Raw genomic sequence first — 70919 nt, forward strand, 5'->3', positions numbered from 1 at the left:
ACTCATTCAGCCATATGCGTTTAACTGCATTGAAGCACAGAATATAAGAAAATTTTTATTTAGACAATGCGGGTCACCATAGACGTCGGGTCACCATTGTGCACAAACCTTCATTCAGCAAATAATTTAACTAATTATATAATCAAGATCTGAGGCTGGAATGAAAACCTGCATACACACGGCCCTCCATGGCACGAGTTTGACACCACTGAGCTATGCCGATGATGCTGTGTGTTATACCTGCAGTTGTCTACTGTAGACCTGTGAACTGAGTGACCCATACCTGCAGTAGACCTGGGAACTGAGTGACCCAGACGAATCACAAGTACAGGCCAGATTACTTCAGGCCAGGGAGTCACAGGAACACAAATCATAGGCCTTCACACATACTGAAGGAGGGGAATTAAACACTTAACTTTGACTCATCGTAAATAATGAATAAAAAAATGACAAAACAAAGGTGTTAACCTGTATGAATGACTTATACTAAAAATGTTGGTGCAAAGTAAGATAAATGTAGTACACGCAAGGAATTTATTAATTGCAACTTTATTATGTTTAAGTAAAAAGGACAATTGTTTTGAGGCTTAAAATAACTTTTTTTAAACGCTTCAGTAGATGGCCGATTCAGGCTTTGAAAACGCTGCAGCCGTTAATTTTTTTCCAGCAGTCAATCTTGCAGCGCTTGTAAAAGTCACGGATGCTCAAAGACTTCATCTCTTTTCCCGGCTCCGCGAGGGCGTGGCCCTCCTTCCGTTTGCGGCCCTTGGATCGGCCCCCCCTGATAACGGCGGAGCAGCGACGCCTTGTCCCGTTGCCATGGCGCTGGTCACCGAGACCTTCTCGGGAGACGGAGCGCTTATGCGCGTCCTCGCCCGGGCGTTTATCCAGCCTTTCGCAGAGGGATTCCCGCCCGCGCGCTCGGTCGTCCTCAAACGCCCACCGGGGTGCGGGGCCGCGGGGATGGACCCGCCAGTTTTCGTAGATGAAAGAGTCCATCACTGCCTTGCTGCCGGACGCGGACGCTCTGGGCGAAAAGATTTTCCTGAGTGGAAGTTTGCAGAGGAACGGAGCGGCTCTGGTCTGCGCTGGAGAGCGCTTCGGCACCTACATAGTTTTACACAACACAAACGTAACACGTGTACAATTATCAGGAATGGACTTTTGTACTTGTAAGATTAGCCTACATTTTTCTCACACAAAAGCTGTCATCCACAGATGTCATATATCTTTGCAACGGCACACATAAGGGTAATGATTTCTCTGCTTGTGAAAAGATTAACATGTCTTGTCTGACCTCCACGAGATAATTGGTATATCCGTCTTAACAAGATTGTTAAAATCTTCTTTCTTTGAGCTGCAATAATACAGAATATACAACAGAGAAACATCGTAAAACAATAGACTATGATAGTGAAATTATTACCTTTAAAAGATATTTTAAAACACTTTAGACATGTAGCAAAACGTATATACCGATATAATAACAGCCCGTGAAATAGTTGCAAGTGGCAAAATGAGTTGGTTAATCAAATTTTGTAGGCAACCAATTCAGCTTATTGATGAAGTTGCATAGGTTACGACACAATGGACAGAATTTTTAAAAATTCTAATCGGTCACAAACATTTATTTAATGCACAGGCCTACATTTACAATTTTGTCTCGTGGAAAGTAAAATACATAAGTTTAACGGTAAAACATCTGTGTTACCTGGAGTGCGGGGCTTTCTGGGATGCTGGGTAGGACGCAGACACCAAGGCCTCCCGCCCTGCCGTGCGCCTTCTTAGCGCTTCGAGATGGTTTGCTCCGCTGGGGAAACAGTTCTGTGAGTAGTGGCATCTTTTAGCAAAGAAAAATCCCCGACGATAAATCGTTAATTCTGTTCTTCACTAAATGTCCTCCTTCCGGGTGTAGGCCTGTACGTAACACTCCGTAGAATTGAAATGTGTCTGTCCGACGGATGTTTAAATTATTGTATCGTAATTAAACCATGCCCATAATTGCGCATTGCAGTTAACTTTCTATTGAGCAGTGTGCTCGCTCTTCCAATCGTGACAGTAGTCTGGATACCTGCAGATTTTGAAGTTGTTTGTGTCTCTCTCCGGCCAGGTCAAGGCTTTTACGGAGATTAGACACTCGGCCAGCTGCTGTAGAAAACGCCCACATTTCAGCTACCGTGAAAACGAGGTACGCTTTAATGCGTCAATCCTCACATAAGAAAATGCACCTGGAGTAGTCACGCGCGAATGCCAAGTCCCGCATGACCAGATTACCGAGGGTTTACCGGCGACAGCAGGAGAAATCAGTCTCCTCTAAAGCAACACGTGGTCAGCCATAGCAGCTCAGAGAAACAGTGTCCTTTGTATGGATATCAATTTAACAGGCTTTTATCAAGAAAGGGATCATTATTTGGCTCTGTAGGCCTACCATTGGAAAGTGCTCATCGTTCCAAAGTAGATTACAAAGTGCATTGTGACGTTCATACACCGGCCGTATTTTGAATCTCTGCATTTGTTTTATATGGCATAAGCGAGGTTGCACACTCTTAAATCTCCTCATAGGCTATTTACTGAAAATTACACATACACAAAAATTACACAGAACGACCATTTCCAGTGTTTAAACAATATTTGTTTAAAACAGATATTACTTAGAGATTGGGAAATAGTGCAGTTCAGTGACTACAGAACTGTAGCACGGCGTTTCAGGTGCGATTCTCTGATGGGACGCTTCAAAGGGTGTATATTAACCTGACCAGCCACAAACTGGATCTGTTCTGGATGTTCCCGTACTTTATACATATTTCTATTGTACATGACCATATAGATGTTTTTTTTAATGTTATTATTATTGTTGTGGTTACTGCTGTTATGTAGCTCATTTTTAGTATGGAAGTCTTCTGTGCCGAAACAGGGCTAGTGGGATTAGAAGGGCTGTGTATCAGCTTTAAGGGGATAAACAGGGGGCCAGGACGAGAACGACAGTTTGGGAACTTACGAGGTCTCCGGCTAAAACCCCTGCCCTTCTGTCAACTGTCAGAAGATATTCAATTACTGCCGTGAGACGACGTGTCCCCGTCACTGCACTGGAGCTTCTGATCTTTTACTTCATCCAGAGGAAACAGCACCCCCTACTGGCTGTTCCCAGACCTCCCATTCATGCACCCTACTATTCAAGCCTAAAGCCGCGTGAGCCCAGATGCTCCGGCTGCTCCTCAAATGACACCTGTATTATTCCCCTACTGTCGAAATGAAATACTGCAGTTAAACACTAAACGATAAAAATACTGTATATTTCTTGATAAAACATCTGCAGTTTGGTAATGTGGGATTCTAATGATTTAATTACATCAGTCGATCAAATAAAATATATATTCAAGCTTACACTTTACATAATGAATACTATGTAATGAATTTTTAGTGACTGGAATATGTGACATGGATATTGACTGATTAAAATTACGTTAGACTGCATTTCAATCAGTCCCAGCACTTCTTGAAAATGTTACATTTTCCACCCAGTTCAAAATTCAGGTAATTCATGAAGACATCAAACTACGCTCATGTTCAAAATGCACCTTGCCATTTAATTGAGAGGCAATGAACATACCGTATTGCACATACACTGACAGCTAATACAAAATCACGCTCAGATGCATTAAAATAGGCAGATCCAGGTAAAAAAATGCAATTACTTTTCGTTGAATGTTTCTCTTTAATGAAGTTATCACCACTGAACATGGAAACATTCCTGTCATCTGAGCAATGGGAAACAGCTGGAGGAAAGAAAAGAAAAATCTGTAGGCAACAATAACCAGAAAAAAAACACATAATCAGCAGATTTCAATCAAAGCTGGAATATGCCCTTTTGGAGATGACAGTTGGACCATGTATTTTTGTGAGAGCAGGTGCACTTCCTCCGAAAACCTTTGTCCCTGTCACTTCCTGTTTGTGCAACCTTATAATCTCCACACAAGCTCTATGGTTTATTATAGTTCATACTGCATTCACTTCAATGGATAAATGCTTGGAAGCTGAGACACTAAACCAGTGGACGGTTATCTTCACTCAACAGTACTTCCTGTAGTCAGTCCAGAGTAACCACAGATACATAAAATTACACAGTGGTCCTGGCTGGTGTGCTCTATAAACTACCCTCTCATAATCACAGAAAGAAACCCCCAACGTTTGTAGTGCTTCCAGTATTCTCTTCAAGTCATCAATCAAGTGATCTCATTCGGGATAATTTATGAAACATACGACAACTACAATATAAAAACATTCGGTGTTATTTTTTACTGCATCTGACTGAATCACAGGAATGAAATTCAGGAGAGAAAGCAATAGAAAGGCTTTTTTGTGAAGTGTGGTCATGTTCTGGTTATCACGACGGTCCCGACGGTCTGAACTCATGACCAGCGAGAGTAGCTCCCTCTGGCTGCAGGTTCACTGTTTTTTTTGTGTGGAGATTTCCTGCAAATTCTACACTCCCACAGCACCACTGCAGATCGACAGAATTTACAAGACATCCATAAAATCCAACGTATGTAATAGCTACTGTATACATGTATTTCATGTCTTACAAATGATTTTAAGTCAGAAGCACCTGTGGCATTTGAAAAAGCTACACAAGAGAAGGGAGTTCTTAAATCATTGCATCTGTGAAGTCTTTTCTAACCATACTGAGACATCAAAGGTTAAGAAATAAAAAAATTTTTTAAAACACATAAATACTGAAGCAGTCAAACATTGCCTTGGATCACGTACAAATAAAATTATTTAAAAAATTAACAAAAATAAAATAAGGCTGATTTAACATAAGGCTGGATTAACAGATCAACGCGACCAACAGAAACCATAAAGTGAGAAAACCACAGGTTGTTTTGACTCAGAAGACCTGACTGCTGAGGGTTAATGTGGCATTTTAAGCTGGGCAGGGTTTGGCAAACTGAAGACAGCAAACGACTGCAGCAGCCTCCCTCCAGAGAGACTACAGAGTGCACTGCATTAAGCACCACACACACTCACACACACACACACACTCACACACACACATGCACACACAGACACATACGCGCACACACACACATACACACACACACAGACATGCACGCACGCATGCACACACATACACACACACACAGACATGCACGCACGCATGCACGCACAAACACACACACTCGCACGCACACACACACGTTCGCACGCAAGCACACACAGGAACGTAATGTTCAAACGTGGTCCCATAGATGTAATGAGCACAAATGGCTGACAGCACTCAGATCCAATGGATTATTCCCCAACAGGCGATATTTACTTTTAAAGAACTTGAAAATAAAGAGACGCAAAGTCAAAACCACGTTCTGCAGAGCCACCAGACACCCCCTCTATGATTAAAACCAATCACAATAAAAATGTCATTTTAAGACAAATTTCCAACACTCCTTCTCAAGAATAATGCCTTTGGGTCTAATTGCTCTGATCGCACACATTAAAAGAACAAAAAGAAATTAAATGAAATGAAATGCATTAAACAAAACAAGCTGCCCGCTGGCCTTACTTTGACACAATAATCTTTTTTAAAATTATTTGGGAAAAAAAGAACCAATAATGGTTCTGACTGCATCAGCTGTGAAAAATCTGTGCTTAGACAATTCAAACTAGTTTTTTTATTGCTTGTGTCACACTAAAGCCGTAAGAGAAATGAAAATAAGAAACGCACCACTCTTTATTCTCAATGTTAAGCGTGTCTAACCCAGATTCAGAAAACCCACAAGGTGCCAAGTTTCGTAGAGCTTTTGTCTCGCCCTTAAAATCAGCAACAGAACTTTGCGTGAAAAAATACACATAACGACTTTACCAAGCAATCAAGTGCTTGAACTGATCAATTAAGTGCCGAGTAACAACTAAATTCATGACCAGGGTCATAGACACCCTGCTCCATGTGAAAATATAGCTCTGATCGTATCTTATGTATGTACATTTTTCTTCAGTCATTTGTTGATCGTACGCTTTATTCACACTAAGGGACTGCCCACTGCATGCTGGGATAGGCTCCAGCCCGTCCGTAACCCTGACCAGGACGAAGTGGGCTAGAAAAAGAACGGATTGATAAATTGGCACTTGTACTCAGGCCACTAAAACCAGGACTGTGGCTCAAAGTCCCGCAAGATGGCTGTAGCGTTGCCTAGCGAGGGACGGCTGCAGTTGGCATGGTAACCCCCATCGCTCCGCTGCAGAGCAGGCTAACCTGCGCTCTCATCGACAGACCGATGCAGGCCCGCGAAGGGACCGAATTATTGGGCATTCCATGCTAAAAAGGAGTAAAATAAGGGATGAAAGTTAAAAAAAAGATATTTCTGACAAGACGGTCATCATACCAGACAGCATAATGGATGCCTCACGCCTAATAGGCCAACGTAGGTCACATGGGTGTGGAGACTGGGGGATGAGGCACATGATTTAGTGAGATGCACTAGGCGTGGACAGCAGTCAGTCACAGTGAACTATCTTCCGTGGAACTGAGAGTCGGGGGAAAACGACTGAAATCAGTTCAAATGGGGGGTGTTGCTGCTGCATATGCCATCAATGTGTACCCCATCACTGGGAGTCAGCATTTTTATAATTAGCAGTAATCATTTTCATTTTTTACACCAGAAAAAACAGCACACACCAGTAAAATAACTTCTGTTTCGGATTTTGCCTTTAACAGAATAGCTAATGGGTCTGGTGACTGTAAATCTCTTCTGCTTAACCTGAATGAATTACACCTAACGGCTGACACTGGGTGACACTTGGAAAATGTGGAAATTTCATCTACAGCGCAACTGCTGACACATACAGTATACCCAAATCCTTAAACTCGGTTACTAACATAGCCTAATATCAATTTGTGTTATATGACCATAAAAGCCTTCCCCTGACTCTGCCTCACTTTAAAAACGGGGATTAAACTGGCCGGAACTGTTTCACGGAAAGTTCCAGTATTAACGACAGTCCAATTATGAGTGTTCATTTGTCTGCTGGTTGAAGAGGGGCCTAACATGAAGGGCTGAGCTGAGCGTGTTCTGGCACGCGAGCGGTACTCCGGGGCAGAGGTCCCGCTCAGATCTTCAGCAGCTGTTCGGCGGCCGCCAGGTGAAACAGGAAGTTCTCCGTGGCCGAGGGGAGGCGCCGCCGCTTTAAGGTCTCCAAGGTGATTTTGGAATCCTCGCATTCCTCCGCTAGGGATGTCAAGTTGGTCAAAATCTCCTTCGTCTTCACGGAAATGTCCTGGAATCACAGGGCAGGATGGGTAAAGCCATGACAAAATGATCTTATGGTTTAGTAATGCAGTATAAATGAATTTATTCCCATTATTAATAATGTTTTATTATTTTTTATAATTATGATCGATGTAGCCTACATTATACCTCTTGAGCCATGCAAGAAGCTATTTATTATTCACAAGCATGAAAGAATAAGGTAAATGAAAAAAATAAATGTATAAATAAATAAATCATTGTTAATGTACCCAATATGCCATGTTTAAGCATGCGGGAGCCTTATGGCCAGTGAGCCACTGTGCATGTGGTTTAGCACAGACTGCTGAACAGAGACAGCCTACGGGCCAGCATGGAGCTCAACCAGCAGCCGTTTCCTCAGCAGCACAGGAGAAGACGCTAATAACAGGCGAAGCGGTTAGCCCGAGGCAACCGACACCCAAACCAGAGCTCTGGTCCTGAGCGCATCGTAGCGACGGTGGAGGTAAAGGTGAAGCAGACGCTCTACAGGTGAAGGCGAGCGCTCCAGGGTCGTAGTGACGGTGGAGATAAAGGGGAAGCGGACGCTCTACAGGTGAAGGCGAGCGCTCCAGGGTCGTAGTGACGGTGGAGGTAAAGGGGAAACGGACGCTCTACAGGTGAAGGCGAGCGCTCCAGGGTCGTAGCGACGGTGGAGGTAAAGGGGAAGCGGACGCTCTACAGGTGAAGGCGAGCGCTCCAGGGTCGTAGCGACGGTGGAGGTAAAGGGGAAGCAGACGCTCTACAGGTGAAGGCGAGCGCTCCAGGGTCGTAGCGACGGTGGAGGTAAAGGGGAAGCAGACGCTCTACAGGTGAAGGCGAGCGCTCCAGGGTCGTAGCGACGGTGGAGGTAAAGGGGAAACGGACGCTCTACAGGTTAAGGCGAGCGCTAGAGGGTCGTAGTGATGGTGGAGGTAAAGGGGAAGCGGACGCTCTACAGGTGAAGGCGAGCGCTCCAGGGTCGTAGCGACGGTGGAGGTAAAGGGGAAGCGGACGCTCTACAGGTGAAGGCGAGCGCTCCAGGGTCGTAGCGACGGTGGAGGTAAAGGGGAAGCAGACGCTCTACAGGTGAAGGCGAGCGCTCCAGGGTCGTAGCGACGGTGGAGGTAAAGGGGAAGCAGACGCTCTACAGGTGAAGGCGAGCGCTCCAGGGTCGTAGCGACGGTGGAGGTAAAGGGGAAACGGACGCTCTACAGGTTAAGGCGAGCGCTAGAGGGTCGTAGTGATGGTGGAGGTAAAGGGGAAGCGGACGCTCTACAGGTGAAGGCGAGCGCTAGAGGGTCGTAGTGACGGTGGAGGTAAAGGCGAAACGGACGCTCTACAGGTGAAGGCGAGCGCTCCAGGGTCGTAGCGACGGTGGAGGTAAAGGGGAAACGGACGCTCTACAGGTGAAGGCGAGCGCTCCAGGGTCGTAGCGACGGTGGAGGTAAAGGGGAAACGGACGCTCTACAGGTGAAGGCGAGCGCTAGAGGGTCGTAGCGACGGTGGAGGTAAAGGGGAAGCGGACGCTCTACAGGTGAAGGCGAGCGCCCCAGGGTCGTAGGGACGGTGGAGGTAAAGGGGAAACGGACGCTCTACAGGTGAAGGCGAGCGCTCCAGGGTCGTAGTGACGGTGCAGGTAAAGGGGTGAAGCAGACGCTCTACAGGTGAAGGCGAGCGCTCCAGGGTCGTAGCGACGGTGGAGGTAAAGGGGAAACGGACGCTCTACAGGTGAAGGCGAGCGCTAGAGGGTCGTAGTGACGGTGGAGGTAAAGGGGAAGCGGACGCTCTACAGGTGAAGGCGAGCGCTAGAGGGTCGTAGCGACGGTGGAGGTAAAGGGGAAACGGACGCTCTACAGGTGAAGGCGAGCGCTAGAGGGTCGTAGCGACGGTGGAGGTAAAGGGGAAGCGGACGCTCTACAGGTGAAGGCGAGCGCTAGAGGGTCGTAGCGACGGTGGAGGTAAAGGGGAAACGGACGCTCTACAGGTGAAGGCGAGCGCTCCAGGGTCGTAGTGACGGTGGAGGTAAAGGGGAAACGGACGCTCTACAGGTGAAGGCGAGCGCTAGAGGGTCGTAGCGACGGTGGAGGTAAAGGGGAAGCGAACGCTCTACAGGTGAAGGCGAGCGCTCCAGGGTCGTAGCGACGGTGGAGGTAAAGGTGAAGCAGACGCTCTACAGGTGAAGGCGAGCGCTCCAGGGTCATAGTGACGGTGGAGGTAAAGGGGAAACGGACGCTCTACAGGTGAAGGCGAGCGCTAGAGGGTCGTAGCGACGGTGGAGGTAAAGGGGAAGCGGACGCTCTACAGGTGAAGGCGAGCGCTAGAGGGTCGTAGCGACGGTGGAGGTAAAGGGGAAACGGACGCTCTACAGGTGAAGGCGAGCGCTCCAGGGTCGTAGTGACGGTGGAGGTAAAGGGGAAACGGACGCTCTACAGGTGAAGGCGAGCGCTAGAGGGTCGTAGTGACGGTGGAGGTAAAGGGGAAACGGACGCTCTACAGGTGAAGGCGAGCGCCCCAGGGTCGTAGGGACGGTGGAGGTAAAGGGGAAACGGATGCTCTACAGGTGAAGGCGAGCGCTAGAGGGTCGTAGTGACGGTGGAGGTAAAGGGGAAACGGACGCTCTACAGGTGAAGGCGAGCGCTAGAGGGTCGTAGCGACGGTGGAGGTAAAGGGGTGAAGCGGACGCTCTACAGGTGAAGGCGAGCGCTAGAGGGTCGTAGCGATGGTGGAGGTAAAGGGGAAACGGACGCTCTACAGGTGAAGGCGAGCGCTAGGGGGTCGTAGTGACGGTGGAGGTAAAGGGGCGAAGCGGACGCTCTACAGGTGAAGGCGAGCGCTCGAGGCGGGGGGGGGCAGCGCACCTTTATCACCTGGCCGTCGGTCCTGTCGGCGTGCTCGGCTGACTGCACCATCAGCAGCCCGATGTCCTTGTGCAGCTTCCCCATCGTCATGGCCTCTGGGGTGGGACACAAACACACGCATCATCACACTGGGACAGAACCCGCCAAACGAGCTTCCGGAACCTTCTCACCATTCACAAAAGGTTCTATCAAATCCAGCCTTTAATACTATCAATTAGATACTCAGTCCTTGGAATCAAGGGGCTAAGTTGAAAACCGAACTTTACCTCTAATATCAATGGCTTAGCATTAATATCACACTGCACTGCTTGTAATATTTCTAGCTCTGAAAAATCCCCACACAACCACGCTCAGGCATACTTCAATCCCACTCTGTCTCTGAAACTAGTAAAATCCCCAGGTTTCACAATTTGCAGAGTGTTTTCACACCACAAACAAGGCAAAAAAAAACATGATCTACTGATAACATTTAGCCTTCTTACACTTGTGAATCCTAGTGTAAGTACACACTTCAGGATATAGTGCTGGGTGCTGCAGTCTGGCTTATAACAATAATGACCACAGCACTTCACCATAGACTACTGTAATTCAGTTTCTTACAGTGTGACTAACAGGATGCAGGAACTGAAAAAACCCGTTTTGGGGGGAACCAGGTCTTCTTGTTTCGAGACACCACTGTATTGCTAGAGATGGAGCGCTGCGGTAAAAATGCAGACCACGCGTTCACCTTTTGCATTCTGGGAAATGGTGATTTCACTGTCGGGGAGGTTGACGTACACATCAAAAAGGTCAGGTCTGTTACTTATTTCTGGATCAACGAACCCAGCGACGTATCCTGAAAGAGGAGCAGATGCAGGAAGTGAGCGAGGTGGTGAACGTAAGCGTAATGTGTCTGGTGTGCCACGGATTCATCATAACCAAAAAATCCATCAATTAATTTTCCAGTTCCTTTATTAACTGCCCTCTATGTCTAGACTGAGAAGTAAGCAATGACCTACAAAACCCATTTCAACGGTCAACATAAACAATCTTGCATTACTGAAGAGCATTTCTGAAACAATTGAATGTCATATTTTAAAGTTTCACAAATGAACATAGCTGCAAGCAGTGATGTTGGGGGCCAAGCACCAAGGGTGAGTCGCAACGCGTTGGGGGTTACTGAATGCAAACCTAGTCCAAATGCCATCCATACCAACTTTGGTGTGTTTTGGATGTGAGGGTACATCTATAATGATTCTGTTTTGAAATTTTATTTGGAGATATCAAAATGTCCTTCACAATTTAACACAGGGACATGCTGTACACCATGCAGGTCAAATTTAGCGAGAATCAGACAAACATTGTAGCAGAAGAGCAGAAAAGTTTGTTTAAAAAAAATCTAAATGGCAGAAAATGCAATATGGCAGAGTGTCAGATGCATAATAACATTCATAATACAGTTTTGTAATGCATAATAAATTTGCCGGACATGACTGCCAAATTTTGTGAGTTTTTGAGCATGGGAAAGGGGTGAAAATTTTAGCAACAGTGTGAAGAAAAATACCAAGAAGACAAAGAAGAAGAAGAAGAACAATCCTAGCACAAGTACCCTTGATTCTTGACCCCCTAATAAACCTCCCACTACACATGATGCACAGAATTAAAATAATATAATAACAGTGCACAGAAGTAAGCATTTCTACCTGTTCTCCATCAATCCCCTGCTCAATAATAAGCAGAACACTCAAAAACTGAGAAAAGCAAATCAGTCGCTCTCCTACGAGCTACAGACTCCCCCACCGGAGAGGGCTACAGACCGTCTCACCTGAGAGGGCTACAGACCGTCTCACCTGAGAGGGCTACAGACCGTCTCACCTCAGAGGGCTACAGACTCCCCCACCTGAGAGGGCTACAGACCGTCTCACCTGTGCACAAGCGAAGCGATTCTAGTTCTGTGTCATTCAGATGGACGTAGGGGTGCAGAATAGACCAGTCCTTTCTGTGCCATGTCAGGGCTGGGAGAACTCTATGGTAGACCATGAGAAAAGGTTCATCTCCCAGGAACATATTTACAGTTTCAGGTAATACTATGCAATTACTGTGCTCTTGCAAATTGGGAGGAAAAAATGGGACTGATGACAATAAAAAATAAAAGAGCAAGCACCAGTCAGAACCCAAGATGTCAGAAAAGTTCCTGCAAAGTGACACATTATGTTCTAGTCACTGTAAGATTCAGTCTCAAACAACCAGCTCAGTTTTTCTATCAGTCTCCAAAGTATGTTTGTTAGGTATAAACTACATGTGAATGGAGCTTCAGTAGCCTTGGTAACCTAAAACATTATTAGATTCAAGATTGTCCATTCACAAAGCAGTTACTGTCTTTGCCACTGCTTGTTTCTCATTATCTACTGTGTAGCTTTTATCTGCCTGTTCACCACTCTTTCATGATGCTCTGTGAAGGATTAGGTATCAAAAACACACCGGCGTTGGTTGATTCAATAAATATTTTTTCGATATCGCACACGGTTAGCCCATGGTATACCAGCACATTGCATCACCTTGTGAACTCCAGCAGTGCTTCGATGCGAGGGTGGTACACCACAACCCTCTTCTTCAGCATCAGGGCTGTGTACAGGATGATGCTCTCCATCCCAAACTGGGACACCACGTCTGAAACAGGACAGACACCAAACGCTCTGTAAGTCCTGCATCTCACCATCAAAAATGATTTAATACAAGTCCTGCTGATGAACATTACACAAAATGATCTACACTTAACAAAAATCCATCTGATAGACACTACCCCAGATTACTCACATTTTAATACATGCTCTGCCTGTAAAGATACCCCACATTATTCACATTTAATACATACCCTACTAATAAACATTACCCACAATTATTCCCACTAATGAACATTATCCAAGATCACTCACATTTAATAAATCCTGAGCTAGACTGGCAGGCGGCAGCACGTTTAGTCCAGATTGCCCAGATTTAATAAATCTCCTGCCAGCATAAATACTGCAAGTATATTCAGTACACTTCTCACTGACATTCACACCAGTGAAATTAAACACTGGGCTTCTGACATTCACTTTACTAGTTAATGTAACGCAATGTGTTAAAACTGTTTGCTTATCTGTATATGTATATTTTAAACTGCAGTTTGATATGGGGTGAATTATCAGACTGCAAACACAGTCAGCTCGTTGAGTCACAGGCACACAGGGTTTAAGGTGCCCTGGATTAGACGGGGAGTGAGCCAGCGTTTCCCCGTCCCAGTGCACCTTTGATGGAGCCGGCTAAATAGGCCTTCCGGGCATCGTAGTCCCTGATAAGGAAGGAGCCGTTCTCGTCGCTCTGGCACACGCCCTTGGTGAGGACGGCGATGTAGCCCTCCATCATTCTGACCGGGCTGCCGTGTTTGGAGTACATCCTGAGCCAAACAGACAGGCATGCTTTAACGTCTCACCAAAAAAAAGCAGAGCACACCGATGAGTATTCATTTCAGAATACTGCTACGATCGTGCGTTACGGATGCAGTGCCCCCTGGTGGTGAGAACACACAGGGCGCAGGGGTGTCTGCACAGTGATGTAAAATCAAACTGAATGTATACACAGTCTAGTCAGGGATTAGGGCAGAGGGCAGCAAGGCTTACCTGCAGAGGACTCTGCTGAATGCAGCATACTTCTCAGGGTTGAAATCTTTTGCAGTAAGTACTATTGAAAAATGTGTGACCTTGATAAACAACAAAAGAACAATTTTGTGAAGGAAAAAGAATTTAATTCAACCCCGTCATGCAACACATATCTATGAAACCTGTACAATTACATTAAAAACTTGCAAGTACTAACCCCGTAGGAGAATGACTGGTCAAAATCATTCCTGACTAGTGTTAAAGCTCTTAACATTCACAAGCTGTTTCGTTTGTTTCCTAGCAGTTACTGTGACTCTGCTCTTACTGTGCATTTCAGTCAGACCACAGGAAGGGGGAACCGCACCTTCTTCAGGGCAGTGGGCTCCTGAACCTCCACGGTGGTTATGTAGTACCAGGTGCGGCTGAACTGGCCGAACACGAAGGTGTGGAGGACAGAGCCCTCCAGCGTGAGGCAGCACTTCCTGAGCAGGACGTCCCGCAGCTCCGCGCTGACAGAGGGGTAGCACCACACCCACAGGACATCGTGGTTCACATCCTTTTCTGGCAGGGGGGAGAGGGGCCGTGACATGAGGACACAGAGAGAACCATTTGGCACAAAAGCCACATCTGACACAGAGATGAGGACCGTGGATATTTAGTCTCACAACTGGAAAACAATGACAGAATACAATGATAAGTTTAATTGGTAATTTCCTTACCAATTAACCCAACACTCAGCATAAGTTGAGTCTCAACTCCAGCCATGATCCATACCTCTCCCTCTGCCTGCAGTTTGGTGGAGTCTGGACCTTTCTAGAAAAATAAGACTAAAAAAAAAAGAGGTTTTACCACTAGGATGGAGACTGAATTAATACACCAAACCATAAACGAATTCAGGCTTGTTTAGTCTGGATAATTACACCATAGCTGCAATCTAGCGAAGTTTTTTTTTTAATCACAAAATTGATTGCAAATTTCAACAACACTAGTTTTAAAGAAAAGGGCCAAACTATAGTAAACCCGGAACTAGCTAGTTAGCTATGTACATAATTAAAATTTTCTGGGTAACTAGCAAACATTATTTGGTGAGCCCATACGTGTAGCATATGCAGCTAGGTAATTTAGGAGATGTGTTGTCTGGGGATGTCTACTAAGCATTTTCTGACGATGAAGCGGTTACAATGTTTACATTTCTGTGAAGCAAGACAGACAACGGGTGTCGGTAATCCAATAGCGTAGCGAGCTGTTACATATCTTTACATAGTTCCCACTAGCTTGCTTGCAATCAGGTTAATTCGCTTGCTGGCGAACAAGTAGTGTACTTGCTAGAACGCGCATAGTCTGACTACATAGTTACCGTATAAGCAAACTAGCTGGACTCAAACGGCTAATGTTACTTAGCACTAGTATAATGTCACTTTAACTAGCAACATTGAAAGACAAGTCCGTTTTAAACTGTAAAAATGTTAAAATATTTAAAATCAGGGAAATAGCATGACAGGCTAATTTTATGAGATACCGGTGCATAGACAGTTAAATGCCTATCGATAGCCATTTTGTGAAGAAAAGTGTGACATTTACGACAGTTATTAAATCCCATGAGATATCCAGCTATGTGGCAGCTATGTAGTTTAGCATACGGACCTGGAAGAGTGACAATTCTGGAAACTACACAGGATGAAAAGAGAAAACGCAAAAATCCTTGCTTACTAGCTTGCTAATAATTCCAGAAATAAAATGAACACAAAAATCTCTTCCTACTTTTTCTGTTCAAGGCACCAGGCAATGCCTCTGATGCTGCCACCTATTGTCTTGGAGGTTAACTTAGGGACATAGAACTATAATGACTAGAATTGATAAATGAGATGTCGACGAAGTACTACTGACAACAATAATAATTTGTTTACATTTGCTTTTTTGTTTTATTATCTGTCAAATAACCTTGTTAAAGGGAAAATTTGTAAAAAGTAAAATGTAAATGCGATAATTACTTGTACAGCATGTGCAAAGTACTTAGTACAGCAAATACATTAAAAAAACCTATTCACTTGTCAGTCAAGTCAAACGATTGGTGTGATGCAAACTTGTGCAAATTATGTACAAAATGATAAATTGTGAAATTACAGGCCAAAGATGGGTGATCCCTCTTCAGTGTGGAATGAAGAGGATGAATATTATTGCACCCAACGCCAGTGACATTGATTTTGAGTTCTGAGATTTGAGTGGGCACATTAATGACTGCTGCAGAAGATGATGTCACCTCCTGGAAATTCACAATGAGTGTGATTAGCTCTATTGGCTGAGGACTGTGGTGTTTAGCTGAACAGATTAATTATATCCCTTTGTTGTGAAAACTGGCTGGTAAGTGCCACATTTTGAAATCGGTAACAGACCTATTCCTGTCACACCGGACACACTGGCTATGCATCCCAAACAAGCTTCTTCTCCATGCTGTCCCTGCAGCGATGGGATGCTGTCCACAACAATCAGAACAGCATAATCAGCTATGACAGACTGCTGGTGACTCACAACACATCTGATCAGACTTCACATTAGTTCCCAGACCAAGAATGTTCTGTATGTCATCTGAACTTCAATGGACAAGATGCCCACCATGTAGCACTCCCAACCTTTGTGCCAATTCATGTTATGATATTTTAATGGTTTTGGATTTTTTTTTTTTTTAATGATTATTTTGTTTCCCAGGTCTTGTTATGGATGTAGCCTGTATGTATTTACAGTTTGGACATAGGTTTTGATTAGTATAGTAAACTCAGCAGTATTGCTTTAGTGATGTTGCATCTTTACTCACTGGTCTGGGAATGTTGTGTGAGCCAGATATGGCACTATTGCCCATATTAATCAGGTGCACGTACAATATGTTTCTGTTATACTGTATGTTGCTCTGCGTTAGAGAATCTACTAAATGAATGCAATGTTACATTTCAATGTAATGAAATATAACAACCACATAAAATTGAGTAGGTCATACTTTGAATTCTCAGTTAGAAAGGGATGTGTTGTTACAGGGTTCATTGGATTGCATTAATTTGAATACATTACACTGTTAGTTTAGCACAAATGTAGATTTTGACATGAGATGAAAATAGCTGAAAGACAAGCCTGCAATTATTGTCAAAAGAGAATATGTCATAAATTCCTAACATGAGTTTCTATCTATGTATAAAATCCAGTACTTTGAACGAACAAATTCATTGTTTCAGGGATATTCACATATTTTGTGGCAGTATTTGGGGTAATCATAGCCAATGTGAAAAATAAATTCTCCCATCCTATCTAGAACATACATATCTATTGCATTTCCGCGCCTCACCCAGTACATACGGGGAACTCGGGTCATGAAGAAGGGTCACGCGTTTGCGTCATTCCTTTCTCCGGAGGTTGACAGAGCGAGTTAAGTGTGGCGCGGATGGCTAGCAGGGATTTCTGAAGAAATATCTTCCACATCTCGAAATCCTCGTTAGAAGCAAGCGACAACTATGCCGGCATATTTTCAGCGTCCGGAGAACGCTCTAAAAAGAGCAAACGGTGAGTTTATTACAGGGTGTTTTCGTTGGTCGTCAGTCGGCGAGTCGCTTAGACAGGTCTGCACGGCACGGCATGGCGGGGAAGCCATGTTGGAAAGAAACGCTTATTCATAATTTAGCCCATACGTTCAGTGGTAGCTGAAGGCATCCACATTCTGGACATTAGAAGTTACGCACTTTCACGTATTTTCCCGTCTTTATGATTAGATTTCAAGTTTTGCTAACTTGGTTACTTGCTTATGTCCAAAGTTCTTACTTCACTTAGGTGTATTGCGCACATTGCTATGTGAAATATTTTCACCCCGAATCTGCTAGCCAACGAGCTAACGTGCTAGTGAATAGTTTTCTAGAGCTTTCAGCTACCCAGGTAAACGAACGTTAGCCGCTATTAGTTACGGCTAGCATCTTTCTGAGTGTTGATGAGGTCGCTCATGCAGAAATGTGGTCTTCGGGTTGTGTCATTAAAGTTATTTGCAAGTTCTTATGTAAGCCGGAGTTGTTTTCCTCCTAATGCTAGCTAGCTAGGTCGTTAACCCTTTGTGTCCAGGGGTATTCTGTTGAATGTTGATTTCGGTCAGGGCCCGATCTAAGTTATATGTTAATTTAACTAATCTAAACACTAATATTTTCTCTGCTTCATGTTGTTATCTACATGTACAGTAAATTAGCTAACGTTGTAGCTGTGAAGGTATACTTAACTTTGAAATGACTTTAAATGTCCTGTATATTTTCAACTGGTCCAGACGGTTTTCATACAAAGAACAGTACTTTATATTCGCCATCCTGAGTTAACATTACTTATTTTTGGTCGTGTTATGTGTGTCCAGCAGAAGTAAGGATTAGTGGTCTGCCGCTGTGTTTTACAGTGATGTTTCTCCTTGCAGTTTACAGTGGTATTCTCTGCGTAGTGGCGTTTTTCCGCGGTTATTCCTTGCAGACAATAAGACATAGGTTAAAACGGATGTAACGCGCGTTACAAGTGTAACGTGTCTACATCATAAGTAACTCCAGATGGAAGTGTGTACCGAAAGTTAATTAGAGCACCTGTTATTGAGCGGTATAAAAAGGGTGATTCAGAACAAGTAGCTGCCCACTTCATGAACAAGTATGCCAGGTCTGCATGGGTCCTTCTTACGAACTGGTGCCCATACTGAAGTGTCAAAACATCCACTACACTGTACAAAAATGAATGGCCTTAGCCATACAGACTCATAAGCAGTGGTGGAGTTTTCAACATTGTGACGGTGACATGTGCATCCCATTTGATTTTAGTGTGCCGTTTGTCAGAATGCCAGTCAACATGGTGGCGGCATTAATGGGAGCTGCAATGGTTTTTATTATATACTGCACCTTGAACTCTTAAAATAAAAGTACTGAGAGCACAATATATGGCGCACAGACTTTCCACCATTTTGTGTATTTGTTGGCAGGCACAGTTTCATATTATTTAGCCAAAATATTCTGTAAGTAAGTCCGTTAGATGGCATTTAAAATGCTACTCCATAAATGCTAAGCTTTCTGAAAGTATTGTTCTAAAAGTTTGATTTCATTTTTCTCAGTTGTATGTTTCTCATTCATTTCATTCACAAAAATATGATGTTCGTATTCGGAAGTGTAAACTTGGATTATTACACACGAGGGGAAACTAACAGTACATCCTTATGAAAATCTCTCTCAAACCCTTAATTCGTACACGTCTATCTTTGTGCTTAGCAAGTCCATCTCTGCTTATTTTTTATTTTCTTTCTGAATTCTGAAAAAGTGGCATTAAACAGGACGGAGTGTAGCACAGTGGGTAAGGAACTGGGCTTGTAACCGAAAGGTCGCAGGTTCGATTCCCGGGTAAGGACACTGCCGTCGTACCCTTGAGCAAGGTACTTAACCGGAATTGCTTCAGTGTATATCCAGCTGTATAAATGGATACAATGTAAAATGCTATGTAAAAAGTTGTGTAAGTCGCTCTGGATAAGAGCGTCTGCTAAATGCCTGTAATGTAATGTAATGAAATGAAACTATGGCCAGTTGTTGCGCGCGATAAAACAACGCCTTTGAATTGTTGAATGCATTTCTCAGCACGTGGACAGATGCATTTGGGAGATAACCGTGCGGGACGGGGAGCAGGGATGCGTCCCTCCCGGGTTTAACAGACAGTGTTGTCTCTGCACACCCCTTGCATTGGGAGCAGCGCCCCCAATGCAAACTAGCGCTCCAGCACACCATCGAAATTCCCTCTGGTACTGGAGTGCCGAAATCATCCAAGCGCTCGTCCCTGCAGCTGAGAGTGCTGTGGAGCAGTGCGTGTGCCGCGGCTGCAGTGCTGCATGCCCATGGGTGCCGCTGAAGTAGGGGTAACTTGAGGCACAATCGGGAATTCCAGATTTTGGGGGGGGGGGGGGGGGGGGAGAGGAACACAGCAATAAGTGTAATGTGGGGCCCAGACAAGTTTTCTTTTTCTTCTTGGCGTATTTAACTTTTTGAACAGTACCCTGGTTTGTGGTGCTGAAGTGTCCTGTGGAATAGCGGGTTGTGAGCATCCCTCCTTTTAAGCGGCGTCAGCCCCGCGCTGGGGAAGAGGACACGCCCCGGCTTGACGGTCGCTGTCGTTCCCTCCTCCCTGCAGAGTTCCTTGAGGTTGGCAAGAAGCAGCCAGCCTTGGACGTCCTTTACGATGTCATCAAGAGCAAAAAGCACCGAACATGGCAGAAGATCCACGAGCCCATCATGCTCAAGTACCTGGAGCTGTGCGTGGACCTGCGCAAGAGCCACCTGGCTAAGGAGGGCCTGTACCAGTACAAGAACATCTGCCAGCAGGTGAGTACCCCCGCGCCAGCCTGGCACCGCCCTGCCGACAGAGGGGTGTGAGCGTGAGCGTGAGCGCGAGCGCCCCCGTGTTTTCAGGGTACCGCTAGGCACCCGTAGGCGGACGCCAGCATATCTTTGCTCGTGTGATGCAAGCTTTCTGATGATTGGTGTGTACAGTATGAATGAAGAAGGTTGAAATTGCAGCACTACGCACAGCACGTGGTGAAATATTCAGTATTCGATCTGTGCCATTGGCCCCATAAAAATCATAAATGACCAGTCATAGAAATTTAGGCATGGGCTCTATTGTTATATCCATGATGTTAGCTAGCTCATGAGCTTACTAGCTGGCTAAGCTACCTGGCTAGTTAGCAAAGCATATTAGCTATAATACGAATTTGTTGGCGTTAACTCAGTTAAAAAGCAGTGTTTTACCTAACGTTCAGTAACGTTTTTCTTGCGTTACTCAATCTTGCAATGATTAACATTTGTCATAGTCCTTCCATGTCTTTCACTGGCATTGCATTCACTTAGCCTAGGAAGCTGCTAGAATTCTCCCTGCAGTTACTGTGGTAAAAGACGCTTGTTTGTTCAGCTGCTGGACTGCCATGCTGCTGTAAGCTCAGCGGTCCTCCAATGTTTTTAGAAAGTGGAGGCTGTTTTTAAGTTTTATAATGCAAATATGATTAATTGTATCTCAGAACAAAGAGGAAGCAACTCCATAGGTGTGTGGAAATTTTATTGCCATGTTTTGCATGTTTAGCTTAAAAACTGTTGTAGGAGTTATGGTAATAATAGGAATAAAGACAATACAAATTGAAAGATGGTGCAAAAGTTTATTTTGTAATTTACATTAATTTATTGAAATGTATGCGTTCTTTTATTATAAAATGCACAGTAAACAATGCATTCAGTATGTTTTTTACAGTAAAATTTAGTTCAAATTTACTTCCTGGGTGCTGTTTGGATTGAATAGTCACGCGAAGGAGAAGACTGAACAGGCTTTGAAAGGCACCTTTCTTTACTTGCTGTATATAAGTCTGCACTGTGCATACTTAATGGGATGGTTCAGATTCTGGAGTTCTTGATATTTTTAGTGCATGTTTTTCATTGGCCCAGACAGTTGTTCTCTGTAATGGAAGCTGTTATAAATACTTGCAGTCTGTGTATGGCCACTTCGGAGTAATTGAACTGTATTTTCTTGCTTTAAACCACAAACTACTGAATAAGCTTATATGCGATTTTTCACTGTTAGATTGTCCAAAATCTCTGCTAGTTCATCACGTCTGCGCCTAAAATATTCTGGGCCAATCAGAAAACACAGATCGAAAATGACATGATGTACAAAAACGCGGGAAAACGAGCTATGGCTTCCCCAGCTCCTGCTAGCGCTGTTAGCGGTAATGTCGCGGGAGCCCTGTCCCAGCCCAGGCGCCTCATTGGGTGCGTGGCCCTGACCTCCAGCGGGTTCGCGTTGCAGGTGAACATCAAATCCCTGGAGGATGTGGTCCGGGCCTACCTGAAGCTGGCCGAGGAGAAGACCGAGACGGCCAAGGAGGAGTCCCAGCAGATGGTGCTGGACATCGAGGATCTGGACAACATCCAGACCCCCGAGAGGTACGGTGGAGCCCACTCTCACTCAGATTCAGATGCAAGGAGAACCTCTTTCTGTGAAAACATGCTCCACTAGCTGTCCCATAGGCAGAGCGCTCGGCAGGAAGGTGAATTACTTTAAGGTTTTGTGAGTGTGTGTCTTAAGGGGTGTGTGTGTACCTGTGTGTGTGTTTTACTGGTTGTTGTGTGTGTGCGTATGCATTTTACATGTTGTTGTGTGTGTGTTTTACCGGTTGTTGTGTGTGTGTGTGTTTTACCTGTTGTGTGTGTGCATGCTTTACCGGTTGTTGTGTGTGTGTGTGTGTGTGTGTGTGTGTGTGTGTGTGTGTGTGTGTGTGTGTGTGTGTGTGTGTGTTTTACCGGTTGTTGTGTGTGTGTGTGCGTGTGTGTGTGTGTGTGTGTGTTTTACCGGTTGTTGTGTGTATGCGTGTGTGTGTGTGTGTGTGTGTGTGTTTTACCGGTTGTTGTGTGTGTGCGTGTGTGTGTGTGTGTGTGTTTTACCGGTTGTTGTGTGTGTGTGTGTGTGTGTGTGTGTGTTTTACCGGTTGTTGTGTGTGTGTGTGTGTGTGTGTGTGTGTTTTACCGGTTGTTGTGTGTGTGTGTGTGTGTGTGTGTGTGTGTTTTACCGGTTGTTGTGTGTGTGTTTTTTACCGGTTGTTGAGTGTGTGTGTGCGTGTGTGTGTTTTACCGGTTGTTGTGTGTGTGTGTGTGTGTGTGTGTGTGTGTGTTTTACCGGTTGTTGTGTGTGTGTGTGTGTGTGTGTGTGTGTGTGTGTGTGCGTGTTTTACCGGTTGTTGTGTGTGTGTGTGTGTGTGTGTGTGTGTGTGTGTGTGTGTGTGTGTGTGTGTGTGTTTTACCAGTTGTTGTGTGTGTGTGTGTGTTTTACCAGTTGTTGTGTGTGTGTGTGTTTTACCGGTTGTTGTGTGTGTGTGTTTTACCGGTTGTTGTTGTGCCTCTAGTGTGCTGCTGAGTGCTGTGAGTGGGGAGGACACTCAGGACCGTACGGACCGCCTGCTCCTCACCCCCTGGGTCAAGTTCCTGTGGGAGTCCTACCGCCAGTGTCTGGACCTGCTGCGTAACAACTCCAAGGTGGAGCGCCTCTACCATGACATCGCCCAGCAAGGTAACCTCCATCGTCTGTCTGCTCCCCCGTCCCGCAGCAGGGGCTCCTGTGCCCCCCCGTCCCTCAGTGGGGTCACCAGGGCCCCCCCGTCTCCCACAGTCATTTCACTGAATCACTCGTCATGAAAACATTTGGAACTGTTAACTGTTAAAATGTCAGGTTTAAACAGAAATCAGAGAAATTATGGTGTATTTGGTCCCCCTCATGGAATTTTCTTGAAAACGCTGCATAACTGTTGTACGCTATGTACGTCTGTTCTACGCCCGCTGCCATAGCGACTGAGCGGGAGCCTGTCCTTCTCTCCCCCCACTCCGCAGCCTTTAAGTTCTGCCTGCAGTACACGCGCAAGGCCGAGTTCCGCAAGCTGTGCGACAACCTGCGCATGCACCTGGGCCAGATCCAGCGGCACCACAACCAGAGCACCGCCATCAACCTCAACAACCCGGAGAGCCAGTCCATGCACCTGGAGACCCGCCTGGTCCAGCTGGACAGCGCCATCAGCATGGAGCTCTGGCAGGTCAGCCACGCCAGCTCGCCCCAATGAGCCAGTCAGCAAACAGAATTCACCCAATGAGCCAATCAGCAAGTATAATTCACCCAATGAGCCAATCAGCGAACAGAATTCACCCAATGAGCCAATCAGCAAGTGTAATCCACCCAATGAGTTAATCAGCAAGTATAATCCACCCAATGAGCCAATCAGCGAACAGAATTCACCCAGTGAGCCAGTCAGCAAGCAGAATCCACCAAATGAGCCAGTCTGCGAGCTGAATCCACTGAATGAGCCAATTGGCTAGCAGAATCCACCAAGTGAGCCAATCAGCAATCAGAATTTACTGAAAGTGACAATTAGCATTCAGAATCCAACAAATGACCCAAACGGCAAACAGAATCCAAGTTGAACTCAAACTGCAGTAACTCTCTTGCTCTCTAATGACGTGTGGGGCTTGATGTACTGTTGTGTTTCTTTTGATAGTTTATTTTCAGTGTTTGTCACATGAAATAAATGTTTCTTTTTTTTAAATGGCTTTTCTCAGGAAGCTTTCAAGGCAGTCGAGGACATCCACGGCCTTTTCGCCCTGTCCAAGAAGCCCCCGAAGCCCCAGCTGATGGCCAACTACTACAACAAGGTGTCGACGGTGTTCTGGAAGTCCGGGAACGCCCTGTTCCACGCCTGCACCCTCCACCGCCTGTACCACCTGTCCCGCGAGATGAGGAAGAACCTGACCCAGGAGGAGATGCAGAGGTAATCCCCACCAGGGTTCCGTGCAGGGTGGGGATCTGGATTCGACTGGCCCCCGAGTCTGTCGCTAACGGCTCCCGTGTCGCCCCCTGCTCTCTCTCCCGCAGGATGTCCACCCGCGTGCTCCTGGCCACCCTGTCCATCCCCATCACCCCCGAGCGCACGGACATCGCCCGCCTCCTGGACATGGACGGCATCATCGTGGAGAAGCACCGCCGGCTCGCCACCCTGCTGGGCCTGCAGTCCCCGCCCACCAGGCAGAGCCTGATCAACGACATGGTGCGTACCGCCCCCGCCCCCCACCCTGCTGGGCTCCGCCCCTCCTGGCTCCGCCTCTCCGCGGTACCGTGAGCCCCGGGGCCCGGACGCACGGGGAGGGTTCGACCCCGGGGACCGTACTGTGAACGCGGTCGACGCTCTGACCCACGTTTGACCGTGTTGCGGTTCTCTTTCAGGTGAGGTTCAATCTGCTGCAGTACATCGTGCCCGAAGTGAAGGAGCTCTACAACTGGCTGGAGATGGACTTCCACCCCCTGAAGCTTTGCGGAAGAGTAACAAAGGTAACCGCTGTTTTTTAACTCTGACGTCCTTTGCTTCTTATGCACGGTGTGATGTGTGTTAGTGCTGTAGAGGAAGAGGAGGCCTTGTCTCTGAGGGTCTGTGACTCCGTGCAGGTGCTGAACTGGGTGAGGGACCAGGCTGAGAAGGAATCGGACCTCCAGCAGTACGTTCCCCACTTGCAGAACAACACCATCCTCAGGCTGCTGCAGCAGGTGAGTCCGCCCCCACCCGCGCCCCGTTACCCGCGCGCTTCCCGCGGAACACCCGAAACACTGCTAAACCTGATGCGTTGGTGACCCTACTGGCAACGATGACCCCTGTGAGATCCAGCTAACAGTCTCTGGCAGGGGCCTTGTTTGGGTCTTCCTCCCTGGTTTCATCCACGTGCACCCAGACACGCGATCCCGTCGTAATTGGGCTACCCGACGCCTCTGACATCACCCCGCCCCTCTCTCTCTGCTCGCTCAGGTGGCTCAGATCTACCAGAGTATCGAGTTCAGCCGGCTGGCCTCCCTGGTCCCGTTCGTGGACGCCTTCCAGCTAGAGCGCTCCATAGTGGACGCGGCGCGCCACTGCGACCTGCAGGTACTCCGCCACTTACCCCAGGAGCCTTTGCCTTACCACCAGACTTACACATAGAAAAGGGTCATGTGATAGTCTGGGGACACCTGGCAATCAAGTGCTGTTGACAAAAAAAATGCTGAATGATTCTATAGAATACAGTTGGAAGCGACTAATCTTAATGTAAAAATGTGTTGGAAATTTCAGAGAATCTTCAGTAAAGTGTTTAATCTTTTGAACAAATTTAAGTTTTCAGAAACATTTTCAGAATCCACTTTTAAAAATGTAAGGGGAGGGAGGATTGGGCAACAGGACATTAAAATAAAGCTTTGTGCAGCAGTTCTTCCAAGCAATGGCTTATTTTTGGAGTAATTGCCTAGTCCACTAATCCACATTAACCCGCTGCGGTTTTTGTCTCCTCAGGTGCGAATCGACCACACCTCTCGCACCCTGAGCTTCGGGTCGGACTTGAACTACTCGACCAAGGAGGACTCCCCTGTGGGGCCCTTCCTGCAGAACATGCCCTCAGCGCAGATCCGCAACCAGCTGACCGCCATGTCCTCCTCCCTGGCCAAAGCCATTCAGGTCATCAAGCCCCCCACCATCCTGGTAAGTCGCCTTCGACCTTTAATCGCCGTGACCCGGGTTCGAGTCTGACCGCGTTTGGGGTCAAATCCGAATACTCACCCTCTGTGGAGTGAGCCCATGTGCTGTGTTTTGAGGTGGGCACGGCTAAAAGATGTTTCCTCACGGTTTCTGGGTTCTCCTCGCCCCCCGGCAGCAAGAGCGGGACGAGCAGAGCCAGCAGGCCATCGCGGCCTACCTGAAGAACGCGCGCAAGGAGCACCAGCGCATCCTGGCCCGCCGGCAGACCATCGAGGAGCGCAAGGAGCGCCTGGAGAGCCTCAACATCCAGCGGGAGAAGGAGGAGCTGGAGCAGCGCGAGGCCGAGATGCAGAAGGTGCGCAAGGCCGAGGAGGAGCGCCTGCGGCAGGAGGCCAAGGAGCGGGAGAAGGAGCGCATCATGCAGGAGCACGAGCAGATCAAGAAGAAGACCGTGCGCGAGAGGCTGGAGCAGATCAAGAAGACCGAGCTGGGCGCCAAGGCCTTCAAGGACATCGACATCGAGGTACGGGGGCCGGGAGAGTTCGCTTTCCGTTCCAGCCAGGTTCCAGCCATTAGACTTGTTCCTGCCCATAGTTCCATGCTGCTGTCTGTGTGAAGTCTTTTCCAGGCCCCACTGGCATTGTGTGAGGAGTGGTCAGTGCCTGTAAGGTTCACAGCTGGTCTGCTTTAATGAGTTGTTATGGATAGAAATTGAAGAGTAGAATTAAATGGACAAAAAACGTTTTCTGCTGGAACTAGACTCATTAGGTGACTGTTTGTTTGAGGCTGAGAATGCAGTGTGTGTGTGTGTGTTTGGTTGATTGAGCTTTATGCTGTGCGTGCAGGACCTGGAAGAGCTGGATCCAGACTTCATCATGGCCAAGCAGGTGGAGCAGCTGGAGAAGGAGAAGAAGGAGCTGCAGGAGCGCCTGAAGAACCAGGAGAAGAAGGTTAGGAAAGCCCCCCAGGCTGCTCCCCTGAGCAGCATTAATACATCACTGTCCGTTACTGCTGCTGCACTGTACAGCTGCAATTCTTACTGTCCGTCACCACTTGTTAAACTGTGTAACTGCAAGTCTCACTGTCTGTCTGTTACTACCGTTACACTGTGTAACTGCAATTCTGCCTGCGTTACTGCGCAGTTCAGCATTACTCTGCAGTTCTCCAGTGACATGAGTGACATCGCTCAAACCCGAGATTACATGAAATGATCTGTATTTTCATTTGCTTAAATTCACTGTAGACGGGGGTCTTGTTGAGGTGCCTTGTTGAATGTCAGTGAAGTGTACAGTCAGCTGTTTTGGAGGGTGACTGAACTTTCATGCTGTTGCTTGGCAACAGATCGACTACTTCGAAAGGGCCAAGCGTCTGGAGGAGATTCCGCTGATCAAACAGGCGTACGAGGAGCAGCGCATCAAAGACATGGAATTATGGGAACTGCAGGAAGAGGAAAGGGTAAGGACACGCGTTTACACCCCCCCCAATCCTTTTTGTGAAAGCTGTCATTTTTTCACCATTTAGCAGGAAAACATTTCGGTGGCTTCTGCGAGAGTAGCCTAACCTCGGAAACCTGCCTAAATGCTGAGAGTTTGTAATTACCGTGTTCCTGGATGTGACCGGATTGTCTGCCCCCCCCCCCGGCCTCTGCAGATAAGCAACATGCAGGTGGAGCGGGAGAAGGCCCTGGAGCACAAGCAGAGGATGTCGCGCATGATGGAGGACAAGGAGAACTTTGTGTCCAAGATCACCGCAGCCCGCAGCTTCATCTACGAGGTGAGACCGCGCCCGCTTTCGAACCTTTCCTGCGAGGTTCCTAATATTGAGGAGCTGTGTTTGCGTATGTACGTTCTTTAGATATGGGACAAGGTATCCCAGTTTTGCGTACTTGCGTTTTTTTTTTTGCTACTTAAATTGGGATTAGGAAAAGGTCAAATCTGTTTCTTAACCGACATTTTGTCTTCAAAGGAAAAACTGAAACAATTCCAAGAGCGCCTGGTCGAGGAGCGCAAGAAGCGCTTGGAGGAGCGCAAGAAACAGCGCAAGGAGGACCGGCGCACCACTTACTACCGCCAGAAAGAGGAGGAGGCGCAGAGGATCCACGAGGAGCAGCTGAAGAAAGGTGCTCCTGCTCGCTAAACTTTACAATGAATTTTAAATTTTAGTTTTGGGTGTTAACTCTGGAAAAAGAGGCTCAGGGCTCCAATGAAAGAGACCTTGGTCTCAGTGGGACTTGCAATAAAGGCTTCAACTGAGGCCTGTAAGACAATAATGGGGACACACACGTGTATCAGTCTAATCATCCCAAAGCACGATTAGCCAGTCGCTGTCTGACCTTTCGTCTCCTTGTTGCGCGCCTTAGAGCGGGAGGAGCGGGAGCGGCTGGAGCAGGAGCAGAGGGAGGAGGAGGAGAGGGAGTACCAGGAGCGCCTGCGCAAGCTGGAGGAGCAGGAGCGCAAGCAGCGGGCGCGGCAGCAGGAGATCGAGGAGCGGGAGCGCCGCCGGGAGGAGGAGCAGCGCAGGGTCCCGGAGGAAAAAGCCGGCGGCGGCAAGGTGCGCGCCGTCGACCGCGACGCACGGAACAAACCCCGTGCTAGCGTGCTAGCGCGCTAGCTTCCGTTAGCGCGGAAGCCTTTAGCGCATGTTAGATCACAGATACTGTTCGGTTCCACTCGGAGCTCACGTGTCATTGGCTCCCTGAAATCCAAGGTTCATTGCTTGTGGGCATGTCGGTGCTTCGGCGTTTGTATGCGCTGCTGCTGTTTCTGCGCTACTTGGCTAGCCTGTCCGTGTTCCCACTGCAGATAAACAATGGGTACACGTGCTAATTAGCAGCATCGCTGACAGCGATCAAGTGTCAGGGTTAGCCGTGCTACGCGATCGTCATTACACTGTAACCCTATATGTACAGATGGTAGGGATAGCAGAGGTGCTTTTAAAGGACAAATTTGAATTCAGGGTAGATTTTAAATTGGCAACAAGTTTTACATTGCTTCTTTCTTTTGCTTTATTAAAAAATGTGAGTGAGTTCAAAGAAAGGGAAAAAGTTAGATTAGAGTGTAGCTGATGTGCTGTCCTGCTTTAGGATCAGCCCTGGCCCGAGAAGGAAGAGGGAGGCTGGAGGAAGCGCACCGAAGGCGGGGAGTCTGAGTGGAGGCGCCCAGTGCCAGAGAGGTGAGTGCACAGAGCTCCACCCGCAGCATGGCTCTGCCCACTGCAGAGCTCCACCCGCAGCAGAGCTCCACCCGCAGCAGAGCTCCTCCCACAGCAGGGCTCCTCCCACAGCAGGGCTCCGCCCACAGCATGGCTCTGCCCACTGCAGAGCTCCACCCACAGGTCCCCACAAACCACCGGCTGTACTGTATTGGCTGTGTCATTCAGTCACGTTTAATATTACATTACATTACATTATAACCGTGCCTGTTGGCAGAAAAGGCTTTAAACTTGGCATAAATCAGGTGGTCGGGTGGGAATTACTGGGTTTTGACGCACAGGAAATGGAATTAAGGTTGTAATATGGGAACGCCCGTGAGTGCTGATTTCCTGTTCTGAGGCGTTTGACCCGTCTCTGTGCTGCTTAGGGACTGGCGCCAGGAGGGCCGCGACGAGGAGAAGGCCCCGCGGGACGAAGAGAGGGAGCTGCCCTTCAGGAGGGGAGGGGACGCCCCCCGCCGGGGCGGAGCCGACGACCGCGGCCCCCGCAGAGCTTTCGATGACGACCGCGGTCCCCGCCGGGCCGGAGACGAGGACCGTCCGCCGAGGAGAGCGGGCGACGAGGACAGGGCCCCGAGGAGAGCATTCGACGAGGACCGCGGCCCCAGGAGAGCCTTCGACGAGGACAGGGGCCCCCGTAGGGGCTTCGACGAGGACAGGGCCCCGAGGAGAGCCTTCGACGATGACCGGGGCCCCAGGAGAGCCTTCGACGATGACCGTGGACCCCGAAGAGGCTTCGATGAAGACCGAGCACCCCGAAGAGCCTTCGATGAGGACAGGGGCCCGAGGAGAGCTTTCGATGACGACCGCGGCCCCAGGAGAGGAGGGGATGACGAGAGGCCAGGCCGTAGAGGCGGAGACGACCAAGGTCCTCGTCGTGGAGAAGATGCCAAACCTTGGAAACCCTTGGGTAGGCCAGGTACGTGGGTTCCGTTGGGAGAAATGGGAGGGCCAGAGCAGAAAGACAAGGGAATAAGCATCGGTACAGTACACATTTAGTGTCTCTGCTTCACTGCTGGAACTTGTTAGATGCCCTTTAAAGCCAAGTAAGGTGTCCAATGGTGGCTTTTGCAGGTGGATGGCGAGAGAGGGAGAAGGCGCGGGAGGATAGCTGGGGACCCCCCCGTGAGAGCGACGATCGGGACGATGGCGACAACAGAGACGGAGAAGAGCGAGAGTCGGGCGAACGGTTCAAAGAACGCCGTCCACCACCACCACGGTGAGTCCCGGTTCCCCTACCCCAGTCCTGGAGTAGCCCTGTGTGCCTGTTCCACTCCTAGACCAGGCCTCTCCTTTCTGGAGTAGCCCTGTGTGCCTGTTCCACTACTAGACCAGGCCTCTCCTTTCTGGAGTGGCCCTGTGTGCCTGTTCCACTTCTGGACCAGTTATCTCCTTCCTCTTTCCCACCATTTTGTTTCTGCCCTGTCAATGGTACTTTGAGACCATTCCAGATTTGACCACGGTCTTGCCTGGGCGATGTTGATGTGTGATGCATTCCTACGCTGCGGTTACCTGGGTGATGGTTGCTCCGTGGTGCGGTTACCTGGGTGACCTTTTACATTTCTGCTTCCAGGGAGGAGGGTGGTGGAGCCTGGAGGCGGCCAGCGACCGAAGAGACCAGCAGCTGGAGGGACTCCCGCCGCGAGGACAACGACCGCGACCGACGAGATGACCGTGACCGTCGCGACAGAGACCGCAGGGAGGACCGTGAACCCAAACCGCCAGCCAGAGAACCAGAAGAAGGTGAGGCAGGGTGGGGTTTGGCAAGGCTGAAGTGAGGAAGAGTGTGTGTGTGAGAGAGATTGTGTGTTTGTCCTCTGGGTTGAGATTAGTAGGAACAGAGCCAGTGTGGGTGCAGAATGCAGATGTATCTAGTCAGTCTGCTGATGACTGTTCCCCTGGTCACCTGACCTCCTCTCTGGCTCTGCTGGCCAATCAGCTCTGCTGTAATTACCCACACCCTCCTACTGGTCAGCAAGGCGGCGCTCCTCAGAAGCTGTCCAGTCGGAGGGTTTGGTGGCGGACGGGCCTTTGGTAACTGTACCGCCCTCCCCCCCCCCCCTCGTGTGCCAGCAGGTGGGTCCTGGCGCCGCAGCGGGGAGGACAAGAGGGAGGAGCGCAAGGTTGAGGAGCGGGACACCCCGCCCCGGGCCGACCCCCCCCAGGAGGGCGACGACGAGAAGCCCGCCTGGCGCTCGGACAAAGACGCCGAGAACCTGCGCCGCATCAAGGACGAGACGGACGACGAGGGCTGGACCACCGTCCGCCGCTGACCCCCCAGCGCGGGCCCTCCGCCGGCGCCCCGGGGGCTGAGCACCCCCCGGAGGGGCGCGACCTCGCCGCCGCGTCTCCAAGCCAGCTAACGCAGTTTAAAAGCTGTTACCCCAATGCCAAAACGTACCTTTTTTTCAATCCAGCCCCCACTTTGGCATGAATTCCATCTCAGCTTCTTAATCCTCTGATGAAAGTAGTTGATTCTCTAATTTTTTCTGCATGCGTAGAGTATGTAATTCATCTCTCGCAGTATTTACTGTGTGGACCTTTTGGGTATTTTTTTGTTGTTGCCACCAGCTATATCGACATTTAAGTAAAATTTTGAGCAGTGAAAATGAATTCCTACTTTCCTGTGTACCAGTTTGCTGTCGCTCCCATTACCTGTCTGTGCAGCAGCAGCTCCAACTAGTTGTAGATTCTCACATGGTTGCATGCTTTTAGATAAAGCCACTCTTATTAATAAAAGTCATTTGCTCAATTTTTTGGCGTACTTATTTTTTTAATGCTATGTAGAAATGTGGGATTTTGATTAGTTTTTTTTGTTAGTTTTTTTGCGGGCGGGGGGGGAAGGGGCGGGGGCTGATGGCAATATGGGGGATCCATTACTGTAATACTTCTGCGGTTTGTAAGGAACCAACTGCTGCGTCATCAACCACGGCTTTGTTTCGATGGCCGTTGCGAGGACAGGCGTTTGAGACCGAGGGAACTCCTCTTTGCACGGTCGTTTTCGGCCCGCACCCAGAGTTCGCCCGTGACCGCCGGGACGTGGTGTCAGCTGTCAGGGAAATCAAGAGGAGACCTGGAAAATGGCCGCCCAGGAATGCGGGAGAACGTTAACCACTGCGCTCAGTGGCGCAATACCACTCCCGTCACCACGAAGACCCAATTTAGCAAGAATTTCCAGTTTGAGCCAACGGTCGTCTGCTAAACTACGAGGGGAGATTTTCTTTAGACTTAGGAATGCAACTGCACTCGAGACCTCGGTACTCCTGGGAAGACATTTTGGGTTTGCTCGGCTTTAAGGGTAAAATCTGCATAAGCAAAACACTGCCATTACCGTGCATCTTCCACCTGTGCAGCGTGAAGTAGGCCAAGCCCTTGGCTGTTTTAATGCCAGCATGCGTTCTGTGTGTTTGTACGGTTGTATAAAGCAACCCTGGTACAAAGATGGAACACTTAAATTGGTACCGTTAGGGCATTGCATGTCGTGACCAATCACTGTCCTAAACTGGCTACCTGTCCAATCCACACCTTAAGCACATTACTTGGCATATATAGTTTAACTGGAATTATGATATACCACAAACTGCATATCATATCATGCATATCTGGATTGGTAGTGATAAGTGATCCTTTATCATAGACCAATTTGCTATAATTCAAAGGGACGTCTTTGTCATTTTGGGAAAACTGCACAACTTGTCCCTTTTTCCTCCATGTTTTAGGTATCTTAAATGTTAAAGATTTTAAACTTTGAAATACAAGTGTTACTGGGCTAGTACGAAGCAAAATTGATACCATATTGGTTGTTTGGACTTTGCTTACTCCGTGCCAAGTTGTACATTTTCAATAAGCCAGGATTTCATTTAGATTTTTTTGAATGGCATAAATAGGGTAGTGGTAGTAGTAGGTGCAAAGCACTTGCTACGGTTTAAATGCTTGTAGTGAAATCACCACAAGATGTCGCTTTACTCCAGGTTAGTCTAGATTAAGACATTGTGGTTCTAGACTGTGCTACACAAGTTATTTGCTTACATAAATACAGAGGATTATGTAGAACATCATGTCTCCTTAAATAAACCAATTCCACCCAGGACCAACAATATTTATACGACTCATTGGAAGTCAATATGCTGTTAAGTCACATAATGATTTTTAAATGCGTATCCCCTGGCAAAACCCCTGGTATTGAAAACTCTTTCACAGTCTGTATGAAATCCACTTGATACTCTCTGTGAAAGTCGTCATTCTCGTTTTAAAAGGATTTAATTACATTATTATTTAGATTTCACTTTTTATGCCCAAACCGAAAGGGTGATTTTAGCCGTCTACGCAGAGAGGGTCACCAAAACTAGGAAAACTGTTGGTAATACAGTCGGTGCAATGGAATAGGTAAAACATCAGCAAGCTTTTTAAGCATCCTGCCACAAGGTTCCGGTCAAGAAGTCAAAGAAAATCGTAGCCCGAGTAAAGCTTTTATTTTCAAAAGTAGCCGTTCTTACAAATACTTATAAAGTATTGATAGGGCTACGCGTGGCCAATAATGAACCTGTACAGCAAATTTCTGTTATTTAAATATGGAGACAAAAAAAGGTGTGAAAACGGTTTCTGGAGCTTATTTTCAGACCCGTTCTCCAGCTTGGGTTCAGGGTTCATCTTTTGCGCTGTAGCCTATTATTTTGGTGTTCATGTATTAGGCGTATATGAGCCTGATTCATCTCCGCACTGGTGTTCATTAGCGACATACCTCGTGCCGTGCCCTGTGAACTTCAGGTGGTATTCGTGTTGAGAGGCAAGTAAAAGTGAAAATTTGTCTTTGACCACTTAGCTGACTACTTTGTAACGTCAGGCGCACAATTATGCCAAATTAACTGTGAGTATTCAACGTAAAATTTGCTAGCGAACAGTTAGTTTAAACTTCGATCTCGCATTTCACCTCCACGATTCGCATAACATTTAACCATGTGCTGCCCAATAACCCTGGTTTTCGTACATGTAGCCTGCTTAGATGTCCGTTTTTTATTTTTTATTTGTCGTGATAGTTTCTGAAACTAGGCTACCTAATTTTCATTTGTAAACCTATTCAGAGTAGAATCTATGCCCAATCAACAGGGAAGAGGATATAGTTATTGACTGCCTCCAGGCCTATGAGAAGTCTAATAACGGGATAAAACTTAGACTAATTGTCGGTCACGTTAGCTGCGATTATGCAGGTGCGTTCTGTGTGAGCACAAAGCTGGATATGGGTTGAATCTAGACGTCAAGAGGGGTGTAAATCTGTAGTGAGAGACGGTTTGACATAAACGAACTAGGTTAGGTCAATTTAGGACAAATTTAAGTCAGATATTACCCGGATATATCCTGTCTATCTCCTATACGGCTAGAAAACGTATAGGCCTACATTTAAACCAAATCTAGCCGGGTTTTCACCGAACTTCTCGATGATAGCCTGTATCGGCTACAATTTGAGAAGTGATTCTAGCCGGGTTTTCACCGAACGTCTGAAAACCCGGCTAGAATCACTTCTCAAAGTAATGTTGCACTCTGTTTGAAAGTAATATTTTAATTCCCTCAAAATTTCGGTTTTAACTCTTGGAGAGAGTTAGAAGATCAACTAAGAAAGTAACTAGGCCTACTTGGTTTTACTCTGGGTTAGGTTCTATTAGAAGGTCAAGCACGCATTGAGTTGATTCTAACTCCCAATTTATTCCAAAAACCAAAATTTGCAGCGCGCAGTTAGTGTCATGTAGCCCATTATGTGCTATAATTCGCTACGTTCAGCCGAATTGACTATAAAACCTCGGCCTATATGCTACGTCTCAATATCCTTGGTATGTCGGTCAAACCGTTAAAGTCTGTTTAAAAAATGTAGCTATATTTATGCGCCCAACGATAAAACGGCAATAAGACGCAGGCTAATGGATCCAGATCCCTGCAAAAGTGTTTCGAGTATAAATCCGTGTCAGTGTGTCCCAGAGCAGTTTTAAATTGGACACAGGACTCAGGCTGAAGTAGGCCGCATTAGTAAGCGATTGCTTTGGGCGTTACACAACAGCTGGCCTCCTCCTTCTCGAAAAAAAGATGGGGGAAAAAAGCCCAGACCAAGTAACAGGTCATAAGCAGATGTTAACGACATAAAGAACAGTCTAACAACTTGAGAAACTTAAAACTGAGTATAAAAATCGAAGATGGTAACTTCAAACTGTGAGGCTGTCTGCGGGAGTGACATAAAATCTAAATCAAACTGTAGCAATGGAACAATGGTCCAGAAGTTGTAGGCCAGATGTTTTACAGACGTCTGGGCTGTAGCAGCAGCCCAGTGGAATTCAGTTTAATTTTAGTAGCTCTTTTGCAACTATGAAACGTCAGAGACAGTGGAATTGCGGGAAAAGTAGAATATTCGCTCTTTTGATGTTTTAAGTATGACACCGTTTTGGCAAACTACTGGTGTAGACAATGGAACTGAGTCAAAGATTGCAGAAACTTGGTGGTTGTTCAGAATGTTTGTTTATCGAATGGATATCATAGTTGTGGGTCTAAATAATTACTATTGTTCTGAAGTGGTATTTTCAGTGTATGCCAATTCTATGTATTAATTAGCATATATTTGAAGGTTAAGCAATAAGTAAGATTTCAGACAATAGCCCACGTTTGTTTTGATTTTCCATTTAGCTACAGATGCTGTTCGGTAAAGTGTTCTGGGGTAAAACTGAAAATCTGAATTCAAACTATAGTGTCTGTAAAAGACCCGATACAGTCGCTGACGTTACTAGGCTATAGTAGCTGTAGGCAAGCCAGAATAAATATTTATGTGTTTCAGGTTTAATCTGATGACGCTTTTAGCCTAATAAATCCACAACCGACGAACTCTTTTAGAGGACAGGAAATAGACTGTCCCTCGTAACGAACATATTTTTTCTGTAATGCACCATTTAGCAGCTAAATATTATGCTTGCAACGAAAGGGGGAGACCTCTGAAATCCCATATTACTGGTCACCTTAAATAATTTATCTTTAATTTACAAAAATAAGATGCGACCTGTCCTGACCTAGATAGGCCTACGAGGCGAAGAAGACAGAAGTCTTCATCTTGGCGTGTACTTTCCAATGGTTGTGCAACTTCGGCCGCGCTTCAAGTCAGACAAACGCAAAGAAAAAGTCTGACATTGTTGGAAATGATTAAGAATCGTAGTTAAGTATTACATGCATTTCCTTCCACTGTTTTAAAACTCTAATACACCAGTTCATGAACCCCCGAAAGCTCTAAAAACTCACCGATTTCCATTCTCTGTGACGGTAATAAATTCTTTGTCGACCCGAGCTTTCTTTGAGAGAAAATGAGTAATACATGCGAGGTCATGGAAAAGGTAACACGTGCTTACCATAACACACGCGCTATTAAAGCCACATGTTCTTTGGAGGGGGTGCAAATAACCATATGTGTTTAAATGTCTTATTACACTTCCATGCTTCTTAACGGTTGTAGACTCACCAGGTGTATGACAAGGCAGCATTAGAGCAATAACAGGGTCGCAGCGTGCTTCTATACACTGTTTGTACTGTATTTGTACATATTTTATTCATTAGCTTAAAGCATCGTATATATTTAATAAGTCTTTGTTTATCTTCCTTTGTTCTTTATCAACTGGAGTAATTGCATTATTATTATTATTATTATTATTATTAGCCTATACGTTAATTATTTGTTTTATCAAATTGAAGATGAAACGTTATACAACAAATTATTCTGCTCCAGAAAATTATTTTGAACGGATAAAATATTCCTTCCTATGTCCCTATATTTACCTGTTGGTGCAAGGTTATTTCTATCTGTATATAGAATTCAAACGGAAGCGTTTGCACGGGAACCAAATTAAATGAATTATTCCAAGAGTGTAAAATACGCAGCAAAAGCACTAGTGTTAAATCAACTTTAGCAGTGTTAAATCAACTCTCATCGGAGTCCATTGGGGACAATTTGTACTCTTCGAGGTAAAAGTACTTTATCAGAATTGATTTTAAGAATTCGCTGTATATTCAAGAAAGAAATGACAAATCTGGTAACAGAAAACAGAAATTACTTGTGTTTTGATGTTATATGAACCTGTAGCCTACTGTTGACAACCTGAAAGGGTTTATCATTCTTTGCATTGTTTTTTTAAGTCATTTTAGAGACTCCAGATGCTCCAGATTGAGTAATCAAATGGATACCTTCGTCAGAGGACACAAATCGCCGCCTTGAAACGGATGACATAAATAAATTTTAAAAAAAGACTTGTGGTTGATTTGCAGTGCATCTGTACTGCTGAGTTTTGATGAAACGGGATGGAAGGTGAACCTTTATTCCCGATTCCGAATAGATAGCACTGCTCAAAATGAAGTTTTCCGCCTGACGGTGAAATCTCCCGCTTGTAATGATGGGCCTATAGGGGACTGGTTTTGTGGAAATTTGTTATTTGAAGACTCAGAAATGTGAAGTATTGCGTTACAAAGCCGGTGCTACTTATCTGGTGGTTTGAGTTCCTGTATGAACAAAGTATCCTAAGACCTTGGCGTTCGTCTGTATACCACGGCTGAATTAGAATTTTCAGATATCCTATCTTCTTACTTAATACAAACAGTATTTTTTAGCCGTGAGATCTGAAATTCTGGAATGAATGATTTGTGGGTTTAGTGTGAAAATAATTAGGGTTATATTACAGGTATTTTAATCAATGCATCTAATTGTGTTTTTCCACAACTATCCAAAATTGGCTTACCATCAAAAATGTAATGGCAATTTGTTTCTGACAAATTATCTGGGATTAATATTTAATTATAGCCCAGTTTTTAAACATTTAGGCCTATGTTTACGATCCAACATGTCTGATCTGTATCCGGATATATTGGTGAATAAGTCTACCCTGGTATACCGTTATGAACCTCGAGGCAGGGGTGAGTTCATATTTAAACTACTCCAGCACAGTTTGTAGGGAAAGTCTGTATACAAAGCGAGAAAAAAATCATTTTCAGTCTCGTAATTAAATCTATTAAGTCGCATGCACGACGCATTAACTTATTGTGTGTGTGTGGGGTGGGGTGGGGGGGGGGGGGGGGGGGGGGGTCGGAACCGTCCCGCGCGCAAACGCATGCACGAGGACATAAATTACAACAATGGACAACTGCTGAGATCCTCAAGATGTGAGTTTTTTGAGCGCGCTGTATTCAGGTAGCCCGTTACATTATCTGTCAGACCGCCTGTTGTAACACAAGGCCAAAAAGTGAAGAAACGTGTGTTTATGCCGCAGAAAGGTCTGTCTAGGGAGTTCAGCAAGACGAGATAGAATCTGTGGTAGTGGTAAATTGAGGCTAAGAATAATTTCTGAGCACGGTCTTTGAGTTTTTTTTAATTTTTTTAAATGATTATTTTAAGCCGTTCGTTATTTAGGCTACATGCTGAATGGTAAAATGTATCAACATTTACATTCGAATTAACCTTTTTTTCTGCTTTATGGAGAACAGGCCCACGATCAAATTAATATGCTACCCTAGACAGAATTATGTCATATCATTTAAACATGAGCATCACACAACACCACAGTTTACCGTGAAAAAGCAAAAGCATTTTAATTGGGGCAGATGTGCTGCTCGGGGAACCGACTCGTTGAACGCTCTACCACACATCATTAATTGCGGATAAGATCCTATAGGCCTATTTATATTTTTATTTGGGTAAATAAATATTACAACATGAAATGGGCCATTGAGCTTTAAAAGCTATTCGTGTAGTAGTATAGTTTAGCATAGTATAGTATTAACTGTAGGCTATATTAAATGGCCTATAAACTGGATGTCATAATCTGTATGGTAGCGAGTATTATTTAACATTATTTTGAACTTCTTATGTAGCCTACCATGTGTAGTAAAACTGGTAACAATGGGCCTGAAATAGTCAATATATTATTGCATCAGTAATACTGTGGCATCAACTGCTTCATTTTACTTAAAGAGAGACGTTGAGTGAACGCGCCCTCTCCTCGCCGTGCACTATGTGAGACTGCGACGTTGCCGTAGCCTAATGCTGCTACCCAAATGCGAGGAAACGCGCACAAAACACGGCCTTGAAATGCGGTTTGAACTGCATTGGATGTGCTTGTGTCAAATGAAGTACAACTCGAAGTACATTTTGCGTTTGTTAGTCGTGGAGCATTACTGGTCATTTTCAACCTATAGCCTATTACATTTTTTAACACACACACACACGCACGCACTCGTGTGCGTAAACAAGCCCCAAATATATTCGGTTCAGGGTTAGCGCGGGGTCAGTACAAGTGACCTAACAGTCCTGAAAATACGACATACCTAAGGGATAATCGACCACTTAACATGTCATTATCATTAGGCTACATTTTGCCTAATACGTTAGCCTATTGTATATTTCTATTTAATAAAAATCAAAGGCGCTCTATCTTCTGCCATACAGGCTGCTAAATATAGGCTGCCACATAGGCTACAGTAAATTGAAAGTATTCCATTTTTTATTTTTAGAAATCTTTTTTTCCCCCTTTAGATAATGATTCTGTATCATCTATCTCAAAACAGCACTAGGCCTGTATCCAAGTTTATTTGGAACAACTTGTACGAAAAACAAGTTGCATGTTGAATACACAACAAAAACTTTATCTGAATGTATGACCCGTGTATTATGCCAAAAAAAGGGTATAAATGGCTACCTGTCTGTTGTTCACTCGTTTAAACAACATTCCTAAATATCAGACCTCTAATTTAGTTTGTTAGTTTCCCTCTCACCTCCTTATGGAATTGACTGCATTCAGCAATTAAGACAAATGAAAACGGAAAAAACTGAACTGCTTTGGAGGGAGATTAGGTCTGAGATTAGCTCTGTGGTTCATATTCCTGGAACTGTGTGAATACTCAAAAAAGTGCGTGTTCTAGCAAAACCGTTTGTAGGTACTAAATAACTGGAAGCACTACTATTATTATTATTATTATTATTATTGATAATATTATTGTCGTTGTTGCCGTTTTTACTATAATCGATTTTGCAATAATGAACTTTTCTTCGTCTTTTTCCATTTTTGATCATTCTTGCCTGTCGACAAGTAGCACATACAAGGATATAGCTGAACATTTTAAGCACTTACCAAAAGTAAAATAGCCTGACGAGAAATATTCAACTGCAACGGCATTGGTAAAAAAAAAAAATAATAAAAAAAAAAAAAAGAAACTAATCGCCCGTGCCAGCCAGGCACAACAACTGGAATAGCGCAAATTCAGTGCGCTTCCACGATCCTGCCAACAGAGGTCAGAAGTGTACTATGGTTGGCGAAAAGAGCGACAGCTCCTGGGGCTGTATCTAATCTACCACATTCTCTTAAACATCGCACTCAGTAACTTTCTTCCCTTTAATGCTATTGTATGCGACTACGTACGGTCATGTAGAATCCTTATCGATGCGGTTTCATGTATTTGTTCATGAATATATAGAAATTTCCTTAGCGACTCCGTTGGGTGCATTTTGCTTTAGGGCCAAAAGATGGCACAGTGGATGCGGTCTGAATCGGACAACATACACACTAACGATCTGTGGTTTTAATCTAACTGAGATCCAGAGGTGAAAGAAATTACATGAAAATTTGCAGGAAGTTTAAATTTGATAATTCAGCCAGTATATTGAAGTATAGGCTAGTTTAAGAAGATGGTAAAAGTGCGCTGTTGCACCATTCCGTTTTATTGTTAATAAATGTGCATGTAATAATAATAATAATAATAATAATAATAAGAAGAAGAAGAATAAAAAGAAGAATACATTATAAATTCATTGCTGTCAGAAAATTGCCATTTGGCAAAAATATTTTGGAAAAAAAATGTCCCGCAGATAACAATGCTCAACACAATGTATTCTCATTTAGAAATTTCTTAATAGAGCGACGGAAATAATAACCAAAATAATCCATAAAAACGTTTAGCGACAAGGCAGCATGTTAGAGTCTGAGATTTTTTTCTTGCGCACTCTGTTCAACTGTTCAACAGAATTTAAACTTGATGCTGGGGAGGACGGCAATGATGATGATGATCATTATCATCATTATTATCGTTATGATCATTATTATCATGATTGTGATTAGACCAACTGTATAATAATAATAATAATAATAATAATAATAATAATTTTATTTGCGATATCGTTGTTAAATAGAAATTCGCTATTGATATCTCATCAATAGCCTATTACAGGTTTTACTCGACTGTGCATTGCAATGTCCGTGTATGTAGCCTAATTTCACAGCAGATAAATCGTTGTTTCAGTCAGCGAAGAACAGACTTGAATGCACCCGGCCACCGGGCCCCTAAGTTGAATATTAAAGCAGATGGTTAGGACTTTCCTAGCATACTTCGGTCTCTTAACAGTTAATCGGTTTTCATTAGTTGGGGTCACGTTACTTGCACACTAAAGGGCGATGAGTGTTTAGGCATACGCATCTCTAACGGTTACAGATAGACCGTGTGAAAATAGGTTTATCCTCGCCATCTTACAAATAACTCAAAACACAAGAAATACCCCAGTCTAAAGTCAATGTCTTGGGATGACAATATGCGTTTCTTGTAGGGTTTTGTGTGTTAACTTCATAGTATTAAAAATCTTTTTCTCCCCCAAAATATTTACTTATACAAATGCATAAAACTAGTACAAAATAATAACTTTTATAAGAACCTTGGATGTTTTTCAACATCATCTATAAAAATAATGATTACATAGAATTTGGAATAATATTGAATAGCTATGTTCATTTCTAAATTACTGGATAATGTGTGCATTTGAGAAGTGTACATTTATTTATAAATGTATCTATTGTTAAAATTATATAAAAAGAAATATTGCAGGTTTGGATAACATTCTAACGGCGCATCGGCAACGTAACTGCTATAACTCATTATTGGGGTGTATTGGGGAAAATACATAAATGGATTGACTGGAAACTTAATTACAAGAGACACTTCATTTTTAGGCCTATTTGTTAACCAGTTATATCGATAACAGTAAGGCCTATTCATTGGTTAAAGTTGGATTTTTAATCATTGCATAGGCCTACTGTAAAAGCAGATAGGCATGGTGCCTCAAATACCCCCCGCCCCTCCACCCCAACCCCCTTGCCCGCTAAACAGCCGCACACGCGCGCGCATACACCGAGTTGATGCATAGAGTAGTATTATAGGCAGTCGGCTACGTACAGTTCTAATTATGAATGATTTAAAATGATTTCAATCATTCAGTCAAATTTTGAGTTCATTGTTACCACCAAAAATGAGCTGTAAAAGTCAATGTATTTATCTATTTACATACTGAATTGTATCTGTTAACGTGATAATGGTATGCGAATTGCATCAGAGAGCCGGAATATTTTATAATTAGGCCTATATTATAATTTACATCAATATTATTTTCAGTCGGAAGGGACAAACATCCAGTAGTTAATGTTTAAATGTAAAATATCCCGCTGTTTTATTCTGTTCTGGGGATATAAGAAATCAAGGACGCTAAATAGCCCTTAAATTACATGTTTCTTGTTTCCAGATTTCCTTAAAACATGACATTATCGACAGATTATGAAACCATGTATTTAAAACCTGTAAAAATGTTTTTCTAAATGTGCAATCACGATCAGACTAAGTACTGCAAACGTGGTATAACGCTCAGCAGGAATTTTGCGGAATGTAATTTAATGGCTGTTTAGTGGATAATAGATCCGTATACGACAAACAAACAGAGCAGAAAACATTGTGTGTATCTTCTAACCCTCATCCCAAAGCTCGGGCCAATAGAAACATAGGATCCTTCAACCCTAAATTAATCACAACAAGATCGGAGAAAATGAAAACGCGGAGAGACAAAGCGCCGGCGCGCGCGGGGGGATGGGGGATGGGTGACGGCAAAGGGTATACTCAATGGGAAATCTGGAAAAGAAGTGCACGCGAAAAAGTGCATACGAATGAATTTTTTAGCGAATTTAAAATAATCAACCACGACCCAAAGAACAAATGAAAACACTGGAAAAGATATCACTCATATATTTTGGCATTACTGACAACTTTATCAAGCAAAATAATTTCTTGCTTTTTACCTCTCGTGTCTCTACTGCAGACGCAAGCCAAATGAGGTTGGAATTTGGATGAAATTTAGTAGACTCTACTCGTCCTAAAATATAGTTATACATCGGAAAACAAATGCATTACAAAAGAAACGAAACAGTACGCCTTGTCGTGGTACATATTCACAAACTAAGGTACCTTCTGCTTTTCTACTGGCTCAGACGGGTATGTAAATTGTTGAAGGTTTGGTTCTGAACGAATCCGTTCCGTTTTGCCCGAATCCGCCTCTCCGTGCTCGTTCCTTTTGACGCACTTAAAGAGTCTTCCCTCAACCTTAAGGCGAGTCGCAGCGACCAATCACCGAGCCATTACAGGCTTCAGCGGACGCTGTTTATGTGACTCCAACACTAATTAGGCTCATGAACTAACAAATCGCCTGCACAACTGCTGGAGAACTGATCACATGCATGGATTGTCTGGACTAGGTGACCACCTCTGTAGAGATTTGTTGTTTTTTTTCTTCATCTTCTTTCTGTTCTTTTCACAACTTAATCATCGCAGGCAAACTTTCATCTTCAGAGTGGAGTATTTCTTAGCGAGAACGCTTGCGTCTGTTTGATTTGAGCTGGAGGGATCTTGACTGGTAAACCATGTTTCAACCGACACCGAAGAGGTGTTTCACCATAGAATCGTTGGTAGCGAAGGATAATCCTCTGCCAGCGTCGAGGTCCGAGGAGCCCATTCGCCCGGCAGCTCTCAGCTATGCAAACTCCAGCCAGATGAACCCATTTCTGAACGGCTTCCACTCCAGCGGCAGGGGCGTCTACTCTAATCCGGACTTGGTGTTCGCCGAGGCAGTTTCGCACCCTCCAAACTCCGCTGTCCCGGTTCATCCTGTCCCCCCTCCGCACGCACTGGCTGCACACCCGCTCTCGTCCCCGCACAGTCCGCACCCACTGTTTGCTAGCCAGCAACGGGACCCTTCAACTTTCTACCCTTGGCTAATACATAGATATAGATATTTGGGTCATAGATTCCAAGGTATGTCTGAGTTTTACTGTTTTTTATTTGAATGGTTCAGTTTTTTTCCCCCAAACGTTTTCCTGAAGTAAACTAATACCCAGCTTTAGGAAGATTTAAGGGATATGTATGTATATATTTATATAATCTTTGTTGGTTGTAGCGGAAAACAGTTTACTTCAAAATGAATGATTTATTGATAGGTATGGAAACGCAATTGCAGCGGAAAATTAAATTGTCTGCAAAACTGTATTTGTACAGCAAATGTGTATACTTAAATGGTATGTTTTAAATACTATAATTAGAGAAATTATATTTAAATGGCAGTAAATGTGCATACACGGGAGTGCAATTCGAAGGCAATGGACTTGCTAATATTAGAAAATGGAGCATACTCACAAAGTTTTCTTTAAGTTCGTTACCTTGGCCGTATTTATTTGTTTTCAAAATACACCGTGCATGCATAAATTATATGTAATAATTTAATCATTCAAAAACTTTAATTTTGTAACTGTTCAAAATTAGGTTTATTTAAATTTGATTTCGTTATGCAGGAAATAGGATATACGTATTTAACATAGCAGACCAGGCTGTTTACATCAGCTAGGAAATAAAATATATAAACCTGTGGTTAATTAAATTATAACTGCATTAGGAATTGTTGTATTAAATTGTATTAAAAAAAGTATACCATTGTGGATGATGTAACGAATTTTCTCGATCCTTAATTTTGTCACTGTGTACACTAAATTTACTATTTGGAAGAATCCTAAATGTTATTTTTTTTGTTGTTTAAATTAGGCCAGGTTATACTCACAGTAGGATAATATCGTAATAGCCTTTATTTTTATTGTTGTTATTATTATGGATGATCTGTAAATAATTAGTTAGATTGTAACATCATTATCTTTATTATTGGATAAATTTCGTGGTTTTAGAGCTTATATTCGATATTTTGAAGACTTGACTTATTGAAAGTCATTAGATAAACAATAGGCTAAGAATTTGGTTTCCTGGTTGTCGCGGACAAGTGTAACACCAGGAACTAGTAGCCTAATAACCACAAGAAATACGTAATTATGACAGCGACGCTAAATCATTTCCTTGTATCCTCTTAAAAATATATAATAGCTTAAATTGTTGGCCTTTTTTGGTGATTGTTCTAGCTGAAATGGTAAGAGACGATGGCTTTCTAAAATCAATATAACCAACCTTCAGTTTTACCTGACATTGTTAACTGTCACCAGTTAAAGCAGAATTCAAAACATTTTGACTCTACGCGTAAAGGGAACCGTTTATTATTATTGTTACTATAATTATTATAATAACTATTATTATTATTATTAGTAGTAGAAGTAGTAGTAGAAGTAGTAGTAGTAGTATTAGTATTAGTAGTAATTGCAGTCGTAGTAGTAGAACTGTTGTTTGCACGAATACATTATAATTTTCTACTATATCAGAGCCAATGTTTCATTAGAATCATAGGCCTTTCCAATTGCTTGAAGGCAAAACGGTACGTTTTTGCTCTTTATTTTTTATTTAGAGCACCATGAGCTGTTTGGGAAATAGTGGTAATAATAAGTGGTGCTTGGAGCCGTTTATTTTTGAGTAAACACATTTATTTACATTTTACGAGATGGCTCTCGAGTTAATATAGAGTCGTTTGATAAGGCTGAAAAGAAAGCGTGCCCGTGACTGTAGAGAGAGAGCCTATAGATTAAAAAACGATTGATTAATGAGAGGTTATCACCTTGAGCGCAACTCAAATGTTGACAGTATGAAAGCGAAGACGGAGCATAATTGTTATCTTTTTCGTTGTTGTGTACAGGCAACGAGACAAGCCCGGAAAGCTTCCTTTTACACAATGCACTGGCGAGAAAGCCCAAAAGAATTCGGACAGCGTTTTCCCCCTCGCAACTACTGCGGCTTGAACACGCTTTCGAAAAAAATCACTACGTCGTTGGTGCAGAAAGAAAACAGCTCGCACACAGCCTTAGCCTCACAGAAACTCAGGTAAGGCGCATGCACACGAACACGTGATTTAAAATAATTTCAGTCGTGTTATTCTTTTGAACTGCTCTACTGCAACATAGGTAGGCTAACGCCAGGTACTAGGAAAGACATGTCAAAACGTTTGCGCTGGAGGTCCGAATGTCGGCCTGGATGACGCTAGGCTGTTCCTGTTAAATGCGTCGGGTGCATGGTTTGTGTTCAACTTTATGTTTGGTTAAATATGTCATGATATATACATATACATATATATATATATATATATATATATATATATATATATATATAGTCAGTCAATATTAATAATGCAAATAGGCCAGGATTAAGTACGCAGAATATTGTATTGGCCTTCATGGTATTTATTTCGGAGTTTTTGAGAAATTGCTCCTTGTAGCCTAATTGTAAAATTCGTTCATTTTAAAACATACCAAAACGCAAGATTATTCGAAAAAATATCACAGAATTTTCGAAATCCACTCCATGTGACTCTTGAGCAATCTGCGCTCTTCAGGCCTAAAACCTTTCTTTTGGATTTTGTCAATGATCGCGTTGTAACCGTATTTTAGGAGTAAGGTTAAATGTCTATATTTTCCGAAGAGGTCTCAGTCAAAAAAGAGTGGGGTTAATCGGCTAGCAGGTTTCATGCGATCCTTAAAAGACAGCAGCGGTCAGAATTAATTTCCCTCCGTATATTTGATGGTATTTGTCCCATGTCCGTTTATGAACTGGTTGGTTCTTTTGTCCCGCGTGTCCGCCCCGGCCCTTTTACAAGCGATCTCCTTTTAGAAAACTAGTCTAGAGAAATGCGCCGCCAGCCCCTTCAATTAGCGGAGCCTGAATGCGCATTAAATACACCTCAGTTCTCCACTAGTCTTTTGGGTCTGAGAATTGCGTATAATAGGACTAATACGTCTGATGAATTAGGCTGACTGTTTTAATATGTTGCTACAACACATTTACGGACTACATGGCGCTACGGAATTCGATACTTTGCAAACAATGGATATACATTTTTGGCGTGGGTTATTTTCTGATTCGTTATGATGTTCACGATTATGTCAGACTTACATTTGACTGTGACAAACATTCATGACCGCATATATTATAATATAAGAGGTTAATGACCGCACTCCGTACATATTGGCTACGTTTATAAGCTATGATTTGTGATTCTATGAAGTAGCCTGTTATTTGAAGTAGCTCTTATTTTTCCGACAGGACAACGAAAGAAAATGACCCGACGCGATTGTTATTTTAGGAGTTGGTGCAAATAAACTTCAGGCCTCAATCTGGTATGCATTTGCGACAAATTAAATTGACCTTAAATGTACATTATGTTTACAAAAACGTAAAGTTCATGCGCAGTTTGGGGAGAACCACATATATTTATTACTTCTCTTAATGTTGTCGTTCAGTGCCGATCATGTAAAACGTGTCAGGTGTTGGTACGGTTGTAATGTACTACAAAACATAAAACGGATCATCTCTGGGCTATTATCTACTTCGTTCCTAGAGTGAAACCAAACCAGCCAGACTGTAAAACATACTGTGGATGACTGTGGATGATTTATGTAAAAATAAATAGCCGATTTTAGACTTCAGCAATACGACTAATGTGAACCGAGTTTTGATAAATAACAGCACTGTTAACAATGTGTTATTAACTAGTATTGAATGGCTACAACAGACCACGTGATTACAACTGAAACTCACTTCAGCGTGGATTTATTGTTGGAATAACCTGCTTCTTTTTCCTCGTTTTTGCATTTATTTACTGAAATGAACCTGTCATTCGGCGTAGCCATGCCATAATCTTGATTTATGTTTTGTTTGTTTTTTTGTGTGATTTGATTTTGTTTATTGTTTCCTAAGGTAAAAGTTTGGTTCCAAAACCGAAGAACGAAATTCAAACGTCAGAAACTAGAAGAGGAGGGCTCTGACTCGCAGCAGAAGAAGAAGGGGACACATCACATAAACCGATGGAGGCTGGCGACGAAGCAAGGCAGTCCAGAGGAAATTGACGTCACTTCAGACGATTAAAAAACTGATTTTCTGAGCCTGGGACAGTGCGTGGAGGATGACGCGGATAAGACTGCTTATGTAGCAGAACGAGAGGGTAAAGACAATGTCAAAATTCGCTTCTTTGGACATCGGCAGCTGAGGGTGAGAGAGGTCCGATTGGTGACAATACTGTCACAAACATGGAACTGTCAATCCGATTCAAAGTTCCAAGGCGAGGGGATTGACAGGTATCACATGCACATGCAGTCCATCACCAACCACCCCCCACCCCCCCCCCCCCCCCAGACACACACAACCTAACTCCTTGCCCCCCACCCCCTCCCCTCCACCCGTCTTTCCGCGACCACTATCTCACACTTACCACCCATTTAAAAAAATACAAATCCAATTCGCATTGGACGTTTGCACTTCTGAAAGTTTCTAAATATGAACGTTCCACACAAGATACCAAAACACACAACTGTTTTTGTAAAACTTGAATTGCATGGTAGAGGAAATAATTTTTGTAGTTGTTTTAATTTGAGCATTTTCCAAATACTTTTGTTTTAACCCTATTTTTTAATCTTCTCAGAGATGTTGTGTGCTTCTTCCTTTTTTTTTTTACAACAGTGTGCAGTCTTTGAACTTTTGACTTCTCGTGTTAAAGTGATTGTGAAAACAATATGAAGTAGCAGTGCTGCGGTATAGTGTTTTTTAAAAAGAAAAGGCAAAAGATAAATACATTTCAAACTTTATAAACCTTTACCACAGATAAAGTACTCTAAATTAAAGTATTCAGGACATTCCTTTAAAGCTTTACCATGTCTCCGTAACCTTGGTGCGAACATGTCGTCAGGACTGGCCTCTCCCGTGAAAGTTGCCATGAAGGACTAAATGTAAATGACGGCCGTATTGGCAGCAAGAATTTAAGCACTGAGCGTATTTCATGTATAGTGGTACTTAAAGTTAATGTTTCTGTTAAACCCTCTTTTATCAGAATGTAAATAATTTTGTGTTTGTGTTAAGTTTGCTACAATTTTAACACAAAGTATACTTCCAAGAAGTATGTAATTGTCAATATTTTGTCAATAAAGTTTTATCAATATGCTGCTCAGAGTAAAATTGCAGGGTTTTTTTATTCAAGGTTACCGATGAAATACTTTTAAAATAAACTGGGCGATGTGAGAAGGCCTGGTTCTTTCATAGCCTGAGAATTACAGGTTAGTGGAGGGGACTGTGAGATAGAGTCCCTTATGTCTCGACATATATTTGAACAGGCTGCTCGAGTAATTCGATGACTCGCGCTTGTCGGAACGTCCAGCAATGGCTTTTGGAAATGTCTGATTTGAGTATATGAGTTCAATTTCTTGACAAACACAGGCGGTCCGGTTATTAGAAAAATGCGCGTAGTAGTCGCTTATAGTGAAATAGTTAAAATGGTAACATAAAGAATGCTGTTACCAGTTCTAAAAAGCTCAGTTTTCTGGGGCAAGTGCTTGTTTTTTCACGCTTCATTTGCTTCTCAGCCTGATAGACGGCATTAATCAGTTTTATTTCCATTGATAGTGGAGCAGCGTCTGGTCTGTTCAAGCTACAAAGAGTCCTACGAGCTTTTGTGAAAGTGCAAATCAGTTTAGGCAATTATCATACGAGTAATATGAGGGGTAAAGGGGAATCAGTGCCCAATGGTCCGCTTTAATCTCTTAATCCGTGGATCCAAGGGGGCTTGGTTGGACATAATTTAGTACAATCTGACTACCCCTTACGATGTGATAAGGGAAGGTTGCAATGTGCCGCAAAAATAGGAGCTTTGTTTGAAGTCGTGTCTTCTGCTGCCACAATTAGGATATGGGAGCACGCGCTGAGTTTCCCCCAATTTGATCACAAACAAAACAACAGCAACCCGGTTTCGTTTTTGTGCCCTAATAATAATAATAATAATAATAATAATAATAATAATAATAATAATAATAATAATAATAATAATAATACTTTATTGCAAAAATGCTCACCTGCTTCTGATTTTTACAGCTTATTTTAAAAAAGGCTTTTTGTGAGACAAAAGAAAAACGAACAACTCGGTATTTTAACCTGTAACTTTATTTTTATGAATACTACAATACCGAAACTAAAACGGTGGAACGTGACCTTACCCGTGTTACACTGATGACCACACGTTTAAACCATACTTTATTTCAGGCGTGTTTTAGAAATAGCTCAGGATCCAACTTACAAATTTCCCGGTGAAAGTGGAGTAGCTTTTTCCATAATTGTTTCACAGCTTGATAAAGGAGTTTTTTAGGGAGGGGGGCTATACATACAAACGATGGATGGGGAATTTTAAAGCGGTCTGTGGACTATAACCGCAATAAAAATCTTTAGAGAATACCATTAGCTTTGAAAAACCCCTAAAAGCTTTATTACAAACCCAGCTTTGAAATAGGGGGATTAGAAGCCTGAAAGGGTCCCACAATAGTTAGAAGAAAAGGTTTCATGCTAATGAGGTTAATGCCCTTTGTATCTCAGGACTACACAACTTCATTACTCCTATCTCGCGCTACACCGAGCGGCTCAGAGCGCGCCAATCCACTCTAGCATTTCCCTACCCTGGCTAAAGAAGGATTTGATAGCGGTCCTGTTCAAACTAGATAATTATATCTTTTCAAGTTAGAATTAAGATAAAGAAAGTGCAGGGAAGGCGGTGAGCCTTGATCCGCGGCAAACAAATTTGGCGCACTTTCTCCCCTCTCCTTGGCTGAATAGGCAGGACAGCCCCCTCATTAGCGCCCACTCTCCTTTATTAATTCCCCCCTCTCTTTTTAAACGCGGCAGTATTTTGCAGATAATTGGATAAAAAATGAAACAACTTTTGTGGAACTATTTCGGAAGTGCCACAAAATATAAGCTACAACAATTAACCTCTTACGTATCTAAGTTTATCTATTATTTTAAAATTAATAAAAAATTTAAATGATGCATGCATAGGCTAGAGGCTTGTTCTTTACGCGTTTAAAACATAAATAAAATGCATGTGTGTTCAGGCATGTATTGACATTAATAGGATTGAATTTACATAGACAAAGTTGTTTGTGGTAAAATATATGTGCAATTAATATTAATTATGTTTTTGGACCCATGTGATACTGCAACAGGAATATCATGTTCACATTAATGGCTTGTAGAGACGTAGCCTATGTAGACAATGTGTCAGTGTAACAAACACTTCTTGCTTTTACATTGTATTATTATTATTATTATTATTATTATTATTACTATTACTATTACTGGTGCTCCTACTATTAATACTAGCTACTACTTATTTTTAACTATGGTGCGATTGGCTTTCAGAACCAACCCGTAAACGTAAAATATTATTGCACATTCGCGCTCTAGGTTCTTTTGGTATTCATTTATTCATTCTTGTTTGCTAACTATAATGTTAGTCATCGATGTTAATAAAGTGCAGTCGAAGTCGCAGGTAAATAGGTCACTCAATGACAAATATGAGCAGAAATACTGATAATAAAACAAATATAATTCTAGTTATTATACGAGTGGAAATATTCAGGGGACAATTACAGCGGAGTTAGGGCAGGTGTCACAGTGTTTCCTCTCCTCTAACTCTCTCTGGGTTTATCGGTGCTGAGTTAACCTCATATTTCAATCGATTAACTTCTCTAAACAACCCCGCCGCGCGCTGGGCAGGGGAGTATAGAGAGCTCCGTGACCCGCGTGATCACCCGCTCAGTACGACACCTCGTCAAAGCCTGACATTAGGCTACAACGTTTTAACACTGTCACGCTTATATGCAAGGATACTATTCATCATCAAGGGCATTAAGTCCAACCAGTCCCCTTTTACGAATGCGTACCAAAAAAAATTCGTCAAACGATACGAAAGTATAGACACTATACGTTTGTTCTGAGATAACACATTGCGCACGCAATCTTTATCACGTATCCTAATTTTTTTCCCGTTGTTTAAAACATACAACCTGCCAAATACCCTTTGTGACCCCAAACCTCTAATCTACACATTAGTACCTTTAATTACGTGTATTGAACCCAGTAATGCGAACAGACGGTTTCACAGCTCGTGGGCAGGGCCCGCAAAAAGGCGCGTTCATGATGACAGCATTTTAATTGCACTCTAAAAACAACGGTTTTCAAGTCTTCATGCAATAAATTCGTTTAATACGTCGACACAAAGGTAGTATCCTGCTATTACATTCAACATTTTTGTCTAATCTGTTCAAAAACAGGAATACAAACCAAAATATATTCCTGGATGAAAAATAAATCCTTGTCAATATGATGGGCAATTCTGAAAACTCACAATAACACAGTGGCAGCTGATTCCCTTCATAATATCCTAGTTTCCCCGTTAAGGATAAATGATTTTTTTTATTTTTGAGGGCCGTTTTTCTATTGCCTATAGACCCTACGTCGAGCCACAACCCTTCCGCTCGTTGACCTGCTAACTGCATCATTCATTTCATCCGCACATCGCAGTCTGTCGTCCTTTTGAGCTAATATTTATAGCTTGGGTCTCCGCTCGTAGTGGCGGAACCTGTGACGTCAGGACAAACTTGATCTAGCCTGTTTCACAAATTGCTTTTGAAACTGATCCTTGAAAGAAGAGACCCAATCCTACACAATTCCCATGGCCTTGACATAAGGTACTGCGATAAATATACACCACTAATGAGCAATTACCATATAATCACCCTCCAAATTGCTTACATAATGATGAATTAAACATTCTAGTGTCATGGATTGGATTTCTGACTTTGTATATTATTTACCACGTTGACAGTTTAAAAAAATAATTATTTTGTTTTTACCACTATAACTCATATCTACTTTTACTTCTTCAAAGAGGCCATATGTGTTGCTTAGTCTTTGTTATATATAAATAATGATTTATATACTTATATATATTTAGATATTTTCAATATTGAACACCGAACATGATTACTTGATTTTAGCACTCGCACGCACACACACACACACAAACACACACACACACACAAGGGTTTTCTTCTGACTGTTAATCTGCAGACCGTTCCAAATCGTTCCTATTTAAAGTAGCCTAGATACTTAACTAAACTGACATCAGTTAATGCAACTGACTGTTAATGCACGCGGAATGTTTCCACGCATGCATGCACGCGCGCAGTATTTGCGCGTGCGCTGCAAAGGATGTATATTACTGTAGTTCCCCCGTGCCCTGGCCCTGTCTCACAAACACAAGCGCATTAATATTTAAGGAAAACTGTGGTTAAAAGATGTTACTGTTAGTAAATTTATTGAAGTAAATGATACGAGGGGCACAAAGATGTGAAATGTGAAACAGGAGACTACTGGTCTAGACTGTTTGGTTTTATAGGTCTTTTGGTTTAATAATGCAATAGCCTAACCTTTCTGGCTAATTAATACCGAATTTAATTTGTTAATCTTATATTTGTTATATTTGTATATATATATATAATCTTTTTGGAGCACACCTGTCCAAATAGGAAATCCAACATAATCCAACAATGCTTTAAATAGTTCATTTAGAATGCCATACGTATCAAATATAGTCATCTCACCTGTAACAAAGTAGCCTGTGCTAAAATACAAAAGGACTATTGTTATTATTTTATAGCAGCCAACGCAACGTCTTTAAATGCCTAGTTCATTACTCCCAAGTCCTGTTCTGCAATCTAAAGTTAAAATGTTCCCGTCAGAGTTCCCGCATAGGCCTCCAGGACAGGAATTTTTTTTTATCTTGTGGATCTTTTCAGAATTTTTTTTAAACTGTAGGAATTGGAAAGGGTCTGTTACAAACACTGTGGAACTTGCGGGTTTTCATTCGACCAATTTGGCACAATGTGCGTAAATACAACAATGGAATTCAACTGTATTGGCAATATCTGTGACGAGCTTGATGACGCACTCCAGGGACTATCCCAATGGAACTGGATATCAATTATGTTTTCAAGAAGAGAAATTGATGCGCTCGTGCACCGCCATGATAAACAATGCGCAGATAGAAGAATTGGTGGGTGGCACCAACGAATGGTCCTACGCTTATCAAAACTATATACGTAATAAATGCGTAATAAAAAGCTAGGTAATTTAAATAGGCACATTCTCATGGAATGTAAATGTTATCAGTGGCTTAAATGGCTTAACTATGAACTTATATGTATAGGCCTAATATCACGCGATCCTTCTCCCTGACCCCTAAAAACCATATCCGATTTCATCCTTAGAGCAAATACCCCTTCCCCCCTAACCCACCCCACATGAAGACGTTTTACAAATTATATTTTCATATAAACGAGCTGCATGTGTGCGTAAAATTGAGCACTGAAAATTATGATAAAAAACTATTTGTAGCTATCTCGCAAAACAGTGACTAGTGGCTAGCCTACTGTTGTTGATTAAAGCAATAAGCCTCAAACAAATTACATCATACTCCCCTTTCTGACAGCTTATCTAATCACGTTCCTACGTATAATGCATGTTCAATGTCACAGGCCGGCGTCGGATAAAGTAAAAAGCGAAATGTACGATAATTGCATCATTACGGTGCGTTCAATAAATAGCCTTCTCGTTTATATTGCGCTTAGGTGGACTTTGTTCATAGCCTGGAACCAAACTCCAATTTGCGCTTGCACAAGTGTCGAATTGTATTTCCACCGATTTACAGTTTACACATAAAAATTTGGTCAATACCAGGTCGAGCGCACAACTCAGATTCGTGTGTCATAATTCTGGCTGAGCAAGGTAGGCTATTCGATGCAAAGAATTTTGCTCAATGCATTTCGATGAGTCTCTAGCTACTTTACGACCTGCTCGATGACATAATTCAAGTACTCGGTAACCGGCAATATACCTACAGAATTATTATGAATTATTGTCCTGATTACAGACCTGTGTTGCACAGGCCTATATCCTAGCCTGCGTAGGCTACCAAACGCGTATGCTGGATGTAAACCTTTGAGGTCACGTATAACCTTCGGTAGTGTTACAAGTTGACCGTCACGCTGTCTGTCTGTCATTGTAAATGGCACGATCTGAAATACATAGCTGCTGTAGAGGATTGGTTTCATTCAACCAAACCTGCCCATTTCAAACCTAAAGCATGAATTCACAGCCACAGGCCTATAGTGATGTTGGCGGTAAAAAGTTCTCGTTGTCATGCAGAGCCCTGTTCCAGTTCTCACTAAGGTGGTGCATCAGCAGGATATAGTTCTTGGCGTACAATTCAAGGGGGAAAAGGGGATCAGTGACAGAGACAGACAGACATATCTAAACCTATACATCTAATAGAGGAGCTGAGGAGGAGATCAACTAAGCATTTCCATTATTTAACCCTTCGCAACTCTATTACAGCAAAGCTTCAACGACGCGCTGCAGTTTTATAAAGTCAGAAAATCAACGAGTCAGAGAAGATAACCATATCTTCAAGGCCGAAGTTACGTGAATACAACAGTAACATGAAAGGATTTTGACTAGGCCTTAAAACAAATAAGGAAGTAGATTAAGTTCGCAATACAAGAAACACGCGACGAGTTGTCTGCCGTAGCTATCATGCGAGACTCTAATCATTGGAATTAATTCAGCCCGGCATGGATATTTAAATTTAAAAAAATAGTTTATGCCACAAGTTAACAGTTAAACAACGTAGAGCCGTCTCATAATGCGTATGGTTTCAGATTTCTTTCTGCTATTAGGGCCGGACTGATGGCGCTTTACATGTAGGCCTAACGTTTAAGTAGGCTAGCTCCTTCTAATAATATAATCCAAGACAGCAAGGTAAATAAATTAATGATTCCATCGATTTCATATAGGTAAATATACTGTAATCAATGGGCTACGGAGAAACAATTAAGTGACTAAATGCGGAGGTGGATGTAACCGAAAACGAGGCACCAGCAATGTACTGAATTAACTCTCCCATTCTTTGGCTGTTATTTTCTTCTAGTTTTGAAATTGGGACATTAAACGGTATCTGTATTAAATTAAACCGGCTTTGTTGCCTGGGTAAACGCTTTACATATTAATGACGCCGCCAAAATCTCAATACACTTTCAAAGCTTTGAGTGGTTTATTTGTAGCCCAGTGAAATGCAGGCCATATAACTAATGCTGCAGGTGACAGTTCCCCACGAGGTATTTCCCTGGAGGTCGGAATGCAAATGTGTTTATTCCACGACATTCAAGATAGAAAATGCATTTATTAATTTTGCGTATGCAAAGACACTTCTTTATCACGCTTCCAACTGAAAACAGAAGAGTCGATATTTAAGTATAGCGTAATCTTTTCCGGATTCGGTAGGGATCTGACCACATGAAACAATTACACGTTTGTGTAAAAATAACAATTGTAGCTTTATATGAAAAAATGAAATGTACATTTGTATTCTATCACTTATGATAGAACTTCATTTATGCAGGCTCTGTGTGTGGATGGCATCGGCGTACCGCGACAGATATGTCAAAAAGTATAAATTTGCGCTTGGCACCTTCTTCAGGGATCCATGATTTTATGTATGCCTGTTTGCTTTCACTTAACAGTAGCCCATAGAGAGCGGTCGGGGTATTTTAAATGGGGGACATGTGGATACTGAGAGAAATGCACAAGGTTTCTTGTGTGCACTAATGACGTACTATATTGATTTCAACTTAAAATAAGCAATTGACATGAACACGAAAATAATAGCTGTTATTAGACATTCTCCCATTGACGTGACAGGAAACAACATGCTTCCGTGCTTCTGATATAACTATTTTAATAAAACTTTGTGAAGATTCTCGCGCACTTTTAGTCAGCTAGATAAAATGTATTAGGGTATGCCCCATGAAAAGGTAGCAAACACTGCCATTCCTGAATGATTTGTCGAAGGGACCGCAGGGAAGAAGAACGTTCGCTGGCAGCATTTTTATAACCCAGCATCCATACCGTGTTTCGGTAAAATGGGACCCAGAAAACTTTCCCCACCTGTAGACGTTTCTTCATTTCTCACACTGCGGCGCGTGGAGCTATCCCCGTGCGCGAGTTCTGTCCTGACCAGCATTATGGGGTTTGACAATATTTAACGCGCATTTGTGAAATGCACCTTTCAATGACTTTCACATGTAAGTAAACACATCTTTAATCTATAGCTTGCTTTCATATTAACGTCTGTTTTTCTTGACATTTAACTATCTTTGTGAAACACGTAACCAAATTGTATGTTTGCTATTATGAGCAGGATCAAAATATAAATACAAATTCAATTATTATATAGGCCTACATTTTTTTTCAGTTTTGCATAATAATTTTATGTAATAGTTTATGAGCAATGACACACTTTTGTATAATGCTTTAATAGAAACTGAGACTTTGCTTAAATGGTTAAGTTTTCTATTGGATTGCATGTAAATACTTTTGGATCGCTGCTATACTCGGGCTCATTGCCTAAGTTAGTGGTTCAAGGAGCGGGTGATAGTTGGCGTTCATCCTCTCAGGGCAGAAGTATTTGTTTTTTTCGCGGGACTTCGCTTGCTCCCACTCACTCAAACTCGGAAAACAAATAGCCTCCCTGGTCTCTTGAACAATAGGCCTGCTAAATACGAAAACATTTTATGGTTAATATATCTCCGACTGACATTCCTTTCAAAGCACTAATGTGCAACACATGGCTGAACTATACACCTGATAAAATAGCACCGGGACTGTGATGTTTGGAAATCCGCAATTCGCTCCCTAAATAAAATAAGCTGTGGCTTCTCTAAATATATCGTATGAGCTGTCGTGTTCTTTTTCGCCTCTCTCATTTGCGTCGATTCTCTCCAACCTGCGCTTGCGTGACGTTCCTTCGGCATCAGTCGAATTTATTATATTCGATTTGCATGTTGTCTGTGTTGTGACGCTTCACGTCAGTCTCAAACCCGTTTAATAAATGCGAGTCGGCACCTGGTGAGCATTAAAACTTTTTTATCATGTTCTTAAAAGGAAGTCGAATTATTATCTGTAAATACAATGCACGAACAGTGTCGCGTGTTTTTATCCCGGCGCCTTTGGTTTCAACTGTGCCAATTGAGTCAAAATTATAAACTGCAATCTGCAATCACAATACACAAACTAGCATCTGTGCTGTCCACTGTACCCGTGTGCTGTTCGTCTGCCCATACAGTAGATTTTATAAAGCAAATATACGCTGTGTTCGAAGTATGTGCGTTCTCCATTCAGTGCTTGTTTTCTCACGTTTCAGGGCGTTTGCCAGATCCATCAAACAACAGATAAAATGTATTTCTTCTTCATGATATAAATACAAGAGGACATTTCTGCTGAAAAGTAAATATTAGATATTTCATATACTGCGTTAGTTATTCTCACTGAGACTCACTGAGGTGTACATTCTGAGCTATTAAGCAAAAAAAAAAAAAAAAAATGCCACCAATGCCTGTTACGTTGTTTTATGAATGAGCTTCACCAAATTATAGAAATGATGTTGGGGTCATGTACTGTGATCAAGGACAGGTCTGTTGTTCCTGTGGTGATGCTAGTAAAATATGTTCATTTCCTGTTTCCTGACTGAATCATAACCACATTCATTGTCACTGTCCTGGTTGAGACACCCATCCACTGTGTTATGCCACCGTGCTCAGCGCCGTTCAGACCCATACCCTGGGGTTAGAGGGAGCTGCACTGTAGGGGGTCACCCCGCAGTTCTTATTTTGAGGAATCCCACTGAAATAATCAGGGTGATATCTGAGAGGGGACAACACTATAGTATATAGGACAAGCAAAATGAGATAAATGGCAAATTGATTATTATTTTAAAAATCTAATTTGCGAATATTTACACAGTGCATCAAAAAATATTTGACTCCAAAAAAAAAGCACTCCGTTCTTTCTGATGAGGGCCACGGAACTAGAGAAACTAGAATAAATGGAATAATCCCACTCAGTGGTTCAATCACTGATATTATTATTATTATTATTATTATTATTATTATTATTATTATACATGTTTATGTGCATAATAATCGCTTTTCATACAAAGATTTGCTTTACATGACATAAACTAATAAAATTAAAATAATAAAATGAGGCAAATATGTTAAGCTTCATACTAACATAAAGGATAAGCATTCAAAATGCTTACCATCTAATATGACTGTACAAACAGTTCTCGGGGCAACTTAGCTTTAGTTAGCTCTAGCTGTATAGGTGCATAGGCATGTGCATGGGGGGTGGAGTGTGATTGGTCACACCTGTGTTCCCCCTCCCCCCAAACCGATTCAGATTGGTTCCAATTGACAGCGCTCTGAACCAATGAAAATGGTAGTTGGTAAAGGATTTCCCACTGCCCCCTTTGACTCCCCCCCCCCCAGCCAACTAACCTGAACTTGGTCAGTGACATATTTGCTAATAAGAAAGTAGCTTTCAGACAACCCAATATTACTATCTGAAAACACTGAATAAATGAACTAGCTAACTTAAATTCACTCAGGTACATTTAAGTAACATTGTAGTAAGATATGAAACTGCTTACAATTGAAAGCAATGACCCCAAGAAAACTAAAATAACAAAGAAATCATCTAGATTTTCATCTGACTAGGCTACAGTACCTAGCCTCTATGACAATATAAATGATGTTGCTATGGTTTACATTAACAAGCTTAACATGCAAAGGTCTAGGAAATTGAAAGCTCATTGAAATAGACTGAATGTCTCGATATTAAAGCTGAACCTATAAGCTATTTTATTACACCAGATGAAAGGAGGGTTATGCCTGCTAGTGCAGGCTGCTGAGTGTCTAATCCTGTTAAGGCACTGTTCCAGGGTGTGGATGGACCCGACGGCCTGGCATTGAGGGCTCCATTTTCAGAATCCATGGCACACGGCGTATGGGCACAGTCAGTGGCCTGGCGCATGGGCACAGTCAGTCGCGTAGCGCTTGGGTGCACTGGGCACGGCTACTGAATGTGTGGGCGTGGCTGCTGAATGTGTGGGCGTGGCTGCTGAATGGACGGGCGTGGCCACTGAATGTGTGGGCGTGGCTGCTGAATGGGTGGGCGTGGCTACTGAATGTGTGGGCGTGGCTGCTGAATGGGTGGGCGTGGCTACTGAATGTGTGGGCGTGGCTGCTGAATGTGTGGGTGTGGCTACTGAATGTTTGGGTGTGTCTACTGGATGTTGGAATTTTTTATGACCAGACGCAAGGGGCACACGGCTGACAGTGCACGGCGCAGGTGGAAAGTGGGCTGGATTAGGCTGAATATATTATCAGTGGGTGTGGTGCACCTGGATTCAATCATAGCCAATCGAATGACCTCTTTCATTCCCTTTAAGAGCCGAGTGCTTTGTGCCCTGGTGCACTGCCAATTTCTGTGGTCTACCAGCGCAATGCAGAGGAGGATATACTAGGAAACTGACATTTGTGTGCGAGACGTGTAGAGTAGGGCAGTCACTTTTTCCAAACATTGAGCTTGAACGAATCTCATACGTAAGCGTATTGTTAAAATTTTCTGCTGTCAAATGCTTTATGAAACATTGCCTAAATGTATAATTATTATGGCCCAGTTTCAATTCATCATTACTCGATTGCATGAATGCATGCTATGCTATGACTAAGAAACAATAACAATAGTATCTGGAGGTTTTATTAAACAAAATAAAACCAGGGAAGATCATAACAATGCCACTAACACCGTTCACAGCAACACTATGACTCGGTAGATCAACTGTTGCTCCAAAGAATTGAAAAAGAAAGCATGCATGAGTCATCATTCATTCAGAGCAATGGCATGGCTTACTTAAACTAAACTGAACTGATCGATCTCAGAAGGGAAAGAACTGGCAACCTTTGGATTCTTAGTAGGGCAGCTGCAACGCTTCCATACGTTGCAGGCGACTTTGTTCTTGGTTATTATTTTTTCTCAATTGGCATAGAACATAATAATATTTTCAAATGGCACTCCTGAGTGTGGTGGGGTTACAATTCTTTTTGGATCCTCCATTTCGATGGATAGTCTACGGGTTACACGGATAGCATGACCCACACATGAATAGGCTACCCAGGGTATATGGAGATAGCTATTGCAGTTAATGCATGTAGCTCGCATGTGGCTATCATTTTAACTACAGTCACATCATTAAAATGAAAAGATTGTTCCAGTTCAAGTTCAGTGTATTGTCATTCTTATAACTGACAGGTGTACGAAAGAGAACGGGATACAGTACCCTGGAACCACCGTGCAGTGTAAGAACAGCCACAAACAGTAAAAAAAAATGCAGGAATTGATGTTGTAAAGAGAAAGAATATGCAATGAACAATAAATGCTGTTGACCAGGTTTTGAATAGGTAATGACCCTGTGTGCATTGCTTGGGAAAGCCATGAAATTAGCAACTTGCCGTATGCTTGGCTGCAACTTGCACCATATACCTGGTCTGAGCAGGTGGGTGGTGCAGGTCCTAATCGCAGACTACGCTGACACCAAAATTTCAATGAGCTGCCCCCAAAATCACAGTGCTCTGTTTGATCTTCACTGACACCCCCCCCCCCCCCCCAGCGGCACCTCTCCTCTCACTTTGGCGCACAACAGGCCACCAAATTACCAAACCGGCTCAGGTGTCAGAATCTAGGATGAAAACACCACTTCAGTGCGACTGCTGGGCACACACTATGCACCAGGCCCAGTAAATAGAGCCCTCAGTCTCAGCTGTGCCAGAGCTGGGATAACCGTGCTCACCGGTAACCCCCTGCTGATGGTTTGATCAGCCACAGTTTGCCTGTTCGAGCTGCAGGAGAAGTGTCTTCCTCCAACTGATGTCTGTGCAGGGTTAACTTGTGTACTGCGGTCTTGCCTTCACACGTTTAGGGAGAGAGCGTGTACTTGCTTGTGTTCTCCCAAACAGATAGTGGGGTTCGCAGCAATGAGCATGAGAGCACAGACGGTAAATATCAAACATTTCAAACTGGGAGATAAAGTGGGAAAATAGCATTAGAAGAAATGTAAAGTTCTTCAAAAGGGAAGTACATGGAAACAAAATGGTGTACTGTACTAAATGGCACAATAATGCAATTCTTCAACTTTACAGAATCTTTTTGAAAATTATATTAAGAGCTATTGGTCATGCAGGGTATCCACGGTTACCTGTAGTTTATTAATCTGCACCTGTTCAGTACTCAGCTCCACCTTTAAGTTTTCAGCGATATCTATAATGTATTAAAAAAGAGAACAATATGTTGTAAGAAACCACAAGAATTAACAAAGCCATTAAAGTAGTTGGAGAAAAGTAACATTGTTATTTAACCATTACCTAACCTATTGTATGATGATGCTTTCCAACATGCACTTTAAAATAGTACTTTTCTGTACACTACTCTACTACATGCTCCTTAATTTCACACAAAATATGCTCATCACTTGATACTACTTCAAATGTTTTTTACTGTAAAGCCTATGCCTGTAAGTTAGAAGTTAATCTCTGGCTGGCAAGCTCTGCTACTGTGCATATATGGATTCTGATGTGTGTTGGATCACACAGAAAGAATCACCTTGTTCCTGCTTACCTGGACACCGTGTTGCAGCTATCTGGCCATAGACATTAGTTATTGGTTAGTAGCTATTCTAGGACTGATGTTTCAGGCAAGAGAGCCTGCTATCACTCAATATGAAGTGTGGTTCCTAATTGAAATAGTTACATTAGTTAACTGATTACCTTGCGTGTGCATGGTGGGCTTTAATATTGCAATATGTGACATTAGCGTTTCCTAAGATTTATATAAGATTACCGACACCTGCTGGAGTTTTTGTGACTTTCGATCATTCAAATCACATATCCTCCTATCAGCCAACACCAAGATGGCTGCCACATCAGGGTAAGTACCTCTGCTGCTCTGTTGACAGGCTCATGAAAGTAAAGAGAAGTTACCTCTGAAGATGTTGAGTCTTGCTCATTGAGTGAAAAGTTCTGCTTCAAAGTCATTGCGGGCTATTTTGTGGACCCCATGGGTGGATTTTATCTGGTTGCTAGTTTTTTGTTTGATCTCAAATTAACTTCTGTTGTGCTGCCATGTAATCAAGCTCCACTCTGTGTGCAGAAGCTGATGTGAATGGAACTTTAGCATGAGCCCTGGGTTGGATGGTCTGTGCCCCGTGTCAGTTTGCTGTCCTTCTCCCTGATCTGGACACAGCGTCATTCTGCAGCATTCCTGGCTTTGAAGCCGACACACCCTGAGCGGAAGTGTTAGAGGCCGTTCCAAAAACAGCTGGACGGTTTCCTGCTAGATTACGGATGGACTGCATTCACGCTGAGGTGAAGATGGATCTGATACTGCGTTTGCATACTGGAGCTAGAGACATGATTTCATCCTTTTATGTTTTTTAGGGTTCGTATTTTGGTTGGGATAAAACATCCCCACGATGACATGGAATCTCTTAAGCTTTGCTTTTATAGTATTATTGTCTGAAATTGTTTAAAGTCAGCGTCCGACGCTGCCAAAACAGTGGCAGACAGCTAAATCGAGACTGTGCAAGGGAGTCTCTGAAACACTGCGTGCTAGCTGCAGCTCGGTTGCTAGTGCTTCACTTACAGTATCAGCCAGCTTCTCATTTCACAGGAGAAGGAAGCAGGAATTATTCCACTTTAAAATCAGCAACCGGTACAGCTGAACTGCCTGACGAGAGGTTTGGAATCAGTCATTTTTACTGTGTGTTTACCAGCGTTTTACTTCGATGGCATTACGTGGCACCCAAAACGGCATTGTGTGTTCAAACAGAAAGGGTTGTTGGAGGTTCTTTTTTTTTTTTTTGAAGTCCCAGCAGTCATCAGCAATTTAAGACGGTGGAGTGTTTGGGGAGGCGGTCCTGAGGGTCAGAAGTCTTGGGAGACGCAGAAGCACAGACGTGAGGCGCACATCTGAAGAACTATAAGGAGCCGGGGCAGGGGGGAATTCAGGTGAAAACAAACAGTAACCCAAAACTAAAACCCTTTTCTACCTTAAAGATTTATTTACTTACTCCTGAAATGTCAGCACTGAGGCCCAGGAGATGTTATCGATCGAAAGGTTTACGTTTTTTGGGCTAATGAGTGAGCTCACGGGTGCCCATGGTTCTCAGTGGGGTGGTGGTCACTATGTAGGCGGGGCTTAGGAGAAAGTGGGTGTGGCACACCTCACCATCTCTCTCACTGCATTGTTTTTAGCAAATTCTCTTATTCGGGGCAACTTAGAATGTTTTTCATTTGTTGCAGGTAAAATGAAGTGCACTGAAACTGTGACTACTTAATTATTGATTTAATTCAAATGCCCATTGATTGAAGGAAGTGTAGAAAATGACTGAACTTACTATTGAAAAGTAATTGAAATTCTCTTGGCCAGTCATACATGTACACTCACACACACGCACTTACATCTACACACACACACACACACACACTCACATCTACACACACACCCACACACACACACACACTCACATCTGCACACACATGCACACACTCACACGCACACTAACACACACACATGCACTCACGCACACACACACTCACACCTAAACAAACACACACACACACACACACACACACACCCATGCACGCTCACATGTGCACACATGCACACAAACACACTCACAATCTCACACACACATTCACACATACTGTACACCCGACACACAGTCTCCCTTCACACAAACGTGTGCACACCTCTCTCCTCCACGACCCTTAAGTTGCACAAATTGATTTAAACCAGTGTTACTTTTTTCCGTAACCTATGAAGTATTTTATTTAATTTTACGGCCAAATGAAAAGGCAGTGATCCTCGGAAAAAGCTTTTCTTTTTTCTTTTCTTTTTTTTTTTTACTATTTATTGCAATATCACTTCTCTTTGCAGCAGATGTGTACTGTATATAAAACACATGTACTGTACATTACATTACAGCTACTTACCAGATACTCTTTTAGGTGAAAATATCTTTTCTGACAGTGCTCTTTGCCATTGCCAGAGAACAGTGTAACGTTTTAGGAAAGTTAAAATTTAAAGTGAGACTTAAACTGAAAATTGCAGTTTCTTGGGGGCAACAAGATGCATTTGGAAGAGAAGAGTGTCTGACATTCCTTCGTCGCCTCGTGATTTATGGTCATTACAAGCATTTTTGATCTTTTCGGTTTTAGGAACTGCAGGATCAGTCTCCGAGCACTTTTGTGGGTTGAGGAAAGAGACTAATTCGGAATGTCTAAGAATATCAGAAACATGTGCTTTGTGAAACAAGGTATGGAATGAAAACAAACCCCTGAGAGTACTGTGGACGAGCTGTTCTTTAATCTACTCAAGTAATTACATAAGAGCAATAAACAGTCTGAACGCTCAGTCTGAGCAAGCCCTGGTCCCCGGGACCGAGCACACTTCGGTCACAAGCTCAACGCCGCTCGGCTGGGGAGAGAGTGTGTGCGGAGGGTGGAGTTCAGTCCGGCTGGAGTCCCGGACCGCTCTCAGGGAACAGGACAGAGCTCTTAATGCCACAGATCAGTAAATATCTGCCAACCGGCTAGGAGCCCCCTTCGCCAAATCCTGAGCTTAACCTCTCACTGTGGCTTCAACTGCGTGACCTCCGTCTTTAACCGAGCACCAAGCCCAGGGGGAAACGGCTCCTTCCTCTTTCTGACGACCGCGAGGTGTGTGTGTGTGTGTGTGTGTGTGTGTGAGAGAGAGAGAGAGAGAGAGAGCGAGAGAGGTCAAGCTCTGACCCCTTCAACATGAGGACACGCTCCTGAACCAATGACTACTTCTCAAAAGGAGGGCTTGTTCCCTATCCCAGGTAAGGATGTATGACCTCCTCTAGGCCGGGGGTCGGCACCATCATCCTCCACGAGGGACGTGTTAAAAATGTACAGGACTCTGTGACGGACATGTTGAAAATTTATAGGACTCTGTGATGTGCATGATCCGTTTTGCATTTTTGCTTTGGCAGGGCACTACCCTTTCAGGTCCAGGCAACTGGATTCAGATTGTGGCTATTGTCCCCAAAGTGACAACTGAGTGCCTTCGTACTATTTATGTCAATCTTTTGACCCATTTACATCCATTAAATTGTAATAAACACTATTAGATTATTGTGACCTGTTCATCTGTCAAGGACAGGGTGTGCGTTTATGCTGCGGTTATTAGCATTCATATCCATAAAACATGCCATGTGTAAACCATGGCATGTTTTACGCTAGCTAGATTAGAGCTGGTTAGAGCTGGTTAGTCTTACACTACCAGACAAAATGAAAGAAAGCAACACAAACTAGGCTTTACCATTGTATAGTTAAGCAGTGTCAAACGGACATTACACTTGAATAAAGATAGTGTTTGATTCCACATGTCTAAGCTTGAAAGCTATTTAACTGTCTCTAGCTAACGGTAGGCCTAGCTACCGATCCACCACGTTCTGCGGCAAATTCCGAAGAATAGCGGTACGGGTAATTGTGATATTGCAGTACCCGTGGGCTCCAGAAATAAAAATTATTTCTAGTAGGAATTTTGTGAAACGAAAAAAGCGTAGTTTTTTCCGCATCGAGAGAAGTGTAAAGTGTTTGTACTTTGGGCTGGAAGCCGGACTGTGGCCTTGAGACTGCACAGGCGTTCTGTCTGCCAGTGTCTGAAATGTGTACCAATTCACACGTTACATTTCATTGAAATTCTAGCATTTCATTCCACACCAAAGAGATGCGCATCTCTCTCTCTCAACGACTCTCACTCTGAGCCTCTCTGATCTGTTCAGTCTCTCAGACCCTGAACCAAGAGCTGCTTCGGGGAAGGGAAATACCCCACAATTTCCATCCTTGGGAAATGTGGCTGCACCACTGAGAGAAAAAAAGCAGCATAAAACTAGCTGTGACATATTTGATTATCATGATTATCTATGATTTTCAGATTCAGGGGGCACTTTGTCAAGATATATTTATTTAATAAATCAGAACATGGTAAGGTAAAAAAACATTTCAGCTGAGAAAATTCATAGCCATTAATGCGCTGGATTGGCCCTTGTCTGAGTGAACAAAAATCATTCAAGAGCACAAATATTGTGAGAAGGGTGCAGATATCCAGCCATACAGATATAATACTGCATGATATCCAACCATGTAAAAATAAAACCAAACAAATATTAAAACCAAACCAATATCTACTCACCCTCCCATTACATTACGTAACAGGCATTTAGCTGACGCTACACAGAGCAACTTACACAACTGTTACACAGCATTTACATTGCATCCATTTATACAGCTGGATATATACTGAAGTAATGCAGGTTAGGTGCCTTGCTCAAGGGTACAACGGCAGTGTCCTACCTGGGAATTGAACCCGTGACCTAGTTTACAAGGCCAGTTCCTTACCCATTATACTACACTTCCTAACAATATCCAACCAAACACATATCAAACCATATTATATCCAACAACAGCAATATCTAACCACACCAGCCTACACCCCCACCCCCCACCCCCAATATCAAGCACACCAATATCTAACCACAGGTTCATGGTCTGTTCTGACTCAGAAATCATGCGGAGTCTGTTTTACAGAAGAGGATTAGTTATTACCAGAGCAAGGTGTGAACTCTGGGTAATGATTTTAGGTGGAATTTCCACACACACATAAGGAAGACGGGACCGCGTCACTCATTCGGGTTTTAAAATAAATTCCATGAACATTCAGCGTACCCCTCCTCCAGTTCCATCACCGCACTGTTTGTTTAATTTGGTCGCTGGCACACGGCTGGTTCGGTAGCCGCTCTGAATGGCAAACCTGCGGTTTTGGTCTGTAGATTCCCGGTGCTCGGATAAAAGCAGAGCAAAAAAAGTGCAAAAAGCGCGCGTACCCGAGGCCGGTTCGGCATCCGCCGCTACACCGGCTTCTATGGAAAACGCCACACTCCCTCTTTACGCTCATTTCAGGCTGTTATAATTTCAGCTCCCTTGGGAGCAGCTTAAACTGAGACGACAAGCATTCTGGAGGGCGCTGCGCTACAAACTCTTGTGCGGGGCCGACGGCGAAACACCTGCAACGAGGTCAGCGTGTGAACCGAACCCCATTTGCGTTATGTCACATTTCCAACGGGTCAAAGCAGACACAGCTCACACCATGCTAATCGCCATTCGCAATGAAATTCATGGCAACGAAAGCCTACGTCCTAATGTTCTCTTTTAGGGAAAATACGCAGAGAAAACGTTGCAGGATCTACACGCAGAAACAAAATGGAGTGTGTGCCCTTTCCTGCTCGCCGTTCAGCGGTCGTTTAGAGTGATTTTAAAAGGGCGTTTGTGTGGGGCGGGAGGAGCGGAGCCACCGGGAGGCTTTCCTGATGGCGGCGGCGGAGGCCGGCGCGGTTCGGTGAGCGTTCGCCGTGTGTTTGAGGACGGCCCAAAAGGATGAAGGCACCTTTGATCAGCCCCAGACTCGCCGCTGCCAAGCCCTGGCTCTGCTCCTCCGGGGCTCTCCGCAAAGGCCAGTTAAAAAGGTTTCTGAGTCTCGCCACCAACCCAATCAGAATCTGGACAGCGGGCCTGCGTTTCCCTTTTAAGAACCAAACGGCAAACGGAGGCTTTAAAATCCTAAATGTTTTTCATCCAATGGATGAAAAAAGGCCAAACACATACATACACACACACACACACACACACACACACACACACACACATACAGAAAGCTAATGAACTCTGTAATTAAGAGGATACTGTCTACCTAATGGGTAATTTGGAAATCACATCTTTTGTCTGTTAAGTGCCAGGGACTTTAGAGGTCATAGACTTGACCTGGGACAGCACACAAATTTGGACACTGCAGAGGTGTAAGGGAAGGGGCGAAAAGGCCATCATTTTAAATCACTCCACAGATCAGTCAGCAGCAACACAGCTATTCCAACAGCTATATTTATGGAAATAAGTGAAGGTTTTGAAGAGCAGTGTGCTTTCTGTACGCAGTTCAGACATTGCTGTGGTGTGAGACTAAAATACAATTTAAAGTATTCTGGGCTTGCAGCTGATGATCCATCAAACCAACAGAAGGACCTTGTTACCATTACACTTGCACAACAGACCAAATTCCTGCATATGTTTTATTTTCCTGGTAGATTATTTCTGTTTGGCTTAATCTGGAACCCTAGACTAACAGTACACACATTTTTATTAGCAAATGCATATACACATACAGTTTATCCACAGAATAAACTATAATATAATAGGATAAGGGAGTTCCTTTCAGCTTAGATCTAGTTTAAGAGAGATCAGGAGAGTAAAATGTATTAGTAGGAATATTCATATTAATATCGTTTAAATTGATAACAGCGTTTATTATTTAAATGAATATTATTAAGGAGGAGCGCAGAAAAAGAAGCGATGACAGGGGAAGTCATGTGACGTCACTGACGCACAGCAGGAGCACTCCACGGACAGGACAGCTCTCGTCGCGGCAGAATTATTTCCGCGCGGTATGTTAAACAGAAACGGCGGGGCTGTTACACTCAGCATTCCCACGGAAGATCGCTCCATTCTAATTATCGCGTTTACTTTAGATTCTTTGACTGTAGTGCCGATAAGGAAAGTTCACTTGGCCTCAATTAAGCATATTTATCTGAGATTATCCGTCGCTGAGATTTCTGCACGAGCCAAAAGATTATTTTAAAGAGCCAGCGATAGGTAAGGAATGAAATGTCCTGATAAGACCACATCGCAAAAAAATAAAATAAAGGAAAATTGAATCAAAATGAATGTGGAGGTTCTCCGTGAAGCGAGCAGTGGCATATATCACCCACGCACGCGTGTCCATTAGCACATCATATAAACCTTAGATGGGGCAGATGTCTGCAGTCAGATGATAGGCCAGTCTTTGAAGGGACCCGGTGAATTTAGTCAGTTTTAAATTAGCCACCGTCTTTCTGTAGGAAATGTGATTTGCATAAAAACAAACCCATGCCTTAAAAGAGATAGTGGATGGGGTGAATGGCAATCTGGAGTGGGTTTTTCAGGCCTGCACAGTTTAAGACAAAAATGCAAAGCTTTTAGTGTTAATAATTTTAATTAATGTCATTATTTAGCATATGCTATTTGTTTCATTGATTGCTTGCAATACATGAAAACATTAATCAGTTACACAAAGAGACAAGGTGTCATAAATAGTTTAATTAAATAATTTACTATTTCAAAAACTGTTTTATTATGATGTTTAAAGCCCAAACCATTTGCCCATTATTCCAAACCAGCTGAGGGAGATTTCCCAGACCCCCAAACAAAATTATAGTATGAAACAAATACAGACATTTTGTAATAGAACACAATAGAATAAGCATTTCTGCATTGCTAAGGACTAGCCTTGGCCTGAGTGCACCAATAAATCTCTGTACGTCACAATGGGTGTAAGTTTTAGATACTTTTTACCTCAAAGGATTTTGCTCTAAGTTAAATGAAGACAACCCTGTGGTTGTGTTGCATGTGTTTCAGGGAACGCCCGGAGGCGGGCTTTAAGTGATGTCACAAATGTGGGTTAAAGGGCGTGTCCCAGGTCACGTCGCTTCTGCCATGATGAAATAGAGCGGGGAAGCTCTTCTTCTTCTATGGTAACTGCACTGTGATCCCAGGATCCAACCAAAAAAAACTTTGAGAGATGTATTTGCATGCCTGTGAACGATGAGAATATTATTGAGAACGTGAGAATATTAATTCCAGTCGAGACGGTCGAACTATGCTCGGCAGCGAGTAAACGGGCGGGTGCCAAAACGACGTCTCTCGTGCATACAGTGCGCCCCCTCGCTCGCTGGGCTGAC

General features: G+C 43.5%; 4 protein-coding genes across 8 annotated transcripts; 2 read left to right on the forward strand and 2 right to left on the reverse strand.

Moving 5' to 3' along the window:
- Positions 1-530: 530 nt before the first annotated feature.
- Positions 531-2195, reverse strand: LOC118217805. 2 transcript variants are annotated; one of them, XM_035399853.1, is made up of 3 exons: positions 2072-2195; positions 1712-1810; positions 531-1107 (listed from the first exon to the last, which is right to left on the reverse strand). In XM_035399853.1, the coding sequence occupies exons 1-3, from the start codon at positions 2165-2167 to the stop codon at positions 628-630; spliced, it is 675 nt and encodes a 224-aa protein (XP_035255744.1). In that variant the 5' UTR covers positions 2168-2195; the 3' UTR covers positions 531-627. The 2 variants fall into 2 exon arrangements, with proteins under 2 accessions (XP_035255744.1, XP_035255745.1); XM_035399854.1 differs by having other exon boundaries at positions 1712-2100.
- Positions 2196-5285: 3090 nt separating this feature from the next.
- dennd10 (DENN domain containing 10) lies at positions 5286-15539 on the reverse strand. 2 transcript variants are annotated; one of them, XM_035400713.1, is made up of 10 exons: positions 15385-15539; positions 14460-14567; positions 14105-14301; positions 13762-13841; positions 13390-13538; positions 12658-12769; positions 12025-12125; positions 10848-10955; positions 10121-10215; positions 5286-7272 (listed from the first exon to the last, which is right to left on the reverse strand). In XM_035400713.1, the coding sequence occupies exons 2-10, from the start codon at positions 14503-14505 to the stop codon at positions 7105-7107; spliced, it is 1056 nt and encodes a 351-aa protein (XP_035256604.1). In that variant the 5' UTR covers positions 14506-14567; positions 15385-15539; the 3' UTR covers positions 5286-7104. The 2 variants fall into 2 exon arrangements, with proteins under 2 accessions (XP_035256604.1, XP_035256605.1); XM_035400714.1 differs by lacking the exon at positions 15385-15539 and adding an exon at positions 14930-15353.
- Positions 15540-17116: 1577 nt separating this feature from the next.
- eif3s10 (eukaryotic translation initiation factor 3, subunit 10 (theta)) lies at positions 17117-31760 on the forward strand. Of its 3 annotated transcripts, none has more exons than XM_035400373.1 (22): positions 17117-17289; positions 19909-20099; positions 21571-21707; positions 22664-22827; positions 23145-23344; positions 23865-24073; positions 24178-24349; positions 24526-24630; positions 24745-24843; positions 25100-25216; positions 25616-25801; positions 25974-26321; positions 26644-26748; positions 27140-27253; positions 27449-27571; positions 27764-27917; positions 28158-28348; positions 28881-28969; positions 29377-29927; positions 30083-30227; positions 30582-30751; positions 31082-31760. In XM_035400373.1, the coding sequence occupies exons 1-22, from the start codon at positions 17241-17243 to the stop codon at positions 31279-31281; spliced, it is 3819 nt and encodes a 1272-aa protein (XP_035256264.1). In that variant the 5' UTR covers positions 17117-17240; the 3' UTR covers positions 31282-31760. The 3 variants fall into 3 exon arrangements, with proteins under 3 accessions (XP_035256264.1, XP_035256265.1, XP_035256266.1); XM_035400374.1 differs by having other exon boundaries at positions 31085-31760; XM_035400375.1 differs by having other exon boundaries at positions 29377-29918.
- Positions 31761-43108: 11348 nt separating this feature from the next.
- On the forward strand, positions 43109-49234 carry emx2 (empty spiracles homeobox 2). Its single transcript, XM_035399653.1, has 3 exons — positions 43109-44134; positions 45942-46126; positions 47996-49234. The coding sequence occupies exons 1-3, from the start codon at positions 43744-43746 to the stop codon at positions 48161-48163; spliced, it is 744 nt and encodes a 247-aa protein (XP_035255544.1). The 5' UTR covers positions 43109-43743; the 3' UTR covers positions 48164-49234.
- The last annotated feature ends 21685 nt before the right edge of the window (positions 49235-70919 follow it).

The sequence above is a fragment of the Anguilla anguilla genome, chromosome 18 (genome assembly GCF_013347855.1).
Source record: "Anguilla anguilla isolate fAngAng1 chromosome 18, fAngAng1.pri, whole genome shotgun sequence".
NCBI classification, from domain to species: Eukaryota; Metazoa; Chordata; class Actinopteri; order Anguilliformes; family Anguillidae; genus Anguilla; species Anguilla anguilla.

Bases quoted from the DNA above. Each gene is read 5' to 3' on its own strand.
- eif3s10 (XM_035400373.1), top strand. From the start codon at position 17,241: ATGCCGGCATATTTTCAGCGTCCGGAGAACGCTCTAAAAAGAGCAAAC. The intron at 24,350-24,525 runs GTGCGTACCGCC...GTTCTCTTTCAG, and splicing joins AGAGCCTGATCAACGACATG to GTGAGGTTCAATCTGCTGCA. The intron at 25,802-25,973 runs GTAAGTCGCCTT...GCCCCCCGGCAG, and splicing joins TCAAGCCCCCCACCATCCTG to CAAGAGCGGGACGAGCAGAG.
- dennd10 (XM_035400713.1), bottom strand. From the start codon at position 14,505: ATGGCTGGAGTTGAGACTCAACTTATGCTGAGTGTTGGGTTAATTG. The intron at 13,539-13,761 runs GTAAGCCTTGCT...TGTTTGGCTCAG, and splicing joins TTCAGCAGAGTCCTCTGCAG to GATGTACTCCAAACACGGCA. The intron at 10,956-12,024 runs GTGAGACGGTCT...CTCCTCTTTCAG, and splicing joins ATCGCTTCGCTTGTGCACAG to GATACGTCGCTGGGTTCGTT.
- LOC118217805 (XM_035399853.1), bottom strand. From the start codon at position 2,167: ATGTGGGCGTTTTCTACAGCAGCTGGCCGAGTGTCTAATCTCCGTAAA. The intron at 1,811-2,071 runs GTATCCAGACTA...CTGTTTCCCCAG, and splicing joins AACAACTTCAAAATCTGCAG to CGGAGCAAACCATCTCGAAG. The intron at 1,108-1,711 runs GTAACACAGATG...AAAACTATGTAG, and splicing joins CAGAAAGCCCCGCACTCCAG to GTGCCGAAGCGCTCTCCAGC.
- emx2 (XM_035399653.1), top strand. From the start codon at position 43,744: ATGTTTCAACCGACACCGAAGAGGTGTTTCACCATAGAATCGTTGGTA. The intron at 44,135-45,941 runs GTATGTCTGAGT...TGTTGTGTACAG, and splicing joins TTTGGGTCATAGATTCCAAG to GCAACGAGACAAGCCCGGAA. The intron at 46,127-47,995 runs GTAAGGCGCATG...TTGTTTCCTAAG, and splicing joins TTAGCCTCACAGAAACTCAG to GTAAAAGTTTGGTTCCAAAA.